This window comes from Convolutriloba macropyga, chromosome 6 (genome assembly GCF_964194025.1).
Source record: "Convolutriloba macropyga chromosome 6, txConMacr16.3, whole genome shotgun sequence".
In the NCBI taxonomy this organism is placed as follows: Eukaryota; Metazoa; Xenacoelomorpha; order Acoela; family Convolutidae; genus Convolutriloba; species Convolutriloba macropyga.
In genome coordinates this window covers 55,386,746-55,443,524 of record NC_134473.1, presented here as the reverse complement: position 1 = coordinate 55,443,524, position 56,779 = coordinate 55,386,746, and the positions used below count along the sequence as shown (strand labels likewise).

The window sequence follows — 56,779 nt, the reverse complement described above, 5'->3', positions numbered from 1 at the left end:
TTAAGCTGGTAATGCATAGGCCATTATCCCTGCTTCCATCGCTATCAACGTTAACGCACGAATTTTTCTTCATGGTCACTTAAAAAATACATCGAAGATGCTCAAAACGCCCTACGAGTTGCTTATTGCTGAACATTACGAGATTAGGTCTAAATTGCATTCTACCGTTGCCGCTCTAAGCCTAACGAAAAGCACGAGTATGAACTGATTATTATGGTTTGAAGAAAATTACAATAAAACTTGATTGCGCTGATCGCTCCATCTTACTGTCAAAATGAAGTGGGTCAACTAAGCATTAAACCTCAAAACGCATTGTTGAACATGGAAAACCCCAAAGGCATTGTTTTAGGTCCACTCCAGTCCTTGGTCTAGATAAACATAACCAACCAACGTCGGGCGAATTGCTCTCAAACGACCGGCGAGCGGTTGACTTCGTCAACAGCTAGCCACGGTTTAGAGACCTCAGGGCACTACCTCTTTATCCCGTTTCTGAAGACGAAAGTAAAATGGGTCAGACCAAAAATCGGCCAAGCGAAAAATTGCATAAAGGACAAACAGGATTAATACATTAAAACAAAAATTAAATTATAAATTACTGATATTAAAATCTTGAAGAACATTCCATTACATCTATAAACTATGCAATAAAATATTATCAAACCCTAGAGGAAATTCCGTGTCTCTTGAGGCCAGAGAAACCTAAAAAAGACGAATGCAAGCTTTGTTTAAAAGAATTGCCACAACTTGTGATATTAAAAAATTGAAAACTAAACCATGGCCAACAAAAAATTTCCAGTAATTTGTTATCAAACCCTAACGGAGGTTTTCTGACCCTTGAGGCTCAAAAAATATGAATAATGTCAAAAAAATAAAAAATGGCAAAAAAATCAAAAATATGCCAAAATTCGTGACGTTAAAATCTTGCAAGACATTCCATTTAATCTAGAAATTATTCAGTAACCTATTTTCAAACCCTAGAGGAGGTTCATTGACTCTTGAGGCTGATAAATTCTAAAAAACTAAGAAAAATTTAAAAAAAACTAGCTAAAAATGCTAAAATTTTTAACATTAAAAAGTTGAAAAACTATTCCATTGCCATTAAAAATTTGCCAGTAACTTATTATCGAACTCCTTAGGATGTTTCCTGGCTCCTGGGTCGGGGTGGGGGTCACTGGAGGTTGATTGGGGGGCATCACTGGGGTGGGGGGCATTAGCGCGGTGGGGGGGGTGGGTGGGGCAATAGGAGGGGGGTCAACAGTGGGGGTGTCTTCAACCTCTAAGAACCGCCCTTCACACCATAAGTATAAGTCTCCCAAACAGTTTGAGCTGAAACAGAGCTGAAAGGCTCTAAGAGCACTTCATGCCCGCTGGGCGCTACCTGTTTATCCCGTTTTTGAGGACGAAAAGTCAAAAGCGTAAGACGAAAAATCAGTCAAGCGAAAAATCGCATAAAAAGAGACGGACAGGACTAATATAATTGCTACAAACTTTGTTTGAGAGCAATTAATCATCTACCAATAGTTAGGAGCTAATCGGTAACTCTTCGCTGATGACAGTGCAATTGAGAGAACTCCTATTAAAACCACGATCAACTTCAGCATAACCTTGAGGAAATTGATCATTCATCAATGATCATTGCTCACAATCGGTTTCATTTTGGCAGCAAACTTAATTTCTGAATGAGCCCAATTCAAATTGCTCAACAAGTCAAGCGTGAAAAAGTCACTCGAGAAGTGAAAACAATGTTTTATATGAAAACAGTCAAGCTAAAACTTGGTACTAAAGACAAGACGTTTACAATAATTGTTTCAAACTTCGTTCGAGAGCAATAAACAAATTTTTGTAAAAAGTTTCGAGAAGTATATGTGCTACAAAAATGGCAGCGATAGAATTTATAGACGCAGTTTTCTTAGAGTTGTTTTTGTAAAAAGTTATTCTGACAGCATACCAAATTAGTTCCAGTATTTGAGGTACTAAAACTCGCCCTTATCGAAATGCAAAATGTAGCAGCCTGTGCATTGAGATCAAGGTGATACACCACTAAACCCTACTTAAAAAAAGCAATTATAAAACATTGAAACTAATTTTGAAACCAGATTGAAAAGACGCATAATTTGCATAGATTCAGAGCGAATTAAAAAATTTCAGACCTGGGTTTGCTAATATCAGCTTATTGCTCGTGCTAATACGTCTTTCGGCGCCCAAGTAAGGCGTTGACCTACCAACTGTTGTAGGACCTTTAATGAGCCCTCCAAAGTCATTCTTAGTATTTAAGAATTCTATATAGACTAGTCATCCTATTGAGATTCGTGATCCTGGGGCTCTGTAGATAACTGTATTTTTCTAATGCTAATTTTTAGCTTAATCTTCATATTTTTCTGTCCTGTACAAATTTTGATTGTTTTTGGTATTTGTCTCCCCGAATTTGATTACATTGGGGTGCCTTTATGAAGCCTCTTAAATCCTTTCTTGTGGATAGTCTAGTCTTAGCAAATATAGATCGAATAGCACCTCGTTAAGTTTCTCCGATTTGGTTTAGAGTTTACTTTGCGGCATAACCTCGCAAAGAACTTTGTCATTCCATGACTTGGTAAGAATCTACAATGAATATGGCTACCGATAAAATTAAAACCCCGACCTTATTGCTGGCTGCACCGCTTTTCTTAATTTGAGGAACAGTTAAATTTCAAAGGGCATCAAATTTATGGGGACAATCTGTTGACCGATAACAAACAAATCTGTCATCAAATCAATCGTAAACTTAATTCAGGATTACCCGTATCATTAAACTACTGGCCAAAAATCAGCATCATAACATTGCATTGTAAATTATAATTAAACTTCACAGTCGAATTCGTTTCGTGACTACGGCCGCTTTTACCAATATTTATCGCAGAACTTAATTTGCAGATCTGGCTGGAAGACAAGATCTGTCAAAGTCAGTTGATTGCTTGACATAGTTATGGCGAAGTTGTTAATCACATTGTGCAAGCTGTTAATTTGGTTCAGCTAGTGAATAAGCAAATATCATTCATTCCAGCACCGCATGAATGTTTAAATCCCACTTAGAGGATTATTACGCTCAAATACCCTGATTGCGATTGGAAAAAGTTCCAAACAGTTCTTTTCAAAAACCAATTTTAATGTTAGCAGCAACAAAAAATTTGACCTCTTGGCAAAGATACAAAGCTTAAAACCATGCCTTTTTGTAAACTAAGCAATCGCGATGAATGGCCATTTTTTATCTCTGAATTGGGATAATTTCGACTTTTAACAACACACCCAGAAGGATAAGACAAATAACTATAAAAGCTCAGATATAGTACCAAATTCGTACTTCAATTTGAATCACATTCCACATCAATTCTACAGCTAGCCAACAAACCGTTACAACGACTAAGGATGCGCATACATTGGTCACAAAAAAAAACACTTCATAGGGGTTCGAAACCGCGCCCTCCCGCGTGTCAGGCTGCGACCTCAAATTTAAGTTATACCGGCTTTGCTGCTTCCTCGCCGTTGTGTTATCAGTGTTATCAACAGACTTAATCTTAAAATGAGAGCAATTTAGATCAAGTCTGAAAATGTAACTAGATAGCGAAGAAAATTTCGACTAGAAAAAAAGCGCAAAATCGGTCAAGCAGAAATTTTGCATAGAAAATACACAAACGTTTAAAATAATTGCTTCAGAATTCATTCCGAAGCAATTAAATAACAAAACAAATAACAAAAAGCAAAAACTGGTGTTAACAAAAACCAGTATTTAAAAAGAAAAATTTATCTTAAAATATACCACACACTTGTTTTTTCATGGCTAGACTAAACTTCTATGTGTAAATTCTCTCAAAGCAATTGCTACCCGTTAAGACGAATGCTAAAACAAAAGCATTATAACGGAAAGGCGCAATATCCTCATCATAAAACAGAAAAAGAATCGAAATCAACCGCAAGACGACTTATATGATACTGCAAAACCGTTTCCTCACTTTACTAAGATACGCTATAAAACACTGCAATGGGAAGGTTAATTCGGCATTTTTTTATTCGTCCAAGACTTGCTGGTCCAACCGGCAGGACGAAAATATCGACATGCCAGATTTGATTGAAGTTGATGTTTGCGTCCAATTTTATTTCCGCTCTTTATAGATACCGATGCAGTTACAAATCAGTTTTAATAATTGAAGCCATATCGTTTCATCTATCATTTGTTCTGCTTTTAACCGAAGTTTAATACGTTAACAGATTCAATGACGATTTGGACACAAACTTCAAAAAATCTTCTTGGTTGTCAATAGAAGCAGAAACATAGCTTGCATATTGACAGAAAAAAAAAGCAGCAAAAGGCTTCCTAGATCTGCAAAATAGTAAAACAGTATTTTCTTTTTTAATTTAAATATTCAGATATATTGAGTTATATTTGGATTAGAATCTGTATAATTTATTTCGGCTTCTATTAGCTGCTTTCAAATAACCATCAACTAGTTGGACGAGCATTCACTCGACCTCTTCTCTTTGAATTAAAGTAAAAAGAAGGCCAATTTCAGAGTGAGAAAGACTTTTTTGAGGGTGAGTTAAGTCACGTGTGACCAAAAACTTAATCACACGAAGGAACGAAGAACTCGGTCCAGAAAGAGTGAAAACAGACTTCACGCACGCAAGTCAGTTGGAATTGAATGAACGCAAGGGAAAAAAGCAGATTTGAAGCGATTGTGACGTCGTATGGTCGTAACAAAAAATTTACCATGAAATAAAAAAAACAACCGGACGAATTTCGGAAGCGACTCGAAGCATTCGAACTTCACAGGGAATATTCATAATTACAACTCCAGCCATTACTTTTTGTCGTAAAACATTCACTCTTGATCATTAGACTCGATTACGAAAATTGGTAAAAACTTACACCACTGTTCCCAAGAAAAAGATTTGAGCATTGACAGCATTTAAACAATTTAAAGTAAAAACAATTACGACACCATGCAGTCATAAGAAAATGCAAACAAAACCGAAGATATTTAACACATAAATAATTTTGACCGACAAAACAACTGAAATCTTGATATCGCGAAATTTAATATTCAAAACATTCAGTAACGCTGAAAAAGGGCCAAAATACAAGGGCTGATAATAGGATGGTCAAATACCGCTAGGCTAAAAAAATCGAATTTTCACGAAAAAACTTGATGCTAACCATAAAAGAGCTCCACATTCAACTGTGACCCAAAAGAGACATTGTGAAAGCATGAGGCAGGTAATATTATTAGAAGAGGCAATATTCTCAAAAAAAGAGTACGAAAATATAAAAGTCAGCGCCTCGCATTCTTTTGTTTTGGACTGCAATTACGACGAAAAAAGATAAACTTTCTCTTCTTGAAGATATCATGCACAAAATGAGTTCAAACTATTGCAAAAACTAAATTGTTAAAGACAAAAGAAAAAATATAAGTCAAATCGTTGAAAATGAAAACTGAGACCCCAGGACATTTCAGCACGGCATTTCAGCAAATTCTCAGTGCTGCACTAGTTAAATTAAATCAATTGCAAACAAAACAATAAAAAACTACGAAAAGGCTAAAATCATTAATTGTGATAACAATTGATAAAAGAAGAGCTGATAATACTATAGGAAGATACCCGCTAGGATGTGGAGAATATGGACCAAAAAAACCGGACAAAGAAATATTTGGAAAAAGAAATATATTTCATTATTTAGCATTCTAGGCTCAGCAAAATTAAATATCTATCCTCCTGTATAAAATGTAGAAACAAAGTTGAAAAGTTCGAAACAAAAACTTTTGCAAAAAAAATTTGAAATGCACCTGAACATTTTCAAAATATCAAATACTTATCGCCACAAATTAAATAAGTTAATAGAAAAAGAAATTAGGATTCCTGCGGTGCAGAAAAATAGTTTTCCTAGTAATTAAAGCCAAAATCCAAACAAACTGGGAGACATAAACCAACGAACGTCGGATGAATTGCTCTCGAACGACAGGTTGCGGGCAATTTAATTTAGGGGTGTAGCTTAGAAAACTTTTGCGTGAAAAAATCGACACTGATAGTGGTTCGAACCCGAGATCTCTAGGATAGCAGTGAGACATCTAAACCACTGAGCTACAACCGCGTTGTTACTGAACCTAACAATCAATTCTGTATTAGCAACAAAGTTCATTTCAGAATGAGAGCAATTGAAATCACTCATAATGAAGTGAAGCTTGAAAATGTCACTTGCGAAGTCTCCGATTTTTCAAGAACAAAAGCACAAAAATGGTCAAGTGATAATTTTGCATAAAAAGACCAACACAGTTACAACAATTGCTTCAAACTTCGTTCGAGACCAATTGAAGATTGGACAAAAATTACCAAAAACGCATCAACATAAGAACAATTCTATGAAACGAAAATACCCCGTTACAAGGAGGCATTCAATGCATGAAATATCAAAGTTAAGTTGCCATGTGCATTGATTCTTGTAAAAAGTTTCAAGACCAAAAAAGAAAATAAAATTTACAAAGCTAGCAATCAACTAGAAAAATGAGAAATGTGCCAAAGTACACTCTCAAGTACACTAGTGTCAAATTGACCGGTTCACATATTAAAACAGCTTCTAATAAAAAATTATTTTGACAAAAAGAACAAATTATTGTCGAAAAACTGGGCCAATTGGACGAAAAACCGCCAAAAATGGTTATGTATATGCGGCATTCTGTCAAAAACACTTTCAAAGTCAAAAAGTCTTTCACTGAACACAGCACATGACCAAAAATTTCTCGCACACGGAAAAATTTAGTCCACACGGCAATTTTACTCGCTTTCGCTTTTAGGTCAAAGCGCGTCTGAACGAATAGTACTTCCGGTTAAAAACCAAAACCAATACTCTTCCAGTCGTAAAAAACCAAGAGAAGGCCAATAAAAGCCCCAGCTATCGCTTTGCGGCTATTAAGAATAATCCCTTTTAAATTCCCACATTCTCCAAAGAATTGATAACAAATTCTAACTTCGGTTTTTAATGCCGTTTTGAAAAGCAGAGCATTTTCGTTACGCTACAAGATAAATCGCTGCCAAAAATGTCACGTCAAAATCTCTGCGTGAGCTTACGTCAACATCTCTGCATGCAACAGTATGCTATTTCCCAGAGGAATAGGGTTCCACAATGTAACGTGAACATCTATGCGCCGTATTAGAGAAGATAGAAAACAAGCACCGAATTAGAAAACATAAGCCAAAAATTAATCAATATTTGGGATAAAACATCCACAATTTCAATTGAAAGTTGTGATAGCTTTATATCTCAGAAGCTGCTTCTTCTTAAAAGTTTCTTAACTGAAATCAAGCTATATCCTAACTTGAGATTCAAAAGGTTTATCCTTATTTTGTTATATGCTTAAGACGTGTTGGTGATGTTTTGTTTTCAGAATACTCGTCAACAGTAAACATACCCGGCATATTGCCGGAAAATAGCCGCCGTTGATTCCCATAACCAAGATTGGGATTGAAAGAAGAGAAAAAAACAAGTGAAAAAAGTGATTTTCGTACAAAAAATGGTAAAGTGCGAACTATTTTGACGTCATTTTGGAGCTGAACATACTCCTGTTTCGTAAGGAGACAACACATGGGCTAGTATCAATATCAATAAGAACTAGAGAGGAACTAAGAACAAAGTTCGAGTAACGGGCATCTAAAATCGGGCTTAATGCGTTTATCCCGTTCCTATTTCTGACTTCGATTTTTTGATACTGACTCTGTTCATTTTGAATTGCTTTGCTGAGCAGCTGCTGTCTAAAAAAACTTTAACCAGAATGCGAGAAGAGTGCAACTAGCCTGGAAAAGTCACAAAGATTTCACGCAAAATGTCGAAAAGGCGGCAAAATGAGGCAAAGCGAAAACTTTCTATTCCACGAAAAAAAATTGCAGGACAAGTCCTGACGCAAAATTCAAAGAATTTTAATTGACTAAACATAAACTAGACCTAGAAAGTACTATGAGCGAAATGGGAAAACCATTTCTAAAAAAATCAGATCAAATAAATAAAAGAACCAGAAAATCAAGACAGGAAAATAAAAACAGGAAAACCATTTAGAAAAGATCCGATCCAAGCGAAAAAACGGAAAAAAATCGAAGTGAAATTGCCGCATGTGAAAAAAAAAACAAAAAACTACTACCGAGAAAGCGAATTTATGTTTAAACAACGTATTCTCTCTATATTAAAATTAGAGCGAATAAATGTCATGCCGCACAACCACTCGCTTTTTCGCTCAACTTCCTGTTTCGGCGTGACCAAAATCACCACTCCAATTTGATTTCAAAAATCATGAAAATGTGTGAACAGATCTTAAAATATAGCCGGAAGAATTCTGGAAAGGACTCGAAGGAGAAAATTGCCCATGCTTATGGTTAAACAACTAGAAGAACTATTGTGAACCCTAATCCTCTACAAATGCAATAAAAACTTAAGGAAGAATAGAAACGGCGTTCAAAAACAAATTGAACAAAAAAACTAGAAAAACTTAAGTTTTTTTAAATAGTACAAAGAAACATAAAGCCGAATAAAGTTCCTTTGCAAATAAAGCAATGAAAAACTCGCAAAAACAATGGGCAATTCATAATGAGCTAAGAAACTTGTAAGACAAGATCAAGAAAAAAAGAAAAACTGCAAAAAATAAGAAAAATGCTTTATAATTCTCAATTTTTCTGTCATTTTTTCTAAGAAAAAAATTATTTATACCAACAAAACTTTAATCAATTGGTATCCAAAAATTCCTTATTAAAAAGCTTCTATTCAAATCCCACTTAAAGTAAAACAAAAAAAAATAGCATTCAACTCAAATTAATTACTTGAAACCTTCAATTCCCATGAAAACAAGCCTAAAACTATTACAATATTATAATCAAACCTCATAACCATCACAAGTTGCCAAAAACTGCTTTTAAAAGCCGCACGTGAACAAAAAAAATTTCGCTCGCTCAGGAAGATTTCGCTCGCTTTTTCACACATCAATTTTAAGACTCTAACAGAGCTGCTCAGCCACTTAACTCCCTCCGGGTTTTACCTGTTTATCCTGCTTGAGGAAGAAAAGTTAGAAGGATCAGACAAAAAATCGGTTGAGCGAAAAATCGCAGAAAACGACCACAGAGTAATACAATCGCAAAAAACCTCGTTTGATAGCAATTAAAAACACCACGTAAGCTATTAAACACGCGAGTTTAGAAGTCCAAAACCAGGCAAAAACAGAAAATGACACAGTTGAACAAATTTAGAAATTCTAATTCCCCAACAACCATGACAGACCTCGCATGCCCCAATAGCCGAGAAACTGGAATGAAACCAAAACAAAAAAATAATGAACAATTAGCATGATACCTAAGAATAATGAGGAGAGTCACAAAAGTATGAAAAACCTTGAAAAGCGTGTTCTCGAATTTTTTAATTAGTAATTAAAAGAAATGCCGCAATAAGTAATTTAAAGCCGCAATAAAAATTGGATTTGCAGTTAGATGCCACAGTAAAAGGGTTCGCAATAAAAAACAATTTGAAACAGCTATATAAATGTTCAGGGAAATATTAAACACGAAACAAAGACCTACTGTTTCCTAGTAGACAAAAACGTCTGTGACAAAAGGATCTGTTTGAATTTATGAAGAACTTGCATATAATGCAACAGTGAAGCCTTGTGAAAATGTGCAAATCTTCATTTCAGAAGAAGCCTACTTTTTCTAAGCAGTCTTAAAATGACTTTTACTTCCATAGAAATTTTGCAACTGACAAAAACAATTGTTCCTTTGCAAGATGCGTTCATTAGTTGAATGGACATAGATCAGAGGCACTACAAAAATCTTAATTAGATGAGAATAAGTAAACAGTATGTATTAACTTTTTGATATTTTTGCCTCGTGATTTACCATTGAATTGTATGTAATCTAAAATGAGCGCTTCCTGAGAAAAAAACAACCCTGATACATCACGGTTATATTTGCTTGTGGTTAAATGTCACACAATATATCAAAACTCAGAAAACAGAGCAAAAAAAATTTGTACTGAACAATAAATTCTCTATCATGCTATTATATTTGCATACAGAAGAAAACTGCTCCTAAACTGAGACTCCTCTGTAATAATTATGCTCAAAATGTTAACTGAAGTCTCAAAAGATTACAAACATCGTAAAAAGAACCCCATTTTGCTGAAAAGAGTCGAAAACAGAACGAAAATTAGTATAATCACATGTCTATTCCACATTTGATAGCTCCATATGAATTAATTTCTCAAATTGTTCTGAAAAATGCATAATGCTGGGACAGACAGAGACTGCTCAGGGTTACAGAATCTCATATCCACTTTCACAGAACGAAACCAAAAAAGCACACTGAATAATTGGCATCTACCACTGACGGTCAAATGCGCTAAGAAAAACCGATAAATCTCTGGCAGATAATAAAAAAACAAAAAAAGCAAACAACCGGGATAAGACCCTAATTTTTTATCTCGATAGCTCACTTGAGGCTAAAAAAGATAACTCCATTATTATATGACTTCAGTGGATAATTTAATTTTCAAGAACCGTGGAAAAACGTTGTAAACTCGGATGAATTGCTCTCGAACAACAGCCTGGGCAATTTAATTTAGAAGTGTAGCTTAGAAATTCTTATATGGGTGCAAACACACTCACATCTCATAGGGGTCCGCAGTCCAGAGCTCCAGGATAGCCGTCCGACACCAACATACAACGACTTTATGAATCACCCGAAAAAAATCGCTTTTATAATAGCAACAAACTTTGCTTTGGAATGAGACCTAGTGAACTTACTCAAAATGACGAAGTGAAGCGTGAAAAAGTCACTTGAGAAATTACATAAGGTTCTGAACAAAAGCACAAAAATTCAAGCAAAAATTTTGCAAAACTGACGAAAACGTTTACAATTGCTTCAAACTAATAATGTGTAAGTGGCACACCAGGCACATCGGAGGGGAGACATGCATTTATTAAAATATGTATTTTTTAACCTATTTTTTCAATTGGTTAGATTCATAAATTTATTAAAAATATACACCACTAAAAACATATTTTAATCGAAAAAAAAGCACAGTTGGAAAAGCATGAATAATTTAGCAAAATCTTGCTTATTTTCTTTGATGCTCATAGTTTTGCTGATTATCTATAATTGCAAAGCAGTCTAAGATTAAGATCCAAAATGACGAAAATAAGCAAAAATGGGCATTACATTGGCTATACTTTCGATACTATAGCACCAACTTATCGAAATTTAAACCTCAATTCCTCAAAAATGCGGAAGTCCAAAATCTTACAACTGAATTATTATACACTAGAAGGGTTTTTTAGAGGTTTGCGGTACAAGTTTTCACTCAAATAAAATGATCACCGACAAAGAATGATTAAAAAAACCCTGAACAGCAGTCAGAACAAAATTTAACTCTGCAGGATCTGGGCAAAAACACTTTACATCTTTCGTGTAAAAATGAATTTCTAACTAATGTAAAGCCCCGTGTTCATTAAAATTTGTATTGATAGCCTAGGTGACCTCCCAATTTCCGCAGCAAACAACTCGCTAAGTTATTCAGCTGAGCTCACAATCTTAACAACAAGCATCATCACAATTATAAACTGAAAATGATGAACCGAATAATAACAAGGCGGCTCAGTAATGTGGGTTTGCACAATATGTTCGGACCCCGATCATATTTTTGACTTAATTATGAGCAAGAGAAACAAAACTCAAAAAAACACACTCTTCGAAAATAACTGGTTAATGGGTAATTCGTCTTCAGTGCAAACCAATGAATGAGTTAAATACTGCCACATTGGACAGCTGATGATAGCTGCTACTAATAAAATTACGAGACAAGACAAGCAACAAAAACAAAATATCAATTCCCGTCTAACTTAAAAAATCTTTCTTTTAAAAAAATCACTAACAAAGACAAAATACATAAGTTAAAACCTAAGCTAAAAAATTGACCTGTTCTTAATAATTTCTTGTAAAAAGTCAAAGAAGAACAAAAAAGAGGCAAAGTCAACCATCAGCTGTCAACTAAAAACAATAGCATTCGTTAGCCGCGAGAAAATGAATTAAATAATGCCACCATCGAGAACCGATGGTACTTGTTATTAATGGGAATAGGAGACAAGATAAACAACAAAATCAATGAACAAAAATAAATTAATTGCGACCAAAAATCAATCTTTTTTTACAAACTACTAATGAAAAAGTCGGAATAGCAACAGATAATACCACACAAAAGTCTAAATAGTATCAATTAGAACATCAAATAACAATTACTAGGCCTCAGCAAAAAAAATTGTATGTCTCTTGAAAAGATGTAGGACCGGTCATTACTTGGACTAAGTAGCACGTAGACATAAAAAGAGCAGAGTATGAAAACTTTTATATTTTTGAAAACGATTTCAAAGTAAAAAACTGGATAGGATCCTCTATACATCACTACAGGGAGCCATTGAGCTCTCTCATTATCCAGAATTTTTCAATTTTTCATAAGACATGTGCTGTCCATTAAAACCATTGTATATGATTAAAAAATCCCACTATAAAAACTAAAAGAAGTCGTCATTAACATTGTAGTATGACGAAAAATAAAAAGAAAAACATAGCTGGCAGATTGCCAGAAAATAGCCGCAATAGCTTCGTAGATCTGGACTTTCAAAAAAACAAACAGTAAAAAAGACAGACCAAAAAAATTCGTCTTTTCATTGAAGGCTGATATGTTACATTTCGATTAAAACTCTGCGTAAGTTTTTGCTGCCTGATTAGCTGCTCTCAAATAACCTTCACTTAGAGTGACACACAACCATTTGACCTTATCTCTTTGAATTGCAGTAAATAAAAGTCAATTGCGAAGTGAAAAAGTCATTTTTGAGAGTGAGGTAAGTCAAGTGTGACCAAAAAATTAATCACGCAAATGAACAAAAAAACTCGCTCCAATAAGAGTGAAAAATGTCGTCACGCACGCACTTCAGTTGAAATTGCATGAACGAATGAACAAAAAGCAGATTTGAAGTGGTTGTGACGTCATATGATCGTAAAAAAAATCGCAACGACGAAATGAAAAAGAAAACCAAGAGAACGCCAATAATAGCCCCAGCTATCGCTGTGCGGCTATGAAACACAAAACGTTTAAAATATTTATAAAAAAAGTACTAATTAATCAAATCACAAAAGATTTATGAGAGCAAAAAATAACGGAGCCACAACAGCACCAAAAAACAAAAACTAGTAATAATACGAATCTTTTTCTCTAGAAAGAAGATGTAAGCTGTGAATACATTAGAGACAATCTTTCAAATGTTCAGTAATGAGATTTAAAAAATCGCCGAAATTCAAAAACTTTGATTTTAAATATTTTAAAAAACATAAATTTTCAACCAAAGTAAATCAGATAAAACTTCTTGGGAGGCCAGTTGGACCCCAAATTAACAAACTAACACAAAAATTAACAACGAGTACACCAGAAATACTATTACAAAAATACTTAAAGCAATTAAATCAATAAGCTATCATTTGAACAGATTATGGCTGTGTAACTGAGGCATTTACCAACATCGATGAGCACTCGATTCAAGGGGACCAGGCGAAAAAGACAACAGATGACTACAAGCAATGACCAGTTTTTTTTCAAATAATCTGAAACCACAGCGTTATAGCCATATACAACTATCAGCTGCAACATAAAACATACATGCAACAACAAAAATCATTGCTTCAGCTGCCAATAATGGATGCCAAATAACAATAATAAGACAATATAAGCGTCATAAAGAAAAACAGAGAGGGGCAGAGTTCAAAAGGCCGATCAAATTTTAGACAAGAAGTTTCAAGGTCATAAATACCATTCGCAATGAACTGAAATCATAAGATACAACTGTTTATGTCTCCACAGAGACCTGCCATTATACCGAATGTGTGATAGCACTGCAAAAAAATAAGACACAAACCGGCAAAAAATCAGTTTTGCAAGAAAACGGTTCCGAATCAGTTAAAATTATACGATATTCACTTAGAAATTCTAATTGTACACATGCGTTTATTAAACGTTATGTGACTGATTTTATATTAAAAATCGGACAAGGTCAGAAAAACAGCTTCCCAAATGGGCAAGAGTCCAAAATTAAAAATTTGTTATAGAAACCGTGGTATCGATGCAATAAGCCAATGTTTCTAAAGATAAAATCTTTAGAAAGACTTTACTTTCACTCACTAGAAAGAAGATGCAGATTGTGCTGGCTAAAAGCAAGCAGCAAGTTGACAGAATTTCGAAGCATAGCAACCATAAAGAGCTCTCTGAAAACATATTATTTGACCATGGCGCCTCATTTTGACAAAATTGAGAGTGCGTGGTAGTTGAACTTCTATTCGAAATTTTCTGGTCTGTAATAAACAAAACAAAAAAAAATGCAAAATCAGTTTTCAATAACATAGCTGCAATAGAACCATATTTTTGATTACCAAAAGCCACGAAGAAACCAAAACTAGCCTGGATAATGCCAAGCGTTCATTTATAACATCTAATTATTCCATTGTTAACCAAAATAGATACTTTGGCAACAAAATGTCAATATATCAAATTTGAAAAGAATCATATTGCATAATGATTGTTAAGTGAGCAAAAAACCAGCAATTTTTTTAAATCTTTTTTAGCAATCGTAAAAGAAATGCAAGTAGAAACAACCTTCTTTTGAGTTGATTCAAACGTCTGTCAGCAGTTTGAGGATTGTACCTCCGGCAAATTCGAAAAAAAGTGGACCGAAGAAACATTTGGGGCCAATCTTAATAAAGCTAAATTTTGCAAAAATGACCAATTTTTAAGCAAAAATTGTCTGATCAAAAGAGTCAGCAACCTTTCCTTGGGTATTTAGGCGAAACAAATAGCTTTATTGTTTAACAAAATTTAAAAAAACTTTAGCAAAATTAACGACAAATTGAGCAAAAAATTCCCCGACATGTGAACAAAAACAACGGATGTCATTCCAATGTTCACAAATCTTTGAACCCTGATAACTTCCTGGAAAACGCGGAATTCAAAAAATTCTTTTCAATTCCATATTCTACGCTGTAAATTGAGCCAAATTTCAATAACAATTACTAAAAATTTGAAAAAAACTGTCGAGTATTCACAAAACTTTAAACCTTTATAACTCCCTGTAAAAAATTAAATTCAAAAAAATTTTAAATTCCATATTCTAGGATGTATGTGATTTCTAATGATACCAATCACAACTCTCTACGATTAATATATCAATCGGCCAAAATTGACTGAACAAAAAAATCCCAATTGAGTATTTGAGTATATAGTTCCTCCCCCCGCTGAAGTGGATCGGAACAACAAACATATTTAGATCTTCAACACTCGTCGGTTCAACCTCCTTGCTTATTAACCTCCCGTTCATTCTACCCAAATTTGCAACTTTACAGTTAATAGAATTCGGTTGAAGAAAACGAAGGGTTAAATTCTCAATTAAAATAATGGAAAAATAGATTATTTTAAGATTCACATTTTTCATAAATTGTTAACAGCTGGTAACAATTATTTCCATCAGGTTTAACTTAATAAAAATCTTTAGAAACTGTTGGAAAATTATACTACAATATTTCATCAATTTATCCGGAATGTGCTCTTGATTACATAAATAGCTGTTCCGACGGAAACAATTGTCTACCCCCATTCAAGCGTACCCAAAATATTCTTTATTAACTTTCTATCCTAATATGTATAGCAAATTGTATCGGTTTAGTATTGTAGAAGAAGATTTTTAGATAATTCCATTGAACAGTCCTCTTTTCGCATTTTGTATCTCATTGCCTATGCAGATTGTGCTTGCTAAAAGCAAGCAGCAAGTTGACAGAATTTCGAAGCATAGCAACCATAAAGAGCTCTCTGAAAACATATTATTTGACCATGGCGCCTCATTTTGACAAAATTGAGAGTGCGTGGTAGTTGAACTTCTATTCGAAATTTTCTGGTCTGTAATAAACAAAACAAAAAAAATGCAAAATTAGTTTTCAATAACATAGCTGCAATAGAACCATATTTTTGATTACCAAAAGCCACGAAGAAACCAAAACTAGCCTGGATAATTCCAAGCGTTCATTTATAACATCTAATTATTCCATTGTTAACAAAAAAATAGATACTTTGGCAACAAAATGTCAATATATCAAATTTGAAAAGATTCATATTGCATAATGATTGTTTTAAGTGAGCAAAAAACCAGCAATTTTTTTAAATCTTTTTTAGCAATCGTAAAAGAAATGCAAATAGAACCAACCTTCTTTTGAGTTGATTCAAACGTCTGTCAGCAGTTTGAGGATTGTACCTCCGGCAAATTCGAAAAAAAGTGGACCGAAGAAACATTTGGGGCCAATCTTAATAAAGCTAAATTTGGCAAAAAATGACCAATTTTTAAGCAAAAATTGTCTGATCAAAAGAGTCAGCAACCTTTCCTTGGGTCTTTAGGCGAAACAAATAGCTTTATTGTTTAACAAAATTTAAAAAAAATTTAGCAAAATTAACGACAAATTGAGCAAAAAATTCCCCGACATGTGAACAAAAACAACGGATGTCATTCCAATGTTCACAAATCTTTGAACCCTGATAACTTCCTGGAAAACGCGGAATTCAAAAAATTCTTTTTAATCCCATATTCTACGCTGTAAATTGAGCCAAATTTCAATAACAATTACTAAAAATTTGAAAAAAAACTGTCGAGTATTCACAAAACTTTAAACCTTTATAACTCCCTGTAAAAAATTAAATTCAAAAAAATTTTAAATTCCATATTCTAGGATGTATGTGATTTCTAATGATACCAATCACAACTCTCAACGATTAATATATCAATCGGCCAAAATTGATTGAACAAAAAAACCCATTTGAGTATTTGAGTATATAGTTCCTCCCCCCGCTGAAGTGGATCGGAACAACAAACTTATTTAGATCTTCAACACTCGTCGGTTCAACCTCCTTGCTTATTAACCTCCCGTTCATTCTACCCAAATTCGCAACTTTACAGTTAGAATTCGGTTGAAGAAAACGAAGGGTTAAATTCTCAATTAAAATAATGGAAAAATAGATTATTTTAAGATTCACATTTTTCATAAATTGTTAACAGCTGGTAACAATTATTTCCATCAGGTTTAACTTAATAAAAATCTTTAGAAACTGTTGGAAAATTATACTACAATATTTCATCAATTTATCCGGAATGTGCTCTTGATTACATAAATAGCTGTTCCGACGGAAACAATTGTCTACCCCCATTCAAGCGTACCCAAAATATTCTTTATTAACTTTCTATCCTAATATGTATAGCAAATTGTATCGGTTTAGTATTGTAGAAGAAGATTTTTAGATAATTCCATTGAACAGTCCTCTTTTCGCATTTTGTATCTCATTGCCTATACCCCTTCACATCGAGGTTTACATGTAATCGTTGCGTTCAAAATCAATCCGTCTGATTGGTGCTATTTATTGCCCGAATTGGAAAAGAGGAGCTGTTGAAAAACATTTTTAGTCTAGGAAACTATTTGGTGAAACAGTATAAAAATTTCAACACAGGCAGCCTTTCAATATTTTTTATTAGGTTCAACTAAATACTATAAAGCACAAAATATCCTTTCCCGCTTCAGAAACGTTGAAATTTTTGGTCACATAAGTCACAAGATCCTATAATTAATCCATCAATATCTGTTGGGATAAAATGGGAACATCACAACAAAAAAAGCGTATGAGACCATAATGCGATCAGAACAAAAAAACTACCACCATCTAACTGCAGAAAATAAAATCCAATCAAGACAAGAGCGCACTTCTGTGCTGATTTAGAGATTTCAAATACCACAAACTTCGATTGCTATCATTCATGGTGTCACGGAATTGAAATAAGCATCAAGAATATAAATTAATTGTAACACTGCAAACTGAATAAATTGCATTATCATTTTGCACATTGAGATGAACAAACTTCCAAATTGAGATGAGCAAACAGCACATTGAGATGAAAATACTGCAAATTCATCTATCTAAACAATCTGATCGCTTCTACAAAACGAGCTATAATAATATCTACTTAAATATAATAAAGGAAATCTGCTTAATAATAAAGGAAAGCACGTTGTTAAAGGACGAATTTATTGGATATAAAGATTTGAGTAGTGAAATGTTATTCAGTCAGGAAAGGGAAAAGCAGAAGGGATTGACCTCAATACAAGTAACATTTAACATTAAATGCGGCTTTCCAGGTATCATTGGTTTACTGACGGGTCCCGCTCCGTAAATACTGCGGACTTCATACGTTTCCCCATCAACATGATGTACTATTGTATGCAAGGGCTTCACTATGACCTGAGCCAATTATGACGTAATTAAAGAGCATTGTGCCGCCCGATACTTGCATTGCAATTGGGACAGGTGTGATATGCGTCTTTGCACTGATCAACAAAGAATGGTATGAAACAACATCCGAGGTCACATCCGATGAAACACAGACCCAGACACAGCAACCAAGTCAGAGCTCCCGTCTCATAGCGCACATTAGTACTCACCTAGAGAAAAAGTAGAGACACTTCGAGAATTGTTATATGGGAAATGTTATAAAGGACTCAACTTCAATAGAGCAATTCTAACGACAGAAGTCAAGGCTATGAGCGGAACAAAGCACCCGCGACAAGTATTCGTTGTGACTCGATCGCAACCACGGCTTAAAATAAACCCTTTAACGAGAGCAAGGAGGCTCGCTAACGTGCGTTGGTGTTCCGACCCCACTAAGCCACATTCTTGGTAATTGTCCACCAACTGATGCAGAGAAAGACTTTCAAAATTGATAAAGTAGTTAAAAGTTTGTTTCAGAATAATAAAAAAGGTCAGAAGAGCAAAATAAAAATGGTGAAGCTCAAACTTCTTTAAGTAAAAACATAGCCAGCAGATTGCCGGAAAATAGCCGCGATAGACGCTTGGGGCCTTCCATGAATTGAAACAAGTAAAGAGATTAGATAGACAGATCGACCACCAGTCCTTTAATAGACCACTAGACCTTTTGGGTTAGCTTTGGACTGTCATTTTTATGAGACACATAAGCTCTATAAGGAGAAAGCCCTAAAAGGGCTTTTTAAAATTAGGATCTCTTCCGTTTGTGCCCCCTCAGCTTAAAGGGCGTATATTATTTGCACCCCTCAGATGCACGTGCAATATTTTAACATAATGACTTACTATGTAATGGCACGTGCTCTGTAACTGGGGGGCGCATAACGTACTGGGGGCAAAAACGGAGAAGATCCCAAAATTAATATTCAAAATCAAAAACTGAAGACACTAATAATCAAGAATAAGGGCAAACATGTTTGGCACTACTTAGATGCACACTATTGACCTTTACCAAGTAAATGTTCATAAAATTTAAAGTTCCATAAGTGCGATTAGAAGTCAATTTTTTGAGTGAGGTAAGTCATTGAAAAAGTCGATTCCAAGAAGTCAGGGTAAGACGAAACAATAATATGTTAGATGAAGTAAAAAAATATAGGAGCGCTATAATAGCCGCCTGGAATTGAGGACGCGGCTATTAAAAAAGTAGTAAAACGACAAACATGAAATCAATTCTAAGGCAATTTGGTCAAGCAAACAAAAATTCTATGAAATCCACAATTAATGTTACCAAAAAAATTGAGATCTAGAAACAAAAAATTCTGGATTCCAACTAAATCAAACAGTCACGTTTTTAAGGAGAGGACTTCAAAATTATCAAGCATGCGTGTCCTCCTCTGTTTAATTTCAATTAGATTTAAAATCCTGAAGTCAGACTTATAAACGAGCGTGGAAGTCAATAAAATGACCTCACAACTCCTTATAAATCTAACCTGAGACGCAAAATCAGAGCAAATTCAGGGTGAGCTCACCCAAGATAGATAATATCGAGGTAAGCAGTGAGAGAAATAAAGCAAACCGACTGATGTCGGAAGAATTGCTCTCGAACGACAGGCGGATAAAATTTTTTTAACCCCGCCTGGGATTCGAACCATTGACCTCCCGATCCATAACCTGATGCAATGACCACTGGGCTACCAGGCCCTTACTTTAGATATGCTAAAACGATTTTATATTAGCTACAAGCTTTACTTCGGAGTGAGAGCCATCGAGATCACTCAAAAATAAAGATTGAAAAAGTCACTTGAGAAGTCGAAGAATGTTCTAGAAGAAAATCTCAAAATGTCAGGCAAAAAATTTGCTTTAAAAAAGACCAACACTTCTACAATAATTGCCATGAATTTCGTTCAAGATCAATTAATCATGTTTGGAACTTATCAAATGACTGATCTAACAAGTTTGTTATCAAATCATTATAAACCCACAAATGCAAAAATGAACTCCAAATTCTGAATTTTGGTGCCAAATTCGTAAAACTGTTGAAAATCTCAAAAAAACTCACCTTTGGAAAACAGGAAAGGAATCCCTTCAAAGTATGAATCGAAAATATTGATTAGCTTTGACATCAGATGTCCTCAATATCACGTTTGCTATAGTACAATGCAATTGACTATAAATATTTTGAAAAACTTATACAGTTTCAAGAGTTTATTCAGATTCCATTTCACGAAAAGTCATCTAAAAGCAAGTTGATCCCATGTCTACCAAAGGCACCAAAAAATGCAATACAGATAAACTGTTAATCCATTCAGAAAAATGTGCTTCAAGTAAATGCCACTAGAGGTTCAGGCCAGAACATCCCGTATTTTCATTTCATTTGTGTACAATAAACAAACGTATTACAGATGATTATTAAAGTTCACCAATGATACCACAATACTGTGCACTGAGAAGTTAAGTTGATAACAACCTTAAAATTTTACCGCAATGTTTAAAGTTGATAACAACCTTTAAACATTGCGGTAAAAATTTCAATTCACAACCTTAGAAAACGATCTGACGATAAAAAAATCTAAAATCTTAATTTGTCATATTTTTCACAGATTAGCAGAACGAAAAAAACCTTTCCTGACAGAAATAGCAATCTAGCAATCAAAACTAATCTATATAATAATTAAAAAGCCTAAACTCTGATGCACAAGTTACGAAAAACTATCATAGGCGTAGGATCGGCTATACTTTCCTGCCCGCACGCTTAAAAGAACAAAGAACCCTTTCAAAACTGTCCTCATAATTTTTACATGCTATTTATTACTTATTGGATTATCTGCAAGTATACCAATAGAAACCAATCATTACATTGTGGTTTAACAACAAAAAACCTGCACAAATTTGATTTGATACAGATCCACTTGATATATGCATAAACTATTAGATGAACCAGCATCCACAAACAAATGTGATTAATCAAAGAAAACTAATAACTAGACGTGAGTGACTTCCCGTACAATCAAAAACGTATTTTCTGATTAGCAATGTCGCGTTGGGAGTCATGTGATTACAATAATTTTCGATTGACAGAATCAGACCTTACTAAAACAGTAGAAAAAGAAGTTAAACACATTGCCATAAGCATTCAATCCTCACTATTATTGGACTGATTCAATGACTACAACAACAAGGTGAAAAGTTTGAAGAAATAAGATGAAGAGATACAGTTCAATGCAATGCAGTTAACAAAATTTCACAACGCAGAAGAAATCGAGTGCTTTTTTTATCACTTAATAGCACTTCTCACTTCAATTGGCATAAGCCAGCCAAGCATAGAAGCAAGCACCTCATATATAGATGGTAATAATTATTGCAACACGCTGTTTGACGAAGCCGCAAACGCATTATCCAATTAAAGAAGGAAAAATGTCGAGATAACAGTATTCACGAGATCGGGACTGAGCCTTAACGATAACAATTATCAATTCCAAAATCTGCAATATCAGAAATTTGGCAACCTGAGTAGTTATATGTGAGCAAAGCTGGGGGGGGGGGGAGGGGGGGTTAAAGGAAGTACCTATGTATTAACATTAGGTATAGCCCATTTTCCCTCAAATCCCAAAGATGTACCTCACAGCATGATACCCAAGCTGTTCTCTCAAAGGGGATTAGTTAGGTAATGTTTTGATATTAAATTAGATAGGGTGACTCATTTACACTTACGTACGGTTCACGTGATTTTCAAAAGTGTACCTCACAGCATGATACCCAAGCTGTTCACACGAAGGGGATTAGCAAGACAGTGCCTTAACAACAAATTAGTAAGGACATTGACCCCTACCATATTACAGTTTACTAATGTAAATTTTCAAAAGTACCTCACAGCATGATACCCACGCTGTTCACACGAAGGGGATTAGATATAAAATGTTTAAATATTAAATTAGATATGATGACTCACAGTTATGTACGACTTAGGTGATTTTCAAAAATTTACCGCACAGCATGATACCCAAGCTGTTCACACGAAAGGGATTAGCAAGATAATCCCTCAATAACAAATTAGTTTGGCTTGCTCATATATTACCACTACTCCTATTCCTTATTTCAATAAACTTCTAAAAATCAGTTGGTCAAAATTCTCGTTTAATTTATCAATTTTTCAGATAGTCTTTGTTTCTTTCTCCTTGCAGCAAGAAGAGTTTCAAGTCGAACACTTGCAGTGTTGAAGCAGGTAAGCCAACAATTTCAACTAATAGGAATTTTTCTTTGTTCCTGTATTTAAACTGGACCATTTTAGCCAGCCAAAATATCCCCAAATAGTAGATATTGCAACACTTCACTTTGCTTCCAAATCCAAAAACAAACTGATAAGTTTGCTTTTATTAAGCCACTACTCCTATTCCCAAGCCACTACTCCCATTCATTATTTCAAACAACTTCTAAACATCAGTTGATCAAAATTATAGTTAAATTTATCTTTTTTTTCAGATAGTCTTTGTTTCTTTCTCCTTGTTGCCAGTTTCAAGTTGAACATTTGCAGTGTTGAAGCGGGTAAGCAAATAAATTTAATTAATGGAAATCTTCCGTTGTTCCTGTATTTAAACTGGACCATTTTAGCCAGCCAAAACGTCCCCCTATAGTAGATAATACAACACTTCACTTCACCTTTAAATCCTGGTAAGTTTACTTTTATTAAAACATGTGTTTGAGGTAGGAATATATACCCAATTATTGAATAAAAAACCAATGAAAATCATAAAATTCTCACGTGATTAGACAATTAGTCCTTATTTTATAGTCAAAATTAATCATAACATCACAATAACATCATAGCACGTCAAAATTAGGTCATAGTGTTGTCATAATTACGTCATAATGACATCATATTTACGTCATTTTGTCGTCACAATTACGTCATTATGTCGTCACAATTACGTCATTATGGCGTCACAATTACGTCGTTATGTCTTCACAATTACGTCATTATGTCGTCACAATTACGTCATTATGTCGTCATTGTTACGTCATTTTGTTGTCGCAATTACGTCATTATGTCGTCATAATTACGTCATATTTCATTTCCCTTTTATTTTCATTTTTCTGATTTACAGAATTGAGTGCAGTTGAGTACAATAATCATTCATGATTCTGACAAAGATTTTATTCCATCGCAACTTTCATTTTAACAATTTTTTTGTCCTCCTCGTTTCTCACTTCCAATCTTACATTTTATTTTGATTTTCAGCGAAAATGCCCAGAAATTCTAACCCAAAGGAACAGTGTTCTTCCTGCAAAAAGCTTATTATGAAATCCAATATGAGCAGACATCAGAAGCTACACGCAAAACACAATGCTCAGTCATTTCCGGACGAAGCAAAATTGCAGAAACACATTGCTTCTGTACATGCACCGTCTCTGATTATTAAGAAGAAGTTTTCCTGTAGCAGCTGTCCCTTATGCTTCTCTACGGATTATCAACTCCTTAATCACAAAAAAGTCACCAACATTCAATTCCTAGAACCTACGAGGAAGTTGACTTTTCTATCTATGGAGACTCTCCCGCTCTTCATAGTGAACTTCAAACCGTTCAACACTTTCTGCGAGACTCGGTTCTCGAATTGTCCAGGAAGAAAGTTCACAACTTCAAAATAATGGAGATCAATCATGAAACAGTGATCGACAAGTTGGATTGTGTCTACAACGAGTTACCCAGTCCAGCTAAAATCAATATTTCCTTTGCATTTGTGCTGCAGAGTGTGCAAAATCCTGAAGAGTTTCGCTACTACTACGCAGCAGATAACAACCCCGTATTCCTAAATCCTATGGTTCTCGCTGATGACTCAGATCTCAATTATATTAAATCAAAGCTGAGAGAAGATGAAATTTTACCAAATCTAATCAATCAACGTCCAGACACATAATGGAAGTTTTATTGCGTTGCAAATGTCACTTTGTTTGTATTTCTCCTCAGTGGTGTTCCTCTAATCTGTATCACCCAAAATATTCCATCTATCTTGCTCAGGAACGGTTACATCAAGTGTTTTGTTTCTGATTGCGAAAAAAGCCCTACCAAGACAACTTGTGTATGTTCCGTGCGTTGGCTTAGGATTTGTATGGTAGTGTTCATTTACAACAAAAAACAATGCAATTGATGCAGATGTTTCTCTCAGCAACAAGGAGAGATGACGAAACCTTTCCAGGAATACATGAGGACGATATTCCTGTTCTTGAGGCACTAGTTGACAGAAATATTCAAGTTTACTCAACATTTTTTGACGATCAATCGGAAATGTTTGCTGAACTTACTCGTCGCTCCTCGATGAAACGCATAAAGACAACTTCATTACTGAGATATGAAAACCATATCTGTTGGACACAGACATCAACAAATTCCTCAAAAAGTTCCGGTGCTACGTATGCGATCAGTTTTTCGACAGATCCTTCAACCTTTTGCGACACATGCAAAACTGCTCCGAAAACACGCAACACAAATATTCAACAGGTGCCTATCAGTTATCGGAAACTATTTTTGAACGTCTGGAAGATGTAAAAATTATTGTTCCGCATGAGTTGAGATTGTTTTCTAACCTTATTGTATTCGATCTCGAGTCAATAACAGTCCCCGACAATGCACTCAGAAACACAGAATTGACTTCTTGGATAGGAAAACATGTCCCCATTAGTGTGTCAATATCTTCGAATCTAATCTCCGAACCAACTTTTATTTGCAACGAAGATCCGCTTCAACTAATCCGTGATTTTGTATCCAGCTTGACAAATATAGCAGAAAAAAGCACGTTTCTAATGAGGGAAAAACTCAATGATTTCGTGCTGGAATTGGAAGAAAACTATTGGGCAGTACGACAATTGGTTCCAGTGAAAGACAAACAGGTACCCATCGGAGCGGAAGACTTATTTGACAACGAAGCTGAACCCGAGGAGGAGGAAGACGAAGATCTTGAAATTAGGAGACTGAGAAGCGAGCTCAGGGTGATATCAAAATTGAGACAAGACTTTGAGAACTATTACAGTACCATACCTGTTTTCGGGTTCAACAGCTCTCGTTATGATTTAAACCTGATGAAAGAATATCTTCTGCATCATCTCTTAATAGAAAGAAACGTTGTTCCCAAAGTGATTCGAATGGGGAACAAATATATTGGAATGAAATTTTTTGGCTTGCAATTTCTCGACATTTTGAACTTCCTGGGAGGAGCTACAACTCTGGATAACTTTTTCAAAGCATATGGAGCAAGTGAAGAAAAAGGATTCTTCCCATATGAGTGGTTTGACAGTGCTGAAAAGTTGAATGTGACACAGCTACCTCAAATAGCCCTTTCTGGGGCAAGCTGAAAAAACACAACGTAATTGGGGCCGAGTATGAAAAATTCTTGCAAATGAAAAACAGTGGAATGCAAGAGGAAGCAATTTTGAAGAAGATGCGACTCAAGAAAAGTCCACAAAATGCTGAAGAAAATTACGTGGAGCTACAAAACATTTGGAAAAGAGAAGGCATGCAGACGTTCCGCGACTTCCTCATGTGGTACAACAACAAAGATTCGAACCTACACTTGAGGCTATGAACAAAATGATCAGTTTTTACCACTCAAGACAAGTAGACATGTTAAAATTGGGATACACTCTTCCCAACTTGGCAAACAGGTTCCTTCATTCGTCAACAGATGCAGCTTTCTTTCCGTTTTGTGAGAAGGATAAAGAATATGATAATTACATTCGAAAGTGGCTAACTGGGGCCCCCTCAATTATCTTTACAAGGTATGCAAAAGTTGGTGAAACAAAAATTCGGGAGTCAGAAAACGTTTGCAAGTCCATCGTCGGAATAGATGCCGTCAGTTGTACCCTTTTTCCATGACAAGAGATGCCAACAGGGCCCTATACAAAGTGGGAGTACAATGAAGAGACTGAAAAATTTCATCCAAACAAGAACTGGAGAAGCTACTTTGAACAGCAGGTCATGGACTATTTCCAACAGGTTCACCCCAATTGTAAAATACAAACCCAGTTCTCACACAAGAAACAAAAGAAGCTCGGTCCTTATTTAGTTGATGGGTTTTGTAGTCATTGCAACACGGTTTTTGAAGCAATGGGTTGCTTCTTCCACTTTTGTCAGTGTCAAGAGGAAAAACCGCTTCTCTTCGAGGACATTGAAAGCGGATTGAAGCGAAGAGAACGTGACAATGATAGAAGAGAGTACCTGAAGGGATAGTGTTGAAGAGATCTGGGAGTGTCAATTGAAGAAATGGCGGACAGACAACACAAATGGGGTTAAAGACTTTCTCAAGTCAATTTATCCATTCCAACCATCGATGAACAAAAACTCGCTCATTGAGAAAATTAAACGTGGAGAACTGTTTGGTGTCGTCGATTGTAGTCTCGAAGTTCCAGAGGAAATGTATCCGTACTTTGAAGACTTTCCTCCAATTTTCAAGAATTGTGAAGTTGGACGAAACGACATTGGGGACCGTATGAAAGAGTATGCAGAACGCAACAATTTACTACCCAGACCCAGAAAAATGCTCATTTCCAGTTTCAAGCTTGAAGGAGGACCAGTTATTACACCACTTTTGTTATTTTATCTAGAAAAGGGTGTGATCCTAAAAGAAGTCTTTTGGTTTCTTCAATACACTCCCCGGCGCTGCTTCGAGACATTTGTTCAGAATGTTGTCGATGCCCGCCGCGAAGGTGACCAGAATAAGCAGTCAACAGTAGTTGCGGAGACAATGAAGCTGATTGGAAACAGTTCGTATGGATATCAGATCATGGACCGTAGTCGACATACGAACACCAAGTACGTGAAAGGATCACAGGTGGACAAATTTATTAACAATAGGTTTTTCAAGACTATGAATGAGCTACCAGAGCACATATATGAGGTAGAAATGAGCAAGTCGCGTATCGATCATAAAGAGCCAATAATTGTAGGCTTCTTCATCCTCCAGTACGCTAAACTCACCATGTTACAACTTAAATACAACTTCTCCGCTTTCTGTGACAAAAACAAGTACGAACTCATTGAAATGGATACTGACAGTCTCTACATGGCCCTTAGCGAGGAAAAAATTGACGACATCATTCGACCAGAAATGAGATCAGTGTGGTATTGGATGAGACAGAGCGACTGCACTGATAACTTTGCAGCAAACTCTAGCAGCAATTTCTTCCCACGAGAATGTTGCAGAAAACATGCTGCCTTTGACAAGAGAACTCCTGGACTTTTTAAGGAAGAATTTAGATGCTCTGAAATGATTGCTCTTTGTTCAAAGACGTACTGCTGTTACGATGAGGAAACAGACACAGTTAAACTATCAAGTAAAGGACTCAACAAGAACAACATTGAGGAGCCCCTAAACAAGTATACAAAAGTTCTGCTCAATGAGGAGCGAGTTTATTCAACAAATCGTGGCTTCAGAGTTGTTGAAAACAAGAAAGTTTGTACCTATAACTAAAAAAAGTGGGACTGTCATATTTTTATCCCAAGCGTAAAGTCTGTGAAGATGGTATTCACACTACTCCTTTAAATTTATAACTCGTTTTCATTAGTCTTATATTTAAATCGCCTCTTTACTTATGCTTTTAATTCACAGTTTTCCTACCAAAATCTCTTTTCACAAAAGACCTTTTTTGAAATAAATGAATTAGACACAAATACACATACAAATAATTAAATACAAAATTTACAAAACCTTAGAAAGTTTTGAAAACCATTTACATCATTTTACGGATTACTGTTTCAACATTTAAAGATTTTGGTTTTCAAAACATACAAAACGTCAGCAAGGAACTTCAATATATGAAAATCATTTAAATATTTTCACGAGACTTCAGAAAATAACACATGTGCAAAATAAATAGCATATAAACCACACAATTCTGAATCTTGGAGTTTTTCCTGTACTAATGAACCAAAGTTTGATTTTGTCTTGATGCCATATTTTTCCAAAACTTCTCCCATCGAATCACCGTAGAACAACTTTCCATTTTTATTGGCTAGCAAAATCCAGTGCGAGCCCGGTTGAGTAGATGGATCTGTGTTGATTATACAAAACGTGTTTGTAGGTAAATTTTTTGGTCGAAGATCAGCAGGGAAGGAACCGAGATATTTGAACGTTAGGTGTGGGAACTTGTTGACAACATGTAAGAGTTGTTGATTATCCATTTTTGGTGACTGATCCCTCCTTATCAATTGCAATTGAGCTTATACGTTCACCACTAGCAAATAATTCTACAATATTGGTCAAAATGTTAGCAAAGTAGAGCTCCAAACGAATTCCTGCTCCAACTACATCAGAAATGCAACTAAATGCATTTCGACATTGGCCTCCTGTGTTGAAGTGAGATCGAAAAATAAATGAAAATGGTTTTCAAAATCCTTGTATTGAATGTTAGGGCCGTCATCATCAAATTTGAGTGCTTTCATCGTTTCAGCATAAGCTCTCACGTGATTTTCTGTTTTCAAGTTAACTATAGTTTGATTCCCACGCACAAGTTTAACTTGTCGAAGACCAAATTTACGAAAAAGGAACGGATTCGTGTTGTATGTTCCACTGAACTCATTATTCAGATTCATAGCAATATCAATCATTCGAATTGGTTTGTTTGAAAATATATTTTCTTGTATAAACTGATTCTGTCCAGCGGGAATAATAATAGTTTTTGGAAGTTCTTCATTATAGTAAAATATGGCAGGTTCCCGCAGCAGTCTGCTTTTGAAACTTCTCATCCAGTTATCCGAGATTGCTACCTGTCTAGTAAAAAGGCAAGCTTCCAAAATTACAGCCTCAGAGTTCAGCCCACCAGTATCGATCATATAGAACGCTGGAGATGACCGGATCAATTTCAGTCTGAGGTTGACATTTGGGAGAAGTAAAGTTTCACAAGCAAATAGACCTATTGCCAAAGGACCGTAAAAAGTAAATTCATCTTGATCCTTTTTAAAAAAAGTATCGGTAAATGCTCTTTTTGTAAAATCGTTTGGCTCAATCTCGTATCGATATCCTTGGCATTGAGATAAGCTTTCCTTCGTTCCTTTTGTCCCTGAAAATTCAGCAGAGACAAAACCTTGATGAGCATAAAGAGAATTGGCACTGTGAACTTGTTCATTGTTTAGATATACTTCGCAATTAGAGAAAAGAGAATGAAGAGCATTGTTTAACAATAATGTTTCTTCGGCGTTGTCTATACGTGTTCGATCTCCTTTAATAACCCTTCCTCTGATGAATAATCGAGTAGATCGCAAGTCAGCAAAAACATTACGATCAGTTTCTAATTGAAATTCGATTGTTGACTCGTTTAAGTAATTTGTTGGAAACATTTGTTTTTCATTGGACCAAAGAATGGGGTCTAAAATTGGAACTTTTCCGAAAAAGTCTAGCATAGAGTGAGACAAGGAATTCATTTTAGCCGACTGTTTTCTATAATGATAATTGAGCAAATGATCAAGATTTTTTCTGGAAAAGTAAGGTTAGCTGAACTTGACCAATAGGGAAGAAGGGAACAAGGTGCCCAGCAGCGTTTCTTAATTCTACATGGATACTGTGGAAGTTGGATTTGATTACTTTATGGAATCTCAGGTGTTCCAAACTGCGACAACTCAAAAACTGAGATCTCTTAAAAATCTCATCATTATCTCGGTGTTTGAATGGGAAGGAGCGTAGAAGAGGACATTTCACATCACCGACTGAATTGGGTTCAACTATATCCAAGTAGAGTAAAACTGTATGCGTTCCAGTAATATCAAAAGGGAGATCTGCCGTTGCCCAGGACTTGGTGATGTATGATCCTTTCGAATCAGGCATAACAGGTTTGTCAGCTTCAACGCCCAAGTTAGCAGCCAAACTTTTGCTGAAGGATGCATTTTGAGATCCTCTATTGCAAAAAGTTAGTCCTCTACTTTTTTGTCGATGTTGATAGAAAATTGAGGATCTAAGTTTTTGGGATGTCGTGCTTTTTTGGGTATATCTGTAAGACTCTTCGCAATTTCGTCCATAGAGTTAAAAACTGCTGGTGGAATAATGAATACATGCTTAAATATCTCTTCATAGTGAAATGTCATCAATCCTCCTTCAATGTTATAACATATACCGGGATATGATACTTCGACTAAAGCTACTTCCCAAGATCCATCCAGTTCAACTTTGTCGGGAAGAAAATTAGTGAACGAAGCCATTTTACTTTGAGGGTAAACTTGAGAAGCGTTGGATACCAATTCTAGATAAAAACGAATTCATGATGGTTGACTGTACTGTGTGACGTTTGTTTGGGAAAATGATTAGTCAAGGTTCTTCAGAGTCTTTCCGAATTTTTTGCCGAACGCTACTTTGACTTGTGTTTTTCCTCTTTTTCATACCACCAACAATTTGTTTTTGTATTGTTGATTTTGCAGTCTTCTTTACTGCTTTTTTAACCGAAGTCTGTCCTGATAAAACGCCACCAATTTCGGGAATGGCTGACTCGATTACATCTCGTCCAATTTTTTTCGCTGCAGGTAAAACTTATTTTTTGAGAATGGGAAGAGTTGTTCTTGCGACTGTTCTAGCTAAGGCTCCAAAGCCACGCCCTCTCTGACGAGGAACTCCTTTAAAATAAGGCAGATTGTAACCGTCCATTTTCTAGCGCGACTAATTGAAAAATGATTATTTAACTTTTGACAATTCTTGCTCGTAAAAGATTCCATCAATGTTTTCACCTTTCTGATCAACAACAAAATATGTCGGGAAGGGCGCTAAAGTGTTTATTTTTCGAACTAGGAAAATTTCATGTGTATAGTGAGGCTTATATCCTCTTTGAAAATTGTGCTCTACCAATGCCAACCTAACTTTATCACATACTTGAAAGTTAGGCTTCTTGTTCTTTCGTAGTTTCATCCGCTTGTACATAACAGTCAAAAAGTCAGCATTTACTACATCTTTGGGAGCCAACCCAATACTTCGATTGATTCTAGAGTTGATGATGTCAACGAACAATTGCAGGTCTTTGATGTAAGATAATGTGTCGCTTTCCTCCAGGTAGCAGTAAATTAAATTTTTCAGGGTTCGTATAGCTCTCTCACCAAAAGCTACTTTCGTTTCACTATAAGTGTGATAATATTTGACTCCCACATCCTCGCAGAAATTGGCCATATCTCAAAAAAACTCTTTTCCTTGATCTATCCATATTTTTTTGGGAAATTGAGTTCGTTCTTTTTCGAACACATCTTGATAAATGCTGCTTCCACACCCTCTGCTCCTTTGCTTCGCAATTCTTCTACCCGCAAGAATCGAGAAAAAACATCGACAGTAACGAGTAAAAAGTTGATACCTCGGTTCCATTGTGATAGTTTATCCATTTGTGCAAATCCAAACACCAAATCTCATCAATATAGCGAGCATGCGCATTTAGCCGGGGAAATTTTCGTCTGATTCCTTTATATTTTGTATAAGAGTCTTTTGATTGTAAAAATTCTGTAACTTTCTCGCGACTGATTCCACTTGCTTTTGTTAGGTTGTTGATAGAACCGAAAGCTGTTGGTCCCTTCCCCTTATACAACTTCTGCAATTTGATTCTATCTGAAACTGTAATTGAACCAGTCTCAGCAATACTGTGTCCTCAAAATGTTGTTTTTAACCAGATGTGGTCGCAGATTTAGAACTTTAAGGATTAGGATATAGTTTGGATCAACTGGAGCGTTTTTCAATTTGATTGAATGAACGAATGTTTCTATATCAACTCCTGTGTCAATGTTGTCAACAATAATTGTATTGGAAAGTGAAATTTTCAACCGTTTGTTTTCGTAAATTTCTCTCAAAATTTTCAATGTCTCAGGACTGTTCTTATAGTGAAATTCCAGATCTGTCTTAAGTTCTTTAGGTGGACAACCGTTTTTTTCGAACTAACTTCTTTCGCTTTTCTGATAACTGGAAAAACAGTTTCTTCCTTTTGATAGATCTCTCAGGAGAGTTCCGGTAATTTCCTTTTTCTATTCTCCCACAGTTCTTTTGGAACAAGAACAAACTTTTTGACCTCACTCATTGAAGAAAGTTGAAAATTGGTTCATACAAGGTTGATATATGTAACTTAATATTTTTATTCCAGCTTTCGAGCCCAATATAAGTCTTCTGGAATTTAGAGTTGTTGATTTGAAGTGAGCTTTCTAAGTTGTATTTGGAAGCGAACAAACTGATTTTTTCTTACTCCTGTGAGGTTTCCTTCAATCAAGTTTACAATACACTCACAGAGAAATCTGATGAACTCTTTAGGACAATTTAGAAGGAAAGCTGGTTGAAATTTCTTGCTGAGATTCCGAAAGAGCTTCAGAGTATAATAGTTCTGTGCGTTTATCATTATTATCAGTAATACGAGCACGACAGTTCGGTACAAAGAATTCTGACGGAAATGCTGTTACATTTGAACAGTGTCTCAACAAATCAGGTGTAGATGGTCTCAAATCAATCATAAAATGACTGTGTTCTTGCGTTGCATCATCATACCACTGTTTTAGTTGTCTCCCGAGACCTAGCTGTCTTCCCAAGATATCAATTTGCTGCACATCTCTCGGTGATTTGAACAAAACAATGTGAGTAGTATGCAGCTCGGCATCACGTCCAGTTTTGTTCTTGTGGAAGAGATTATGCTTGATATATACACAATTTAGGTTTCGATGTCTACCGGCTGTCGCAATTCCGTTGAATTTTTCCGACTTGGAAAGAATGTCCAATGAATCATCGATTATAAGTAAACATTTAGTGCCGTCAGCGGGTAAGTTATCAATTAAATCAAAGTCAACACCCTGAATGAATTCTATGTCTGCAATTGATTGAATCATTGTGTCGTAAATTGGCTGAAAGTGCTTATAAAAGCATAAAATTCGATCAAATGACGGCTGAAAAGTTTTCATTCGTAGCATATCATTGATAAAAACAGTTTTTCCAGATCCGGAAGGACCAACAAGATACATCAGACTTCGTTCGTTTGTTGAAATGATTTTGTTCATTTTATGTTCTGGGATTAGGAAGTATATAACCAACGGCACTTGAAAGAATAGCAATTCAAACTGTTCGTTCGTCACAAGTTCTAGCAAAAATAAGATTAATAATTGAAAACAGAAGCAGTACTAATACAACTAAGCACTGAAATATTGACAGAAAAGCTGTTCGAGAGCAATTACGACCACAGATTTTCCAAGGAGGTCTTTCTTGATTGTTATTATCAAAAATAAAGCCGGATGCGTGATTGAGATGATCTGTCATTAGAGAGCAACTGATTTTTGTTCGTCTTTAGGTAATAATGATTCACACTTTGATTAATTGGAATCGTGGTGACATTTTCAAAAAACAATATGCAAGACCTGTTATATGTCCCAAGAAAGAAAAATTCAATAAAGAATTAAAAAATGGAACCACGTAACAAAATCCAGGGCCAATATTTAGATTTGATTTCAGATATCCTGCGGCATCATGAAATGTAGCATGTAATCGAAAAAGTTTTGACCAATTGAGAAGTTTTTCTAACTTTGAGTCACCAACTCCTATTAGTCCCCCAAACGCAGCTTCTCTGTTGATTTTATCCAGATCTACACTTTTGTCCAAGCTTCGACAGACAGCCCAGAAATAATTTTTGCGTTTTGTATTTCCAACAAAAAGTTTACTGATTCTTTCTCTAACGCTACAACTTCCTCAATGTTCATATCAAGCAACTGTACTGGAACATTAAATTTTAAAAAGTGATTAAATACAAACATCACAACATACAACATAAAAAATTTACAATTAATTTTATGCACTTTGCGATCTTTTTTTTTTTGGTTTTTGACCTTGTCCAACACTGAAATAATTTCATCATTCATTCTGTGTAGTTTCTCCATCTCACAAATTCTGAGCGAAAGAAAGCATTTCCTTTTAAAACTGTCCTTTTGTCCCGCGTGTGAACAGCTTGATTGTGAAATAACATCGATTCGGGTTATCTTGGAAAAATATTTTAGTCACACACTTTCCGTCGAGCACTCTCACTCACCTCCCAGAACACATCAAATTTTGCTTTTTCCGCAACATCAGTTGGTTGGAAAACAGTTTCGTCACTCACCAGCTTCGCAGTACCTGCGGTAGGTTCGAACAGTAGTGCTTCTTTTATCATCTCAGGAATCGTTTCAATAACAAGCTTCAATTCTCTGGCCGATAGCATCAGAATTTGATGCAGAACGTATTCACTTTCCCCATTTTCGCGAAATACTTTCAAAAGAGTCCAGTTAGAGTTTGTGTTGATGGTTTCCTCTGGGATGCTGATTTGAAACTTCCGGTTACCGTATTCTTGAAAGGACCAACAGTTGTTTCTTCCATCGTGCTCCTCATTTGAATTTGAGTCGGTGTTGTCTTTTTATCGTTGATGTCTTTAAATAGAGAAAACATGCTCTCATTGTGATAATCCAACTGTGGTGAGGGAACAACTGGTTTTCCTTTGTAATTTCGTTTGTGTATGGGAAATGAGAATTGTTTTGTGGAGTTAGGTGAGACTGAGCTTTGATCCATCTGTGGCGTGAGAATGTGAAGTATGTAAAGTTTTTAAAATAGAAAAGTTGGGTATACAAGGGTAACTGAATATTGAGAGTGGAAAGAAACAAATGAATAAATTGTCTTCAAGAAAGTGCTTGAAATCTTGAGCCAATGAAATTTGAGTAAGAACGAGAACAGTAGCGAAAAATAAACTTCGTATCCAATGAGATCTTATAAAATAATTCGTAACCAATGAAAATAGAGTGCATCATGAGGTAATAGTTATGTCACTTCTATTTTTAGTAACATCACGTGATGCCAAAGATGAGTTTTCTATATTTAGTCACGTGAGGGAGAATTTAACATAGAACACAAGCGAGTTATCTCTCTATTCTATTGGAGAACACCTGTAGTTCGAGAAAGGAATATTTTGATGAGATGATTGACCCTCATCATTGTCATTTTCCTGGATCGGAGGAAGAATAAGGTCTTTGAAATCGGGCAGATTGAAGGCTTCTGGTTTTTTAGAAAATGAGTCAGCATGCTTGGAGAACATGTCATCTACCCACCAAACACCGTAGTGCTTTATGTCACGAGAGTACGGGAACATAATACCTTTGCTGTCTTTCAACGGGTGAAACCCTTGTTCTTTTCGAATTCTTTCAATAGCTTGAAAATAAGTTTGGAGAGAAAGCAATGAATTGTTGACTTTTTCTTCGGCTAGGTGGAGGTTATGATGTCTAGCTGCCTCTAAAGTTCTCCACAAATCCTTCGGAAGTGTCAAGCTAGTTGTCTGTGTTTTAATTGTTACTCTAGTGCAATCCACCTCAAAAGATAATTCCAAATTGTTATCGGTTACTACCGTTTTAAATATTGATGCTTCCGTGAGAGGAACGTAATCTAAATCTGGATGCCGTGTAGAGAGAAAAGATATTGAAGGAAGTAAAGGAAGAATTGGAGTACTTTGCATTTCTTTTTAGGCTAATTATGTTCAACCAAGACATAAGACAAAATGAATCGATAACGTTTTTCAGCATCAACATTCCAAAATCAGATCGGACAGCTAATTTGATTGGCTAAAAAAATAAGTAATGGACATTTCCAAAACAATAATACAACTTTTTCTGAAATCGAAAAATTGGAACTTCAGTTTAAAACGACACAGTAAAACACAATTGTAAACAAAAAATTGATTTAAAAATCGAAAAATCTGTAAAAATCAAAAATCAAAAAAAAGTACTTATTTGTTAATATGGGAATGGGTGGGTAAATGACCTTATTAATTTGTTGTTAAGACACTATCTTACTAATCCCGCTTGGGTATCATACTGTGAGGTACATTTTTGAAAATCACGTAAACCATACGTAACTGTAAATGAGTCATCCTATCTAATTTAGTATTAAAACATTACCTAACTAATCCCCTTTGTGTGAACAGCTTGGGAGTCATGCTCTGAGGTGCATTTTTGAAAATCACGTATAACGTACGCAACTGTAAATGAGTCATCATATCTAATTTAAATTTAAAACATTACCTTGCTAATACCTTTAGTGTGAACAGCTTGGGTATCATGTTGTGAGGTACATTTTTGAAAATAACGTATAAAGTACGTAACTGTAAATGAGTCATCCTATCTAATTTAAATTTAAAACATTACCTTGCTAATCCTTTTAGTGTGAACAGCTTGGGTTTCATGCTGTGAGGTACACTTTTGAAAATTTACATTAGTAAACTGTAATATGGTAGGGGGTCAATGTCCTTACTAATTTGTTGTTAAGGCACTGTCTTGCTAATCCCCTTCGTTTGAACAGCTTGGGTATCATGCTGTGAGGTACACTTTTGAAAATCACGTAAACCGTACGTAAGTGTAAATGAGTCACCCTATCTAATTAAATATTAAAACATTACCTAACTAATCCCTTTTGAGAGAACAGCTCGGGTGTCATGCTGTGAGGTACGTCTTTGGAAATTTACATTATTAAAGTGCAATATGGGAATGAGTAAATGACCTTATTTAATATTAAGGATTAACTTGCTAATCCCCCTCGTGTGAAGAGCGTGGGTATCAAGCTGTGAGGTACATCTTTGGAAATTTACATTAGTAAACTGTAATATGGTAGGGGGTCAGTGTCCTTACTAATTTGTTGTTAAGGCACTGTCTTGCTAATCCCCTTCGTGTGAACAGCTTGGGTATCATGCTGTGAGGTACACTTTTGAAAATCACGTGAACCGTACGTAAGTGTAAATGAGTCACCCTATCTAATTTAATATCAAAACATTACCTAACTAATCCCCTTTGAGAGAACAGCTTGGGTATCATGCTGTGAGGTACGTCTTTGGAAATTTACACTATTAAAGTGCAATATGGGAATGAGTAAATGGCCTTACTAATTTAATGTTAAGGGATTAACTTGCTAATCCCCCTCGTGTGAACAGCGTGGGTATCAACTGTGAGGTACATCTTTGGGATTTGAGGGAAAATGGGCTATACCTAATGTTAATACATAGGTACTTCCTTTACCCCCCCCAGCTTTGCTCACATATAACTACTCAGGTTGCCAAATTTCTGATATTGCAGATTTTGCAATTGATAATTGTTATCGTTAAGGCTCAGTCCCGATCTCGTGAATACTGTTATCTCAACATTTTTCCTTCTTTAATTGGATAAAGAGTTTCTCCATCTCACAAATTCTGAGCGAAAGAAAGCATTTCCTTTTAAAACTGTCCTTTTGTCCCTCGCGTGAACAGCTTGATTGGGAAATAACATCGATTCATCGATGTCATCTTGGAAAAATATTCTAGTCACACACACTTTCCGTCGAGCACTCTCACTCACCTCCCAGAACACATCAAATTTTGCTTTTTCCGCAACATCAGTTGGTTGGAAAACAGTTTCGTCAATCACCAGCTTCGCAGTACCTGTGGTAGGTTCGAACAGTAGTGCTTCTTTTATCATCTCAGGAATCTTTTCAATAACAAGCTTCAATTCTCTGACCGATAGCATCAGAAATTGATGCAGAACGTAATCACTTTCCACATTTTCGCGAAATACTTTCAAGTGAGTCCAGTTAGAGTTTGTGTTGATGGTTTCCTCTGGGATGCTGATTTGAAACTTCCGGTTACCGTATTCTTGAAAGGACCAACAGTTGTTTCTTCCATCGTGCTCCTCATTTGAATTTGAGTCGGTGTTGTCTTGTTTATCGTTGATGTCTTTAAATAGAGAAAACATGCTCTCATTGTGATAATCCAACTGTGGTGAGGGAACAACTGGTTTTCCTTTGTAATTTCGTTTGTGTATGGGAAATGAGAATTGTTTTTTGGAGTTAGGTGAGACTGAGCTTTGATCCATCTGTGGCGTGAGAATGTGAAGTATGTAAAGTTTTTAAAATAGAAAAGTTGGGTATACAAGGGTAACTGAATATTGAGAGTGGAAAGAAACAAATGAATAAATTGTCTTCAAGAAAGTGCTTGAAATCTTGAGCCAATCAAATTTGAGTAAGAACGAGAACAGTAGCGAAAAATAAACTTCGTATCCAATGACATCTTATAAAATAATTCGTAACCAATGAAAATAGAGTGTGCATCATGAGGTAATAGTTATGTCACTTCTATTTTTAGTAACATCACGTGATGCCAAAGATGAGTTTTCAATATTTAGTCACGTGAGGGAGAATTTAACATAGAACACAAGCGAGTTATCTCTCTATTCTATTGGAGAACACCTGTAGTTCGAGAAAGGAATATTTTGATGAGATGATTGACCCTCATCATTGTCATTTTCCTGGATCGGAGGAAGAATAAGGTCTTTGAAATCGGGCAGATTGAAGGCTTCTGGTTTTTTAGAAAATGAGTCAGCATGCTTGGAGAACATGTCATCTACCCACCAAACACCGTAGTGCTTTATGTCACGAGAGTACGGGAACATGATATCTTTGCTGTCTTTCAACGGGTGAAACCCTTGTTCTTTTCGAATTCTTTCAATAGCTTGAAAATAAGTTTGGAGAGAAAGCAATGAATTGTTGACTTTTTCCTCGGCTAGGTGGAGGTTATGATGTCTAGCTGCCTCTAAAGTTCTCCACAAATCCTTCGGAAGTGTCAAGCTAGTTGTCTGTGTTTTAATTGTTACTCTAGTGCAATCCACCTCAAAAGATAATTCCAAATTGTTATCGGTTACTACCGTTTTAAATATTGATGCTTCCGTGATAGGAACGTAATCTAAATTTGGATGCAGTGTAGAGAGAAAAGATGTTGAAGGAAGTAAAGGAAGAATTGGAGTATTTTGCATTTCTTTTTAGGCTAATTATGTTCAACCAAGACAAAAGACAAAATGAATCGATAACGTTTTTCAGCATCAACATTCCAAAATCAGATCTGACAGATTATTTGATTGGCTAAAAAAATAAGAAATGGACATTTCCAAAACAATAATACAACTTTTTCTGAAATCGAAAAATTGGAACTTCAGTTTAAAACGACACAGTAAAACAATTGTAAACAAAAAATTGATTTAAAAATCGAAAAATCTGTAAAAATCAAAAATCAAAAAAATGTACTTATTTGTTAATATGGGAATGGGTGGGTAAATGACCTTATTAATTTGTTGTTAAGACACTATCTTACTAATCCCTCTTGGGTATCATACTGTGAGGTACATTTTTGAAAATCACGTAAACCATACGTAACTGTAAATGAGTCATCCTATCTAATTTAGTATTAAAACAATACCTAACTAATCCCCTTTGTGTGAACAGCTTGGGAGTCATGCTCTGAGGTGCATTTTTGAAAATCACGTATAATGTACGCAACTGTAAATGAGTCATCATATCTAATTTAAATTTAAAACATTACCTTGCTAATACCTTTAGTGTGAACAGCTTGGGTATCATGTTGTGAGGTACATTTTTGAAAATAACGTATAATGTACGTAACTGTAAATGAGTCATCCTATCTAACTTAAATTTAAAACATTACCTTGCTAATCCCTTTAGTGTGAACAGCTTGGGTGTCATGCTGTGAGGTACACTTTTGAAAATTTACATTAGTAAACTGTAATATGGTAGGGGGTCAATGTCCTTACTAATTTGTTGTTAAGGCACTGTCTTGCTAATCCCCTTCGTTTGAACAGCTTGGGTATCATGCTGTGAGGTACACTTTTGAAAATCACGTAAACCGTACGTAAGTGTAAATGAGTCACCCTATTTAATTAAATATTAAAACATTACCTAACTAATCCCCTTTGAGAGAACAGCTTGGGTGTCATGCTGTGAGGTACGTCTTTGGGAATTTACATTATTAAAGTGCAACATGGGAATGAGTAAATGACCTAATTTAATATTAAGGGATTAACTTGCTAATCCCCCTCGTGTGAAGAGCGTGGGTATCAAGCTGTGAGGTAGAACTTTGGAAATTTACAATAGTAAACTGTAATATGGTAGGGGGTCAATGTCCTTACTAATTTGTTGTTGGGGCACTGTCTTGCTAATCCCCTTCGTGTGAACAGCTTGGGTATCATGCTGTGAGGTACACTTTTGAAAATCACGTAAACCGTACGTAAGTGTAAATGAGTCACCCTATCTAATTTAATATCAAAACATTACCTAACTAATCCCCTTTGAGAGAACAGCTTGGGTATCATGCTGTGAGGTACGTCTTTGGAAATTTACACTATTAAAGTGCAATATGGGAATGAGTAAATGGCCTTACTAATTTAATGTTAAGGGATTAACTTGCTAATCCCCCTCGTGTGAACAGCGTGGGTATCAAGCTGTGAGGTACATCTTTGGGATTTGAGGGAAAATGGGCTATACCTAATGTTAATACATAGGTACTTCCTTTACCCCCCCCAGCTTTGCTCACATATAACTACTCAGGTTGCCAAATTTCTGATATTGCAGATTTTGCAATTGATAATTGTTATCGTTAAGGCTCAGTCCCGATCTCGTGAATACTGTTATCTCAACATTTTTCCTTCTTTAATTGGATAAAGAGTTTCTCCATCTCACAAATTCTGAGCGAAAGAAAGCATTTCCTTTTAAAACTGTCCTTTTGTCCCTCGCGTGAACAGCTTGATTGGGAAATAACATCGATTCATCGATGTCATCTTGGAAAAATATTCTAGTCACACACACTTTCCGTCGAGCACTCTCACTCACCTCCCAGAACACATCAAATTTTGCTTTTTCCGCAACATCAGTTGGTTGGAAAACAGTTTCGTCAATCACCAGCTTCGCAGTACCTGTGGTAGGTTCGAACAGTAGTGCTTCTTTTATCATCTCAGGTATCTTTTCAATAACAAGCTTCAATTCTCTGGCCGATAGCATCAGAAATTGATGCAGAACATATTCACTTTCCACATTTTCGCGAAATACTTTCAAGTGAGTCCAGTTAGAGTTTGTGTTGATGGTTTCCTCTGGGATGCTGATTTGAAACTTCCGGTTACCGTATTCTTGAAAGGACCAACAGTTGTTTCTTCCATCGTGCTCCTCATTTGAATTTGAGTCGGTGTTGTCTTGTTTATCGTTGATGTCTTTAAATAGAGAAAACATGCTCTCATTGTGATAATCCAACTGTGGTGAGGGAACAACTGGTTTTCCTTTGTAATTTCGTTTGTGTATGGGAAATGAGAATTGTTTTTTGGAGTTAGGTGAGACTGAGCTTTGATCCATCTGTGGCGTGAGAATGTGAAGTATGTAAAGTTTTTAAAATAGAAAAGTTGGGTATACAAGGGTAACTGAATATTGAGAGTGGAAAGAAACAAATGAATAAATTGTCTTCAAGAAAGTGCTTGAAATCTTGAGCCAATCAAATTTGAGTAAGAACGAGAACAGTAGCGAAAAATAAACTTCGTATCCAATGACATCTTATAAAATAATTCGTAACCAATGAAAATAGAGTGTGCATCATGAGGTAATAGTTATGTCACTTCTATTTTTAGTAACATCACGTGATGCCAAAGATGAGTTTTCAATATTTAGTCACGTGAGGGAGAATTTAACATAGAACACAAGCGAGTTATCTCTCTATTCTATTGGAGAACACCTGTAGTTCGAGAAAGGAATATTTTGATGAGATGATTGACCCTCATCATTGTCATTTTCCTGGATCGGAGGAAGAATAAGGTCTTTGAAATCGGGCAGATTGAAGGCTTCTGGTTTTTTAGAAAATGAGTCAGCATGCTTGGAGAACATGTCATCTACCCACCAAACACCGTAGTGCTTTATGTCACGAGAGTACGGGAACATGATATCTTTGCTGTCTTTCAACGGGTGAAACCCTTGTTCTTTTCGAATTCTTTCAATAGCTTGAAAATAAGTTTGGAGAGAAAGCAATGAATTGTTGACTTTTTCCTCGGCTAGGTGGAGGTTATGATGTCTAGCTGCCTCTAAAGTTCTCCACAAATCCTTCGGAAGTGTCAAGCTAGTTGTCTGTGTTTTAATTGTTACTCTAGTGCAATCCACCTCAAAAGATAATTCCAAATTGTTATCGGTTACTACCGTTTTAAATATTGATGCTTCCGTGATAGGAACGTAATCTAAATTTGGATGCAGTGTAGAGAGAAAAGATGTTGAAGGAAGTAAAGGAAGAATTGGAGTATTTTGCATTTCTTTTTAGGCTAATTATGTTCAACCAAGACAAAAGACAAAATGAATCGATAACGTTTTTCAGCATCAACATTCCAAAATCAGATCTGACAGATTATTTGATTGGCTAAAAAAATAAGAAATGGACATTTCCAAAACAATAATACAACTTTTTCTGAAATCGAAAAATTGGAACTTCAGTTTAAAACGACACAGTAAAACAATTGTAAACAAAAAATTGATTTAAAAATCGAAAAATCTGTAAAAATCAAAAATCAAAAAAATGTACTTATTTGTTAATATGGGAATGGGTGGGTAAATGACCTTATTAATTTGTTGTTAAGACACTATCTTACTAATCCCTCTTGGGTATCATACTGTGAGGTACATTTTTGAAAATCACGTAAACCATACGTAACTGTAAATGAGTCATCCTATCTAATTTAGTATTAAAACAATACCTAACTAATCCCCTTTGTGTGAACAGCTTGGGAGTCATGCTCTGAGGTGCATTTTTGAAAATCACGTATAATGTACGCAACTGTAAATGAGTCATCATATCTAATTTAAATTTAAAACATTACCTTGCTAATACCTTTAGTGTGAACAGCTTGGGTATCATGTTGTGAGGTACATTTTTGAAAATAACGTATAATGTACGTAACTGTAAATGAGTCATCCTATCTAACTTAAATTTAAAACATTACCTTGCTAATCCCTTTAGTGTGAACAGCTTGGGTGTCATGCTGTGAGGTACACTTTTGAAAATTTACATTAGTAAACTGTAATATGGTAGGGGGTCAATGTCCTTACTAATTTGTTGTTAAGGCACTGTCTTGCTAATCCCCTTCGTTTGAACAGCTTGGGTATCATGCTGTGAGGTACACTTTTGAAAATCACGTAAACCGTACGTAAGTGTAAATGAGTCACCCTATTTAATTAAATATTAAAACATTACCTAACTAATCCCCTTTGAGAGAACAGCTTGGGTGTCATGCTGTGAGGTACGTCTTTGGGAATTTACATTATTAAAGTGCAACATGGGAATGAGTAAATGACCTAATTTAATATTAAGGGATTAACTTGCTAATCCCCCTCGTGTGAAGAGCGTGGGTATCAAGCTGTGAGGTAGAACTTTGGAAATTTACAATAGTAAACTGTAATATGGTAGGGGGTCAATGTCCTTACTAATTTGTTGTTGGGGCACTGTCTTGCTAATCCCCTTCGTGTGAACAGCTTGGGTATCATGCTGTGAGGTACACTTTTGAAAATCACGTAAACCGTACGTAAGTGTAAATGAGTCACCCTATCTAATTTAATATCAAAACATTACCTAACTAATCCCCTTTGAGAGAACAGCTTGGGTATCATGCTGTGAGGTACGTCTTTGGAAATTTACTATAGTAAAGTGCAATATGGGAATGAGTAAATGGCCTTACTAATTTAATGTTAAGGGATCAACTTGCTAATCCCCCTCGTGTGAACAGCGTGGGTATCAAGCTGTGAGGTACATCTTTGGGATTTGAGGGAAAATGGGCTATACCTAATGTTAATACATAGGTACTTCCTTTTAACCCCCCCAGGCTTTGCTCCCATATAACTACTAACCTGGAAGAAAAACAGATCTACCATAATGTAATGCGTAATTCAACGGACCCCCAAAATAATCAACAACAATTACCAGTAGAAATTCCCAATGAAAATCGAAGCATTTCAGAGGTTTCAGAAAATATTACAGATATCGTTTACAACAGACGGCACTGCAGATCTATTTCATAATGACGATGCTGATGATGGAAGCTTAGCCACTCCAAAACCAAAAGTGGTTGTCGAAAATCAAAAGCTGGACAGAATAAGTGTGTTTTCAGCAGCTTCTTGAACTCTTCAAAACACTCTTCAGATTGCCAGAAAACAGCCGCAATAGCTTCGTAGATATGCAGTCTCCAAAAAACAGTAAAAGAGAAAGACCAAAAAATTCGCTTTTTCATTGAAGGCTGATATGTTAAATTTTGATTAAAATCTGTATAAATTTTTGCTGCCTCTATTAGCTGCTCTCAAACAACCTTCATTTAGAGTGACACACACCCATTTGACCTTATCTCTTTGAAATAAAGTAAATAAAAGTCAATTTCAACGTTTCAACGTGAGGAAGTCATTTTTAAGAGTGAGGTAAGTCAAGTGTGACCAGAAATTTAATCACGCGAATGAACAAAACTCGCTCCACTAAGAGCGAAAAATGACGTCACACACGCACTTCAGTTGAAATTGCATGAACGAATGAACAAAAAGCAGATTTGAAGTGGTTGTGTTGTCATATGGTCGTAAAAAAAATCGCGATGACGAAATAAAAAACATAGCAGGACAAGAACTGACATACAATTCAAAGAACTTTCATTGACTAAACAAAAAACTAGACCTAGAAAGGACTATGAATGGATTGGGAAAATCATTTAGAAAAAAATCCGATCCAGAAAATTGAAAAAACAGTTAACATCAAAGTGAAATTGCCGCATGTGAACAAAAAACCACTAGCGAGAAAGCAAATTTTTGTTCAAACACCGTTTTCTCACTCTACTTTAAAATTAGTGCGAAAAAATTTCACGCCACAAAAAACCACTCGCTTTTTCGCTCCATTTCCTGTTTCGGCGTGACCAAAATCACTACTCCAATTTGACTTCAAAAGCATGAAAATGTTTGAACAGATCTTAAAAAAAAGACAGCGCCCCAATACAATTCAAATTCTTTGAATTGTAAAAACATAGCAGGACAAGTCCTGACGTAAAATTCAAAGAACTTCCATTGACTAAACAAAACACTAGACCTAGAACGGACTATGAGTGAAATGTGAAAACCATTTTTAAAGAAAAAAAATCAGATAAAAAACATCATTGTCAAAATGCCGCTAGCGAGAAAAGACCACTAGCGAGAAATGTCAATCTGATTCCAACAAAAAACTAGGCCCATAATAAACTCTGAATGGATTGGGAAAACCATTTAGAAAAATCCAATCCAAAAAATCGAAAAACAGTAAAAATCAGAGTGAAATTGCCGCATGTGTACAAAAAACCACTACCGAGAAACCGAATTTTTGTTCAAACACCATTTTCGCACTCTACTTTAAAATTAGAGCGCAAAAATATCACGCCGCAAAACCACTCGCTTTTTCGCTCCATTTCCTGTTTCGGCGTGACCAAAATCACTACTCCAATTTCACTTCAAAAATCATGAAAATGTGTGAACAGATCTTAAAAAAAATTAGCGCCCCAATACAATTCAAATTCTTTGAATTGTAAAAACATAGCAGGACAAGTCCTGACGTAAAATTCAAAGAACTTCCATTGACTAAACAAAACACTAGACCTAGAACGGACTATGAGTGAAATGAGAAAACCATTTTAAAAAAAATCAGACAAAAAAAAACAAAATCATTGTCAAAACGCCGCTAGCGAGAAAAGACCACTAGCGAGAAATTTCAATCTGATTCCAACAAAAAACTAGGCCCATAATGAACTCTGGATGGATTGGGAAAACCATTTAGAAAAAATCCGACCAAAAAATCGAAAAACAGTAAAAATCAGAGTGAAATTGCCGCATGTGAACAAAAAACCACTACCGAGAAACCGAATTTTTGTTCAAACACCATTTTCGCACTCTACTTTAAAATTAGAGCGAAAAAATTCACGCCGCAAAACCACTCACCTTTTCGCTCCATTTCCTGTTTCGGCGTGACCAAAATCACTACTCCAATTTGACTTCAAAAGCATGAAAATGTGTGAACAGATCTTAAAAAAAAGACAGCGCCCCAATACAATTCAAATTCTTTGAATTGTAAAAACATAGCAGGACAAGTCCTGACGTAAAATTCAAAGAACTTCGATTGACTAAACAAAACACTAGACCTAGAACGGACTATGAGTGAAATGGGAAAACCATTTTTAAAGAAAAAAATCAGATAAAAAACATCATTGTCAAAATGCCGCTAGTGAGAAAAGACCACTAGCGAGAAATGTCAATCTGATTCCAACAAAAAGCTAGGCCCATAATGAACTCTAAATGGATTGGGAAAACCATTTAGAAAAATCCGATCCAAAAAAATGATAAAACAGTAAAAACCAAAGTGTAATTGCCGCAGGTGAACAAAAAAACCACTAGAGAGAAAGCGAAATTTTGTTCGAACACCGTTTTCTCACTCTATTTTAAAAGTAGAGCGCAAAAAGATTACAACGCAAAACCACTCGCTTTTTCGCTCCATTTCCTGTTTCGGCGTGACCAAAATCACTACTCCAATTTCACTTCAAAAATCATGAAAATGTGTGAACAGATCTTAAAAAAAAGACAGCGCCCCAATACAATTCAAATTCTTTGAATTGTAAAAACATAGCAGGACAAGACCTGACGAAAAAGTCACAGAACTTCCATTGACTAAACAAAACACTAGACCTAGAACTGACTATGAGTGAAATGGGAACACCATTTTTAAAAAAAATCAGATAAAAAAACAAAATCATTGTCAAAACGCCGCTAGCGAGAAAAGACCACTAGCGAGAAATTTCAATCTGATTCCAACAAAAAACTAGGCCAATAATTGACACTGAATGGATTGGGAAAACCATTTAGAAAAATTCCAATCCAAAAAATCGAAAAACAGTAAAAATCAGAGTGAAATTGCCGCATGTGAACAAAAAAACCACTACCGAGAAACCGAATTTTTGTTCAAACACCATTTTCGCACTCTACTTTAAAATTAGAGCGAAAAAAAACTCACGCCGCAAAACCACTCGCTTTTTCGCTCCATTTCCTGTTTCGGCGTGACCAAAATAACTACACCAATTTGACTTCAAAAATCATGAAAATGTGTGAACAGGTCTTAAAAAAAGAGACAGCGCCCCAATTCAATTCAAATTCGTTGAATTGTAAAAACATAGCAGGACAAGTCCTGGCGTAAAATTCAAAGAACTTCCATTGACTAAACAGAACACTAGACCTAGAACGGACTATGAGTGAAATGGTAAAACCATTTTTAAAAAAAATCAGATAAAAAAACAACATCATTGTCAAAATGCCGCTAGCGAGAAAAGACCACTAGCGAGAAATGTCAATCTGATTCCAACAAAAAAACTAGGCCCATAATGAACTCTGAATGGATTAGGAAAACCATTTAGAAAAATTCGATTCAAAAAATTGATAAAACAGTAAAAACCAAAGTGTAATTGCCGCATGTGAACAAAAAACCACTAGCGAGAAAGCGAATTTTTGTTCAAACACCGTTTTCTCACTCTACTTTAAAATTAGAGCGCAAAAATATCACGCCGCAAAACCACTCGCTTTTTCGCTCCATTTCCTGTTTCGGCGTGACCAAAATCACTACTCCAATTTGACTTCAAAAATCATGAAAATGTGTGAACAGATCTTAAAAAAAAGACAGCGCCCCAATACAATTCAAATTCTTTGAATTGTAAAAAACCAAGAGAAGGTCAATAATAGCCCCAGCTATCGCTGTGCGGCTATTATAAATGTTTGCGTTTCGCATGTTATCAGGTAACTCATTCCATCTATTAGCGCCTTGGAAACTGAAACTTTTTTCATCGCATTTGACAAGCATTTCGGGATTCGAAACAGTTTTTGACGTAAAGGTCGGGCATTTGTTGTATTCCGTTGAAATAAATTTTTTATATAGATAAGAGTAATCGATCTATCAACTTAAACATGAGTGCTATCAACTGGAAAAGAATTCTTTGTTCAATAAGCAACCAGTGTAATTTTTTGAGCAAATATTTTGCTGATACGTTCCGTGAAAAACCCAACACAAACCTTGCAGCCAGACTTTATATTTTGGCCGTTTTCTGATAAGCTTTTTACTCAATTTTAGGTATATAACATTACAATAATCCAGCCTTGAAAGAACGAAACAGGATGCAAGTTCTTTTCTTTGCTTCTCGCCCAAAAACTTTTGAATCCAATAGAACTTCCGTAGTTGTTTATAACCTTGTCTACAAACGCGGTTCACTTGATTTATTAAAGTGTTTCAGTTTTTTTCGGATGACGTTAAAATGTAAAGTAATTAAAAAATCAAACGGCAATGACATCACTTAGTTCCAAATATAAGCTTGGATCGTTTCATATTGAAATGAAATTCAATGAAAGTCAAAATTGAAGTAGAATGCTTAAAAATTGTAGACTGTTATAGAACATCCTGAATTATTCTGCAGGTCAAGCAGACAATTTCATTTTTACCTACAAAGGCCGATCCATTCCGAAATTCTAGGCTCTTGAAAAGCCTGCTGAAAACTTTCACAAAAGCAATAGCCTGCTTAGAGATGTAAATGTTTCTTCAATGTTGCTCAATGTTACACCATATTTAGTAAACTTCTGCATAAATATCCGTTGAGATCATTTTGACGTAAACGTTTTCTTACGAATGCTTGACAAGACGGACAAGTCACTTGCGTCGAGTAGGTACCCAGGGCCCTGTTCACATGCACTGCTCCGGGAGCAACCACCGCAACATTCACAGTTGCCGGCTGTTGATGGGGCGGATATGCAGGCTGGATTCCAGGAGCGGGTGCCATGGGATAGGGTGCTGCACCTGGGGGAGGGGGTCCCTTCGGCATGTTCGGATCATATTGCGGCTAAAATCGAGTCAATTATCAAATCAACCACGTCAGATAAAACGTCAAACTTCACTTATTCTGCCTTCAAAAATATTACATGAAAAACAGTTTCGTCAAATAATCATGTCAAAACACTCAATATAGAAATCAAAAAGTATTATACGAGTCTAAAATAAAAATCCTTAAAAAGAAGATTTATAAAATTTATGAATAAAATCGTGCAGGAAATTTTATCAGGACACTCATACTACACAATAATATGAAGAAATATGAAACAGCTGGATTGATCCAGAACAAGTCACCGCAAATATGTGGAATGAAATCATGGCCTATCCTTACTTCCAGTTCAAAAAGATTTTGTATAACGCTTATTTAAAGGATGCCAGTAAAGCTTTATCTTCGTTTTTTGTCGATAAAGATTAACTATAAAATAAATATTCAGTACAGTTTAAAGAAGGTATCAGCCATTGGGGATGAAACATCACAAATTTACAGGTTTTTGCGGCTATATCTTCTATTGCCAATAGTGCGACCATTTTTTAATCCAAGAATGGTTCGTTTTTGAATTAAATTTCAAATGCGAAAACTTTCTCACTCCATGGTCATTGTGCGTTGAGATATTATGCGTCAGGTGAAAGTCATTGGAATGCTGAGAAAACGCTTTGGAATCTATTCTGCAGTCAAACATTTCCTCTGACTTCCGGATTCTATATTTTGCAAAATCTTGATTATATGTCTTTCTAAAAAACCGACAAAATGTTAAAACTGACAACGGCTCGGAGGCCACTATCTAAACCAATAAAAAATCCCGTTTTCACGATTCCTTTTCTGAAACAATTGGAATTTTTTGCACCTAGGGCACCAATTAATTAGTACTAATTTTAATTAGTTGCCCGTGGTCATCTATATAGCTTCACTTTCCAGAAACTATATAGCTCACTATATAGATAACTATATAGCATCACTTTGAAAAGAACACAATTGCAAGAGATTCGTCCCAAAACATGAGCACAAAAATGAACCTGCCGTAAAATATCTCGTTAAAACAATTCCAGCTGTAAAAAAAGCTTAAATTAGAATATGTCACTATTGTAGTATCCTGTTTTGAAGCCGAACAACGGTGATATAAAACGTGTGAGTAAAGTAAATGTGAATTCTTTTTGCTTTTAGTTCAAACGCCTGAATAAACTCATCCTGTCAAAAATGCAAAACAGACAGATTGAAGACCAATGCTCACTTTCGGTTTGTAAAAATCCAACAATGCCCAAAAATTGCGACAAAGTTCGTTTCAGAGCAATTAATTAGAGGAACCGAAAAAAAAACATTCAAAAAAGAAACTTACTTGAAGTCTACTCCAGGACTAAATCACTATTCTGCCAGAAAAACTTCCGAATTGCTAGCTACAAAACTCAGGGGAACTATCAGTTGGTATCGCAAAATATTCCCTTATAGCAGAAACGGTTCTAGCATAATCTTATCAATCTATCTCCATTGAAGCATCAAAATTAGGCTATATAATGAGACCTTTCCTATTTAAGATTATAGCAATAATGCGTGATTACACATCGTGAAAAATTACTTGAACTCGGCCGACTTGCAGATATTTAGCAAATTAATTTCAAAAAACAAACAAACCAACAGTTTATTTGAAACAAAAAGCATATTTAGCATAGCTTATTTAACGAACAGGTAGCAAAAAGAGACAATAATCGAAACATGCATTAAATTCAGAAATCCAAATTTAACTTTGAGATCTATTGACAAATAAAACGTTAAAATAGCATACCGGTGCGTAAGCAGGTGCTGGTTGGGCAGGATACGGTGCTGGCGCAGGGGCAGTGGGGTATCCAGGAGAGCCTCCCATCCCATACTGGGTATTGTAATTATACGCTGGTGGTGGTTGGTCTCCGGCGCTCATTTTGTTTCTGAAAGTTACAGTATCCCTACTTTAATCCATAAAATCTAGAACATTCCTGTTGGATCATCGGTCATATCGCACGTAGCAGATAGCACGCAACCCAAATTTCTATTTCAATTCATACGAAATTTGTCTAAAACACAATCAGTTGGATATATTTCGACTAGAACAAAAGCACAAAAACTCGTCAAATAAAAATTTTGTATAAAAAGACACGTTTACGATAACTGCTTCAAAATTTTTTCGAGAGCAAATAAAATCCAGATACATCAAATCAACCAAATTCTGTTAATTGGTAAAATTTAGTAGTATCAGATCAGACAGACAAATTTGATTTCGTTCCTTTTTGGAACAAAAATTGACTAACGACAATAAAACGTCAGCTTTGTAGGACCTCTTCTGAACCCAACACCCCCGTCAAATTGACCAAAATTCAAAAAATTAAGTATTATAGACCAAATTTATTTTTGCTAGAGAATTAAACGCAACCGAATAACGTCGGGCGAATTGCTCTCGAATGACCGGCGAGCGGTTGGCATCGGTAGTAGTCAGCTGGGGCTTAGTAATGCTAGCATTAGGGGGGGGGTGACGGGAGTGTGTGTGGATGGGAGGGGGGAGTGTTCAGGGGGCACGGTTGCGACAGATAGATGAGACAGTTGACAATGACAGTTGGGGGGGGGGGGGGGGGGGGGGGGGTGACTGAGGAGGGTCAAACTTTAAAAACCCCCCTTCACACCATGAAATTGTCTCCTCAAAACAGTTTTGCTGAATTTCAATTTCTTGAACTGCAATTTCTTAGAGTATAGTACGGACAAAAAGTAAAATGAGTCAGACCAAAAATCGGTCAAGCGAAAAATCGCACAAACTACAGGACTAAAAATTGCTACAATCTTCGTTTGAGAGCAATTTAACATTAAACATACCCGGCAGATTGCCGGAAAATAGCCGCCGTTGATTCCAATAATCATGATTGGGATTAAACGAATAGAAGATATTGAAAAAAAAAGAATTTTATACAAAAAAATTTTTTAAGTCCGATTTATTTTGATGGCATTTCGTAGTTGAACATACTTTTGCTTCTTAGAGAGAGGCTACAGGGGATACTATCAATACCAATAAGCATCAGAGATGGTAATTAAGACTTTAGTAACGACGTTCAAATAACGGGCATCTAAAATTGGGCTTTATGGGTTTATCCCGTTTCCATTTCTGACTTTGATTTTTTTATACTGACTCTCTTCATTTTGAATTGCTTTGCTGAGCAGCTGCTGTTTAAAAGGACTTTGAGCAGAATGAAAGAAGAGAGAAACTAGCCTAGAGAAGTCAAAAAGATTTCACGCAAAATATCGAAAAAGCGGCAAAATGGTAAAGCGAAAAAAAGTTCGACGAAGTAAAAAAAACATAGCAGGACAAGTCCTAAAATACAATCCAAGTAATTGAATGAAAGACAGACCTAATAAACCTGACCACCAGATCAATTGAACAATCCCAGCCAACAAGACAAAATCTCAGAAGTTGAGAAACTAAAAGAATCAAACATACTAACCAAAAGAAACGATCATTGATAAAACCCTTGAAGCTTTTAAAACTTGAAGGCCAAACGTGACTCATTTCAAACTACTCATTAACTCACGCAGAAACCTTGAAAGAGATGAATCTGCCACTAAAAGTAGATAAACTGGACAAATGCATCAAGAAACTGAGAAGAGAAAATTTAAAGCAAATTTCCATAAAAAGGGCTATAAAAAAATGAAAATGTTTTTTTTGACTCAGGAGTTCTTTTTTGTAAACCGTCTACAACATTTAAAAAGTTTCGTTGGCCAGTAAAGATAGTTAAACTCAGAGAATGACAAAATATTCAAAAATAAAAAAATTCAAAATTAAAAAAAAAACTGCAATAGAAAAAATTTTAAATTGCAAGTATCATTTAAAAAATTCCCTACAATAGCAAAACTAAAAAAATGGAAACTATTTATTGCCCCTAGAAACCATGTAGTAACATACTAGCAAACCCTATAGGAGGTTCCCTGGCAGCTGAATAAAAATTTCAAAAATTTAAAAATTGCAATTTTATCAAAAAATTGGTATAAGATATTAAAATGTTGAATACCATTCCATGGCCAAAAAATATTTTCAATAAACTGTTAGCAAACCCTAGATGAGGCTTCTTGCCCCTGGGGCTGGAAAAATTGAATAATGACAATGTTTGATTTTAAAATCATGTTTGATTTCAAAAAATTGATAAAATTAATGAAGTTAAAAAGTTTAAAACCACTTCATTACCACTAGAAACTACCCAATAACCTATTATTAAACCCCAGAGGAGCTTTTTTGAAATCAAAGTATGCAACAACTCAAAAAATGACAAATTTTCAAACAATTTGAAAAAAATTAGTATAAATTACCGTGTTTATGTTTGGAGTAGCAATAGATATAGCGCTTAAAGTGGCCGTAAAAAGCAATTGCGTCTTGCAAAGGACCCTTATCAACTTTAATAAATCTCAATTTCAGACTGGTCTAACAAAAAATACAAAAAATGACGAAAAAGTGCTAAAAATTTCATTATTTAGGCTCAAAAACTCCCAAAAATGTCTTTTTAACCTTGAATTACGGCCTTCCCAGTAGCTTCACCACTCTGAGTACTTGAGGGACTACTAAACGCGGGCCCCTAATGAAACTTGATGCCCGCTGAGCTTTACCTGTTTATCCCGTTTTGAAAGCTCAAAGTCATGAAAACAGGTGTGAAAGCATCTTACAAAAATAAAAAAAGACAGCACCAATACAATCCAATTCTTGGATTGTAAAAAATAAGAGCGCTATAATAGCCGGCTGAGAAGATGAGGGCGGCTATTAATAACTAATGTGTGACAGTGACACAAAGCTCTAGAGCAGCTAACTGGCTCGTTTAAGCTAGCTAATTATATTTCAACCTGCTTCAGGCCGGGGTAATTGGGGTATTATAGGGGATAACTAAGGAGCTACAATTAACATTATTAAAGAATATTATGGTTCAGTAAGACCCAAAGAGAAAAACTGAAATCAATTTTGGCGACCCTTCATTTGATCTCTTGAGACGAATGATCAACCGCCAACTTCAACTCCTTGAGATAGTGAATGAGAGAGCAATTTCGATCACGCACGCAGTCAAGAAGTCAAAATTGACATAAGTTAATTGCAAACTCAAATCATCCCGACAAAAATTTTGCCCAAATAAAAAGAGAGGGCAGAACGACACAGGATAAAAAGACACAGAATAAAAAATTGCTTCATACTCCATTTTCGAGGGCAATTAAAATTTTTGTTCAAGTTAAGATCTCAACTAAATATCGCACCGATTAGGAGGAATCAGATTCTGGTCTCTTTTTTTTCTAGTTAATTTTATGATTTGTCAGTAACTTTGGTGAGACTATGCTCAGCTATCTTCTGATTGCGATCTTCTCTATTACCGTCGAAAGAACAAAACATAGTTATCGTTAAACTGACGATGTAAGAAATTACTTGATATAAAAAAACATTCTGCATCTCTCATTCTCGTCAGCAACGAGTAGGGAGTTTAACGATATTTAATTTCTTCCCCTTCAAGAAATTTCAATAGTGAAACAAATGTTCCAAATTCAGGTGAAACAGTTTAATTTCTTTAATCACTTGAAATATTTTGACAATTTTACTTTGGAAAATTAATTGCTGCAAACTCTGAAGACTAAATCCTTCTATATCTCTTAGAAGGATCGATTATTCACGCACAAATGTAAACCGAAAGACGTCAGACGAAAGAGAGTCAGACGAACAAAGACACAAATGAAACAGCATCAGACGACGAAACAAACACCAAGAGCTCCGCAATATAGCTCCACTCAGCTTCGCAGCCATAAAGGAGAGCGCCTAACTAATACCCGTTGAGAGGCTGACGGCTATTAATTAACCTTCAGACCAAAAAACAAACGACTAGCATCGAAAGAATTGATCTCGAACGACAAGTGGGAGCTCGCACCTATTGCAGCCTGCGAAAGTAAGGGGGAGTAGATTAGTCACCACATTCACAACGGGGGCTTCAAATGACGTCATTAGAAGTTATATACCGGCATAACCACTAACTAAAATTTAAAGTGAAAAAATTTGGCGCATTCTTCATTTGACTTTTAGCAGTGAACTGTCCCGACTTGAGTTCAGCTGCTGACACTTGTAGAGAAATTTGGGAGAGAAATTTAGATCATGCAGAACAAGAAAAGTCAAGGAGGTAAAAGAAACTCGAAAAGTCAAAATGGTCAAGCGTAAATTTTGCATAAAAAAGACAAACACGTTTACAAAAATTGCTTCAAACTTTGTTCGAGAGCAATTAAAAAGATAACCGACTAATGTCGGCCGAATTGCTCTCAAACGACCGTAGAGAGGTTGGCTTCGTCAGTAGCTAGCCACGGTTTAGAGAGGCTAGCTTTAGCTCTATTCGACTCTGCAACTTTTAGTATTCTAGCCTTGTCGAGCCTTGCTTCCAGATGTCGCAGTAAAAATGTTCAAAATTTTTTTTCGTCTCAGGAGTTATGTCAAGTAACCCATCTGCAAGACTTGAAAAGCTTCGTTGGCCAGTAATGATCGTTAAACTCGTAAAAGGAAAAAAATATTCAAAAATTTTGAAAACAATCGCAAATGTTAAAATCTTGCTAAAATTCAAGATATTAAAATCCTCAAAACCATTTCATTGTCTCAAGAGACTATCCAGCATCCCTATTTCAAGCTTTAAATAGTTTTAAAGGCTCATAAAGATCCATAAACTTGGAAAATAATAATTTTCCGAAATTTTGAAAAAAAATTTTATCAAAAAATTGCTAAAGCTGGAGTCATCAAATTATTGATAACCATTCCATTGACTCTAGAAACTATGCCAGAGCCTATTATCAGACCTTGGAGGAGGTCCCTAGGACCCTGGTGCCGGAAAAAATGATTTAAAAAATTCAAAAATATTCAAAAAACTTGAAAGAATTGCAAATATTTTTCAAAAATTGCTAATATTAAGATCTTGAAAAACATTCCACTACATCTAAAAGCTATGCAGCATTATTTAATCAAACCTTAGAGAAGGTTATGTGGCTCTTGAGGCTGGAGAAAACTAAAAAATGACAAAAATTTTCAAAAAACTGCTAAAGTTTGTCATATTAAAAAATTGAAAGCTATTCCAAGGCAAATAAAAAAATTTTCAAAAATTATTATCAAACCCTTACGGACGTTTTCTGGTCCCTGCGTCTGGAAAGACGTGAAAAATGGAAAATAAATTTCAAAAAATTGAAAAAATTTGCAAGTTTCGTCAAAAAATGCTGAAATTCGTTATGTTCAAATGTTGAAACCATTTGGCTACCACAAGCAACTACGCAATAACCTAAGCCTAGAGGTGGTTTCTTGACAACTAGGGCTAAAAGAAATCAAAAAGTGACAAAAATTTTCAAAAAACTTGAAAAATTGTGAAAATTTGTATAAAATTGCGTGTTTTTAGCGATCAATTATTCGTCAGTAGCCATGGGGGGGGGGGGGGGGGGGGGGGGGGAGGGTGCACCGAGGGGCTGATGGGGAGGGAGGGGGCAACAGTGGGGGGGGGGGTTCAACAGTGGGGGTGCCTCAACCTCTTAAGAACCGCCCTTCACACCATAAGTATGAGTCTCCAAAACAGTTTGACCTGAAACAGAGCTCAAAGGCTCTAAGAGCACTTAATGCCCGCTGGGCGCTACCAGTTTATCCCGATTTTGAGGACAAAAAGTCAAAAGGGTCAGGCGAACAATCGGTCAAGCGAAAAATTGCATAAAGAGATCGACAGGAC

General features: G+C 35.6%; 1 protein-coding gene across 1 annotated transcript; it reads right to left on the bottom strand.

Moving 5' to 3' along the window:
• Positions 1–17,062: 17,062 nt before the first annotated feature.
• On the bottom strand, positions 17,063–51,009 carry LOC142341060 (lipopolysaccharide-induced tumor necrosis factor-alpha factor homolog). Its single transcript, XM_075391903.1, has 3 exons — positions 50,842–51,009; positions 48,861–49,073; positions 17,063–18,570 (listed from the first exon to the last, which is right to left on the bottom strand). The coding sequence occupies exons 1-3, from the start codon at positions 50,971–50,973 to the stop codon at positions 18,391–18,393; spliced, it is 525 nt and encodes a 174-aa protein (XP_075248018.1). The 5' UTR covers positions 50,974–51,009; the 3' UTR covers positions 17,063–18,390.
• Positions 51,010–56,779: the final 5,770 nt, after the last annotated feature.

Bases quoted from the DNA above. Each gene is read 5' to 3' on its own strand.
- LOC142341060 (XM_075391903.1), bottom strand. From the start codon at position 50,973: ATGAGCGCCGGAGACCAACCACCACCAGCGTATAATTACAATACCCAG. The intron at 49,074-50,841 runs GTATGCTATTTT...ACTCGATTTTAG, and splicing joins CAGCACCTGCTTACGCACCG to CCGCAATATGATCCGAACAT. The intron at 18,571-48,860 runs GTAAGAAAACGT...CTTTTTCTCTAG, and splicing joins GTCCGTCTTGTCAAGCATTC to GTGAGTACTAATGTGCGCTA.